General features: G+C 40.7%; 1 protein-coding gene and 3 long non-coding RNA genes across 4 annotated transcripts; 2 read left to right on the top strand and 2 right to left on the bottom strand.

The window, feature by feature from the left end:
- Positions 1-16,667: 16,667 nt before the first annotated feature.
- On the bottom strand, positions 16,668-17,328 carry LOC122030013. Its single transcript, XR_006125282.1, has 3 exons — positions 17,196-17,328; positions 16,860-16,923; positions 16,668-16,704 (listed from the first exon to the last, which is right to left on the bottom strand). It is a non-coding gene; the product is annotated as an uncharacterized LOC122030013 (long non-coding RNA).
- A 7,086-nt stretch (positions 17,329-24,414) lies between these two features.
- Positions 24,415-25,419, bottom strand: LOC122029989. Its single transcript, XR_006125276.1, has 4 exons — positions 24,961-25,419; positions 24,764-24,834; positions 24,625-24,688; positions 24,415-24,469 (listed from the first exon to the last, which is right to left on the bottom strand). It is a non-coding gene; the product is annotated as an uncharacterized LOC122029989 (long non-coding RNA).
- A 27,643-nt stretch (positions 25,420-53,062) lies between these two features.
- Positions 53,063-55,555, top strand: LOC122029813. Its single transcript, XR_006125194.1, has 2 exons — positions 53,063-53,829; positions 55,257-55,555. It is a non-coding gene; the product is annotated as an uncharacterized LOC122029813 (long non-coding RNA).
- Positions 55,556-58,555: 3,000 nt separating this feature from the next.
- On the top strand, positions 58,556-59,662 carry LOC122029628. Its single transcript, XM_042588697.1, has 2 exons — positions 58,556-59,160; positions 59,245-59,662. Exons 1-2 carry the CDS (start codon positions 58,763-58,765, stop codon positions 59,522-59,524), a joined length of 678 nt encoding a protein of 225 aa, XP_042444631.1. The 5' UTR covers positions 58,556-58,762; the 3' UTR covers positions 59,525-59,662.
- Positions 59,663-72,089: the final 12,427 nt, after the last annotated feature.

Below are 72,089 nucleotides of genomic sequence, written 5' to 3'. Positions count from 1 at the left end.
CTGTTACTGTATGTTTTTAGTTTAGAAATTGCTCAAACATTATAATATCTTCTACATGTATGTCGACAAGTTTATATATCGCATGCATGGTTATTATGCAATCTGATCAAGATTTATCTATTTGGAGCCTACGTTACTTCTTTGAAGGTTACGAATTATAAGGTTCTGCGTTACTTTCTTTCTGATGTAGCTCAGGATCTAAATTTATGAGGCTAGCCTCGTTATTAGTTATGGTACTTTCCCTTTAATAAATTCTGGATAGAGCAAAAGCTTGGTCTATAGAATGGATTTTGCATTGAACTGATATAAATACGTAAACTCCAAAAGCGTGCACAGTCGTTTGTTTGATATGCTGCTCTTAACCAATTGCTATATTTGAAATGGAGGAGGAATCCCACACTGTTTTCCTCAATTAGGACCTAGTCCTATACAAGCGGAATAAAGATGTTTTCCACGAGATGTAGAATAAAAAGAATTTAGATATCTTCGTAATGGTATGATATTGTCCATTTTGGGTCTAAGTCCTCATGATTTTACTCTTGAACTCTACTCAAAAAGTCTCATGCCAATGGAGATAACCTATGATCTTTCTCATGTGTTTTCAATGTGGAATTATATTTGCAACCTTACAACTGTTGGTGTAACCTTAGGTCAAGATTGACCTAGGTGACCCGACTCGAGTTGACCTGACTCGAGGTATATTTTGATGTTTGACAAGAATAGAGAAGTTATATTTTGATGTTCGACAAGAATAGGAACTTGGGGGATTGTGGGTGCAACCTTTGGTCAAGGTTGACCTGACTTGAGTTGACCTGATTCGGGAAAAGTCCAAGTATGGAGACTTGGCACGGAAAAGTCCAAGTATGGAGACTTGGCACGGAAAAGTCCAAGCAGGGAGCTGGGCACAGGAAAAGTCCAAGCAGGGAGCTTGGCACGGGAAAAGTCCAAGCAGGGAGCTTGGCACGGGAAAAGTCCAAGGATGGAGATTTGGCACGGAAAAGTCCAAGCAGGGAGCTTGGCACGGGGAAAATTCCAAGTATGGAAGCTTGGCATGGGAGGTCAGAGAGGGCTCGGTAGCTCGTTCTCTGGACTGGATGGAGTCGGAGAGGGCTCGGCAGCTCGTTCTCCGGACTAGGTCAGAGAGGGCTCGGTAGCTCGTTCTCCGGACTAGGTCAGAGAGGCCTCGGTAGCTCGTTCTCTGGACCGGATGAAGTTGGAGAGGGCTCGGTAGCTCGTTCTCTGGACTAGGTCAGAGAGGGCTCGGTAGCTCGTTCTCTAGACCGGACGTGGAAGTCGGAGAGGGCTCGGTAGCTCGTTCTCCGGACTAGGTCAGAGAGGGCTCGGTAGCTCGTTCTCTGGACCGGACGTGGAAGTCGGAGAGGGCTCGGTAGCTCGTTCTCCGGACTAGGTTAGAGAGGGCTCGGTAGCTCGTTCTCTAGATCAGGAAGGCTTTAGGGTTTAAGGCTGGGAAATTGGATCGGTCTGCTGACCGATCCAGTGATACACTTGGTCATCTGATCAATCTGGTGACCGATCAGTAACCAAACAGATTGGGAGAAGGAATGCATGATTGGTCCACAGACCAATCAGAGCTCTAGCAACCAACTCTCTGTGAGAGTTGGGATCGGTCTGGGGACCGATCAGCCTAGGGCCTGATCGGTCCACAGACCGATCAGGGATCGCAACTAACTCTCTGTGAGAGTTGGGATCGGTCTGGGGACCGATCAGCGTAGGGCCTGATCGATCCCCTGACCGATCAGATCCATCCTGGACCGATCAAGGTGGAGCCTGATCGGTCCAGGGCTAGCCGTTGAGACACAACTGCTAGATTTCTTCTTTCTTCTTCTTCGCAGGTTCATATAAATCAAGGGGCCTCTACAGTAGGTTGTTGTTGTTCTTGCTCTTGCTCCTTCTTGTTCCTTGCGATCAGAGCTTTGCTGAGCTCTCCATTACTGAAGCTTCGTGTGAGCTTCCCTCGGCTGAGTTTCCAACTGAACAGCTGCTGCTGTGGTTGGCATCCGTGAAGTAGCTGCTTCATCAACAGTCGACGAGAAGGCAAGCAAACTAGTGTTTTACATTCATATTGTTCTTGGCTTCTTGCTGTATTTCTTGTACACTGATCTTGCTGTTGCAAGAGAGATTGTGGCGAGGTTTCTCCACCCAGAAGGAGTTTTTATAAGCTGGTTCTCCGGGGTCTCATCCACCGACGGATTGATAGGATTCGTCCACCTTACGGACACGCCGAGGAGTAGGAGTATCATCTCCGAACCTCGTTATATCGTCCCGTTTGAGGTTTGATCTTCTCCATTTTCGTTTCTATCTTTTATTTCCACTGCGCTAACTCAAATTATAGGAAGAAACGTGAATTTGGGGTCGGCTATTCACACCCCCCTATCTAGCTGCGTCCGAAGGTCCTAACAAGTGGTATCAGAGCAAGATCGCTCTTCATCGGATTAACACCCGGGGGAGCACGAGCTAGAGAATGGATCAACTTGGAGAAGACATCACGATTTCACCCTTCTACGATCGCGACGACTTCGCGTATTGGAAGGTAAGAATGAAGTATTTTCTTATGACTAACCTAGTAAATTGGAATTGTGTACAAGTAGGTTTTATTTCTCCGGTGGATAAAGAAGGAGAACCTCTCGAGAAGAAGAAGTGGACGAAGGAACAAATCCACCAATCCATAATCAACGATGAGGTAACGAAAATCTTTGAATTTTCATTACCTAATAATATCTTGTGTAAGATAGGTAATTAATACAACAATGCCAAGGAGTTGTGGAACAACTTGGCTAAGTTCCATGAGGAGAGCTCCAATTCAAGTCATGAAGAGGAGTCAAGTGAGCCAAGTAACTCACATCATGGAGGTATGGAATTAGAAGTTGAGGGCTACTCAACATCTAAGGAAGAAGAGGAGGAGAGTTCTTCTTCAAGACTGGAGCAAGAAGAAGAAGCCTCTACCTCCGGAAGGGATGAAGGAGAGAGCTTATATCCATCCTCAACCCTAGGTAACTCAAGCAACTTAATTTCAAGTAAATTACATATAATGTGCTTTGAGTGTAGGGAATATGGGCATTACAAAAGTAAATGTCCAAAGAGGATTAGGAAGACTCCACCGACACCAAAAGTCAAGGAAGCCGGAGTCCCGATACGCAAGGGCAAGGAGCACGTGGTGTGCTTCCAATGCAAGCAAAGGGGACATTATAGGAGTCAATGTCCAAAGGGGAGGCAACCTCACAAGGACAAGAGACCAAGCACATCTATGGGGGAAGCTAAGGCAAATCCTAAGGTATCCTTTAAGGCACATTCTTGCAATTCTAATAAGGCACATGCTAGTAGTTTTATTGCAATTGTCAAGCATGATAACCGTAGAAATCGATACATGTGCTTAGGTGCCAAACATGTTAGTCTAGATAAGGACAATGCTAGAAATGCCAACCCTAGAGTTAAGGTTAGGGAAAACCTAGATAGGAATCCTAAAACAACTAGACATATGCCTAGGAATACCTCAAAGAAAAATGGAAAATTAAAGCTTGAGGTATTAAAGAAGGAAAACCAAGTCTGAAGTCAAGACTTGACACGTTAGAAAAGGCTCTTAAGAATTTGGAGAAGTCAACTCTAGTGTCTAAGGGTCAAAAACCAAAGCCCAAGGACATGAGAGGTTTGGGTCACAAACCCAAGTCTCAAGTGGTCAAGCCCGCTTATCATAATGTTCCATTCGATTATGGAACAAGACCTAGGGCTAAGAAGACCATCACCAAGGTCACAAGGGGAGTCACCCCTAGAGTTGATCTTGATGAGTCCCAAATGACCAAGGCTTTAAAGCCTAGGAGGGTCATTAGGAGGGTTACTAGGGAAGTCATCCCTAGTGAATATTTAGTGAACCCAATGAGCTCAAATAGGTATTGGGTTCCTAGGAGCGTGATTCCTTCACGCTAGATGGTTTAGGGTGTGCCAACCTTGATTGGATAGGTAGTTAACCTACTCATGGCAAAAGGTGGCATTTTAGGAATTTTCAAGGTGTAATCAAACCTTGAAAATGAAATTAAGAATTATTCCTAAGGTGATTAGGATGTGCCAACCACATTTGAGGAGTTTTCTAGGGTCAATCTAATTAGCACATAGTGATCTAAAAATCTTTGGTATATGATTTTAGGTCTATTACACTTAAGAATATAGAATTTATGGTAAAATGATCAAAATTATCAAAAATGGCAACTAAGGCTAGAATTAGGTATTTTCTATACCTTTATATGTTATTTGTCATACATTGTTTGTCATATGCCATGTCATGACATCATATTTATTTTATTATCATTTGAAATGTCATGATAATGCTTAGGTTAGTTATATGTCATGCCTTATTTAAGTTTCATACTTGATGACATGACATCATAACATTGGCACATGTTTCCACTTATGATATTATTTTATGCCATGTCATCATCTCTTGCATTTATGATCAATTAATTTGATTGAAAGATAGAAACACAATTTGATATGGAGATCAAATTGTTGTTTAGAAAATGCATGAGAACTTAGCTTAAGATGACCTAAACCCATATCTCACATCAAAATTGACTTGGATGTGTTTGATACACCTTAGATGTGTGTGAGATATTAGGATTATGAGTTAGGATCAAGGTGCATAGTTCTTGTACCTAGATGAGCCTAATTCGAATTTGAGGATCATAGGGAAAACTTGTGTACAAGTCATGTACATTTAGCCCTAAGATTGTGGTCCTAAATTGAATGGTTTAAGATCATTTCAAAATTGATTTGAAAAACCTTGATGAAGCTTTTCTAGTGATAGCATTCATCATTGAGCAAGTTGATACAAAGATGGATTAACCTTGAGCTATTTCAAAGTCTTTCGAACTTTGTATCAAGATTTAAAAATGGAAGTTATTTTCATAGAAAACTATTTTTCCATGATAATATATGTTATGAGGAATGTATCCTCAAAATTTTACAATTTTTGGAATTTTCTGTAAATTTTTTAGGGGTTTCTGAATTTCGGGAGAAAAATCGGAAATTCTGATCAGAGAGCCGTGGACCGATCAGAGGAGATCCTGATCGGTCTAGGGAAGTCTGGATCGGTCACTGGACCGATCCAGGGCAGTGTGGATCGGTCTGGTGACCGATCCAGTGGAGGCCTGATCGGTCTCGTTACCGATCAGAGCGTGCCAAAATGCTGATTTTCGACTGTTGTCTGAAATTTCAGCTGTGGAAGTTGGTGTTTTAGATTTCTAAAGGGTTGAAACTCTCCAAGACATTGTTGGTGCAATGGTCAAGGAGGAGTTGACCTTTAGGGGGAGTTTTACCTATTGGTCAAGGGGGAGTTGACTTTTAGGGGGAGTTTTTACTCGTCAAGATTTCTGAGGATGAGTGATATGGGATTATCACTAAGTTGAGTGTTGACGTTAGTATCAAGGGGGAAATTAAGGGTTTCAATGAAAGGTATGTGACTTTCATTAGGAAGAAACCCTTGACCTTGATTCACTCTTTTTGATGTGTGTCAAAAAGGGGGAGAATGTCTAGAGAATGTTCAAGGAAGAACATTGGAGTTTGGGGAGAATGCTCAGAGAATGTTCAAGGAAGAACATTAGAGAACTATTGGAAAACCTAAGTTAGGTTATCGGGTTAACCTAACTTGATTATGGTTTTTGTCAAACATCAAAAAGGGGGAGATTGTTGGTGCAACCTTAGGTCAAGGTTGACCTGGGTGACCCGACTCGAGTTGACCTGACTCGAGGTATATTTTGATGTTTGACAAGAATAGAGAAGTTATATTTTGATGTTCGACAAGAATAGGAACTTGGGGGATTATGGGTGCAACCTTTGGTCAAGGTTGACCTGGTTGACCTGACTTGAGTTGACCTGATTCGGGAAAAGTCCAAGTATGGAGACTTGGCACGGAAAAGTCCAAGTATGGAGACTTGGCACGGAAAAGTCCAAGCAGGGAGCTGGGCACGGGAAAAGTCCAAGCAGGGAGCTTGGCACGAGAAAAGTCCAAGTAGGGAGCTTGGCACGGGAAAAGTCCAAGGATGGAAATTTGGCACGGAAAAGTCCAAGCAGGGAGCTTGGCACGGGAAAAGTCCAAGCAGGGAGCTTGGCATGGGAGGTCAGAGAGGGCTCGGTAGCTCGTTCTCTGGACTGGATGGAGTCGGAGAGGGCTCGGTAGCTCGTTCTCCGGACTAGGTCAGAGAGGGCTCGGTAGCTCGTTCTCCGGACTAGGTCAGAGAGGGCTCGGTAGCTCGTTCTCTGGACCGGACGAAGTTGGAGAGGGCTCAGTAGCTCGTTCTATGGACTAGGTCAGAGAGGGCTCGGTAGCTCGTTCTCTGGACCGGACGTGGAAGTCGGAGAGGGCTCGGTAGCTCGTTCTCCGGACTAGGTCAGAGAGGGCTCGGTAGCTCGTTCTCTGGACCGGACGTGGAAGTCGGAGAGTGCTTGGTAGCTGTTCTCCGGACTAGGTCAGAGAGGGCTCGGTAGCTCATTCTCTAGATCAGGAAGACTTTAGGGTTTAAGGCTGGGAAATTGGATCGGTCTGCTGACCGATCCAGTAATACACTGGGTCATCTGATCGATCTGGTGATCGATCAGTAACCAAACAGATTGGGAGAAGGAATGGCCTGATCGGTCCACAGACCGATCAGGGCTCTGGCAACCAACTCTCTGTGAGAGTTGGGATCGGTCTGGGGACCGATCAGCCTAGGGCCTGATCGGTCCACAGACCGATCAAGGATCGCAACCAACTCTCTGTGAGAGTTGGGATCGGTCTGGGGACCGATCAGCGTAGGGCCTGATCGGTCCCTTGACCGATCAGATCCATCCTGGACCGATCAGGGTGGAGCCTGATCGGTCCAGGTCTAGCCGTTGAGACACAACGGCTAGATTTCTTCTTTCTTCTTCTTCGCAGGTTCATATAAATCAAGGGGCCTCTACAATAGGTTGTTGTTGTTCTTGCTCTTGCTCCTTCTTGTTCCTTGCGATCAGAGCTTTGCTGAGCTCTCCATTACTGAAGCTTTGTGTGAGCTTCCCTCGGCTGAGTTTCCAACTGAACAGCTGCTGCTGTGGTTGGCATCCGTGAAGTTGTTGATTCATCAACAGTCGACGAGAAGGCAAGCAAACTAGTGTTTTACATTCATATTGTTCTCGGCTTCTTGCTGTATTTCTTGTACACTGATCTTGCTGTTGCAAGAGAGATTGTGGTGAGGTTTCTCCACCCAGAAGGAGTTTTTATTAGCCGGTTCTCCGGGGTCTCATCCACCGACGGATTGATAGGATTCGTCCACCTTACGGACACGCCGAGGAGTAGGAGTATCATCTCCGAACCTCGTTATATCATCGCGTTTGAGGTTTGATCTTCTCCATTTTCGTTTCTATCTTTTATTTCCGCTGCGCTAACTCAAATTGTAGGAAGAAACGTGAATTTGGGGTCGGCTATTCACACCCCCCCTCTCTAGCCGCGTCCGAATGTCCTAACAGCAACTCCAACAATTCCCCTCTCAAACAAAGAACCACAAGGTCCCCCTCAAGTATCGGGTCACTCTTGACCTGCTCAGGGTTTCTCCTCAAGCATCAGATCACTGACCTGCTCAGGATCTCCCCTACTTCATTCAAGGTTTTACCCACATTGCTCGATCTTAGATCATAGCTTTGGCTCGTACTTCTTTCGGCGGTTAGTTCGATGAAGAGCGACCTCACTCTGATACCAATTGTAGGATAAAAAAAATTTAGATATTTCTATAATAGTATGTTATTATCCATTTTGGGTCTAAGTCCTCATGATTTTACTCTTAGGCTTTACCCAAAAGGCTTCATGTCAATGGAGATATCTTTGTCTTATAAACCTATGATATTTTCCATATGTTTTCAATGTGAGACTCTATTTGTAACTTTGCAACTCCAACACACTATCATATCAACTTGAACTCAATTTTGTCTTTGATTTTCAGTACAAACGATTTGAAACAACATAACATGCCTAATCACTATCATTAATTTCTAAAGAATCAAAAAGTCGTTCTATCTTTTTCAATGTATCATTCAACTTATTTTTTTCGGACTTCAAAAATTTTCTGTCTGAATTTGATTTTGATCTTGAAGTTGAAGTCAGATCTGATTTGTCTATATCTAGATGCGTTTAAAAAGCTTGTTGTGCCTCCTCTTTACTTTTATAAAATTGGTGTGTGGCATCCTTAAAGTCAATAACTTGACTTGATGCTTCTATCCATATCTCATAAATACCTGGATTATCTCTAACAAACACAACATATGTTTTTACCTCTATTAAAAACAACATTCAGATTTTTGAATAAACCAAAATATTGGTTCTTTGGTAAAAGGAAAGGATGTTTTGCAAATTTCCTCTAAACAAAATAAGAGATCTAAAAAATAAATGAAGTTATTAAACTAACACTTATTAAATTAATTGTGGCATGATTGTATGAACTCTACCTAAGTAACATAACTAATAATTACATAATCGAAAATAACTACACCTTTAATAAGACATATCTCAAGTGATTTATCAGGTTTGAAACGAAACATATCTCACCTGCATCCACTAGGCTTATCTCCTGCCTTCAAGAACACCTACGTAAGACCCATTGAATTTTTATTTCTAAATTTCTTATCTTTCATTTCTCACCTCACTTATCAAGCATTTATCTTTTCTATGGATTCAATATGTCATTCTACTTTTTATTCCCTCAAATAAAAGAATGGAAGTACAAATTATCAAAAAAAAATGCAAGCTAAAAGAGAGGGTTAAGAACAATAAACCATGAAAGAACAAAAATTGGTGTTGCTTTGTCCTAGTGGCTAGCACGTTAATACCATGTTACCTGAGGTGCCAAGTTTGAGCCCTCTTAGTAACAAATAAAATACAATATTTGCAGAATATTGCCTGAGGTACCGTGTTCGAGTCCTCTTAGTAGCAAAGTGAAACTGTGTCTCCCCAAAAAAATCCATTCGGAGGTTTTTGGGATATGGGGCCGCTCAACGGTGGGGCTAGTCACTATAAAAAGACCGTACCTTAGTTTTAACCAGACAAATCACTCCACCAACTAAGAATGGTCATGCGCCAGTATGGAGGCTGGCTCAACAAAGATAGAATGTCGAAGTTGTTGTTGAAGTCCAAGCCTGTGGAAGTTGCTATTGAAGTCCAAGCCGTTGGAGTTCAAGGTGTTGTTGATCAAGTTGAACTTCAAGGTGATGTTGACCACAATGCTGATGTCCAAATTGTTGAAGACATTGGAGACCAAATTGTTGACCAAGATGTTGTCCAAAATATTGAAGACGTTGGAGACCAGGTTGTTGACGAAGATGTTGTCTGCAATTTTGAAGACGTTGGTCTCCAAGGAGAAATTGCTAAAAGCGTGGAAGTCCAAAATTTTGAAGCTCAAGAAGTTGTTGACCAATCCATGGAAGTCCAAAGTCTTGAAAGCCAAGATGGAGTCCATGTTGATCTCGTTGGCACTCAAGGAGAAGTCCACGTTGCAAAACTTCCACCATTAGTCAACACAAGTGTTGTTGAGGAACTACAATAGCAGGCAGCAACATCCAGCAGAGGGAGCTCCTCTTCTTCCTCCACGGCATCAAGTGAAACACTGTCATCTACATCTAATGAGTCATCATTCTCCTCCATTCCTACAGCTACTACCTCAACCACAAATGAAGACACAAAAGGAGATGCAAAGGAGGTGATGTCGGCACCAAGAAGTAAGAGACAACTTCGGGCGTGAGCAGCCCGCCGAGGTGGCCAATGAAGGTAGCCACATGGAACATTAGGGGCTTCCACAAATCCCAAAACATGGCGGAGTCCAGCACCTCCTCCAACAAAAAGACATATAAGTTATGGCTTTAACGGAGATACAACTCAATGAAGATTCTTTACGTCTCATTTTCCAAAGAAGGTTTGCAAGTATGGGTTATGCACATAACTTTGATTTCTCTAACCATGGTCAGATACTTCTTCTTTGGGACTTACAAAAGGTAGATGTGGATATTATCTTGACCACCGAATAATATATACATTGTCATGTTCGTTGTCGTATCTCTAGCTGGGGATTCTTGGTGACCTTTGTTTATGGACTTCACTCTATTATCACAAAAAGCCTTGTGGGAAGCTCTTACAGATCTAGGGGATGATCATGGGTGATTTCAACTCATTCCTATATATTCATGAAAAGAAAGGTGGTTCTCCGATCACAAATAATGAAATAAGAGACATGTAGATTTTTGCTCAAGCTTATGGTTTGGTGGATCTTCGGTCTATTGGATGTCGCCTTACATGGTTAAATGGTAATGTTTCTTTTAAATTGGATAGAGCTCTTGTAAACTCTTTTTGGCTAATGGCAGATTTCGATGCGTGTGCGGAATTTATGACCCCTGGATGCCTTTCGGATCATTCATGCAGTATTGTTCATACGCTAGCCAAGGACTGACCCCCAAATAGATTATTTAAATTCCTCAACATATGGATATTGCACAAGGATTTTTTGAAGGTTGTGGGGGATTCATGGGCAGCCCCGGTGATGGACAATGCGTAATTCATCCTAAAGACAAAGTTGTTCCGATTAAAGAAGTGTTTGAGGGAGTTAAACAAAAATCATTTTGGTCACATTTTGGAGAAAGCAAGGAGAGCAAAAGATGAGCTTGAGGAGATACAAAAGGGTATTCTTGATGGTGGTCCAACCCCCTTAGAGTATAGCCATGTGAGGAAAAAAGCTACCCTACTTATGGAGGCGAAAAGGCAATTTTACCAACGGGCAAAGAATATTTACTTGAGGAGTTCAGACAAGTGCATAAAGTTCTTTCATGATGTGGTAAAGAGAAACAACAAGAGAAATGCTATCATTATGCTCAAGAAAAGGGATAGGGAACAAACCACAAGCATAGGTGAAATTGCAGAGGAGTTTATTGATTATTTCCATGGGTTACTTGGCCAAAAGGAGGTGTGTGCTAAATGGGATAGCAATTCACTCATGGGGCGAAAACTCACAAGAGGTCAATCTGAGAATTTGTGCAAGCTGATTGAGGAAGAAGAGATTAAAGTTGCCCTACATGATATTGGATGTGGAAAGACTCCAGGCCTAGATATGTATAGCTCAAAATTCTTCACTTCTTCATGGGATATTGTTGGTAAGGATTTTTTGACAGCAGTACAAGAATTCTTTCAGCATAGCAAGCTACTCAAACAATGGAACCATTCTTTGATATCACTAGTGCCAAAGGGAGATCGTGCTATTGGGGTTTCGGATTATAGGCTAATATCTTGTTGTAATGTCTTCTATAAGGTAATATCGAAGGTACTTGCTACCCGGTTATCAAAGGTATTGGACTTCTTATTGGGCCCGACTCAAGTGGCGTTTATTCAGGGGTGTTCTATAGGAGACAATATATATTTAACTCAAGAATTGCTTCAGAAGTATGCTCACAAAAGGATCTCCCCTAGATGCATGGTCAAGGTAAATTTAAAGAAGGCCTTTGATATGGTTGATTGAGACTTTCTCATGGTCGGTCTCGTTAGTTTTGGGTTTCCCCAACGATTTTGTGATTGGATCAAGTTATGCATCTCCATGGTATTATATTCTATATCATTGAATGACGGAGTATATGGATTTTTCAATGCGAAAAGAGGGCTAAGGCAAGGAGATCCACTCTCTCCCCTTATATTTGTCCCTTGCATAGAAGTTCTCTCAAGGAAGCTAAAGGCAACCTCCATGATGTCTTCATTTCATTTTCATCCTATGTGTAAGGAGGTTGGTATTACACATCTTATATATGTCGATGACTTAATGCTATTTTGTAGAGTGGATGAAACATCTACCCAACACCTAATGGTGCATGGATCATTTTGGAGGGATCTCGGGCTTTAGAGTAAATCCACAAAAGGCACAAGTTTACATAGCGGGTGTGGACACAAGCTTGAAGAACCAGTTATTGCAACTTATGGGTTTTCATGAAGAAAATTTTCCTTTTAGATATTTGGGCATCCCTTTGGCAGCGGAGAAGCTAAGGATTGCAAATTATGGGCCACTCTTTGAAGCTATTGCAAGGAAGATCAACTCATGGCCTAAGCACACTTTATCCTATGCCGGGCGCTTGGAACTAGTGGGAACAACTCTTCAAGGTATGGAATGTTTTTGGCTTTCCATGCTCCCTACTCCTAGTGGTGTGATTGACAATATAAATGCTTTATGCCGAACGTTTGTGTGGTCCTTAAAGCATCCACCCATTTCATGGTCGTGTTGGGACTTTCGGGCCGCAAAAACTACTTTTTTCGTTGCGAAAACCCCGAAGTCTTGCCACCGGATCCGTGCAAAGATTAAAATAAATTAATGTACTTGTTTCTATTCTAGATCTACTCTAGATCTACATGGTAGAGATTTTATACCTTTGATGTGAAGCTCTTCACTTATCCCGCTCGTTCAAGGTTGTCGGATCTCGAGAGTGTCAAGTGAACACTCCTCTATATGTATCCACACGAACAATGAGATGGAGAAAAGACACTAGAGTGTGCTAGCACTCTTTGTGGCTCACGGCAATGGAGGAAGAGGGAGAGTAGAGAGGAAGAGATGAGGAAGAAGAAGGAGTGAATGAGCACACAATTGCATTCACTTGCCATCAAGTGGTCGGCCACTTCATGGAGAGGTTATAAACCTCCATGGGATACCAAGAGTCATGGCTCTTGGTCTCCCTCATGAGGTGGCACACACATAAGCCAACCTTGATGATGTGGAACATCATCATTGGCCCACCTTATGCCAACACACAAATGATGTGGCATTGGTCAAGTCAAACTTGACCTTTCATCTTCCCTCTCAAGTCAAGTCAAACTTGACCTCTTATCTCCCAGGTTGATCAAATCTAACCATTGGTTCAAGTCAATTTGATTTAATGAATCTCTATTCATTGAATTAAATTGACTCAATGAGTCCAAGTCTAAATTAGACTCATTTAACACATGAATCAAATTGAGTCTAACTCAATTAGTTTAATTTGGATTACTCTTAATCCAACTTGGTTCATCACATGAACCTAATCCTCTTGGTTCATCAAATGAACATAATCCTCTTGATTCATCAAATGAATCTAATCTCCATTTAATTGCCCTTTGTGTGTAACCCTATAGGTTCTTGTAACGTTGGCAATGCTCCTAAATCCATTTAGAAGCATAAGTAATGAGCGGTATCTAGCAACATATCATTACTACCCAAGTTACAAGAATGTTGAGATCCAACATCACCTTTGTGACTACTAATTGTGACTCTCACAATATGTGACAATGTCCTTCTATCCTTGACATCTAGATTGATCAATGTGAGGCATAGTCTATGTCATCCTCTAATCAATCTAAATCTTAAACTCCAAGTAGACTCACTCTAATCAAATGAGCTCAATATCTCATATTGACTCATTTGGGCATGGTCATGCACTTAGTGGTCTCACTCTATCAAGAATAATGATGTCACTCCCGTCATATAGGAGGGATAGATCTCATCTACATCACTCACATCCCTCCGCATAATTTGTTACATACCCAGTAATCGCCTTTATGGTCCACCCAGTTATGGGTGACGTTTGACGAAGCCAAAATATGCAACTCCTTATGTAGGGAACCATGGTGACTTCAGGTCCAAGGACTAATAGTCATACTAATAGCCACATGAGAAAGTATATGACACTCATATAACGATCCATGATACTTTTTCATGGCGGGTCATTCAGTATACATTCTCCAATGCATACCCATGTGTCAACTTGATATCTCTATATCCATGACTTGTGAGATCAAGTCATTGAGTTGACCTACATGCTAGTCTCATCGCATTAACATTATCCCTGAATATTAATACTTGACTAGGAATGATTAAGAGTAGTGTTCTCTATATCATCTCACTATTGATTCAACCAATCGATTGATATAGATAAGAACTCTCTATTCAAGTACAATATTATACTTAGTTATTTGACACCAATACAAGTAAGTATAATAACCATAATGAAATGCCTTTATAAATATATAGAAATATGATACATCGAGTCCATACAACAATCATCATATGATTGGCTCTAGGAATCTAACTAACAGGTCGAAGATTTGTTTGCCTAAACATGATAGGGGCTATGACCTTAGGGACCTCCTAGCATGGAATGAAGCATTGTTGTGTAAATTATTATGGAATATTCAAGCAAATATGGATTCACTTTGGATTAAGTGGGTGCGCCAACATTATATCAAAGGTGCAGATTTTTGGGCATGCCAAAAGAAGAACTTAGACTCACCTTTAATCAAGAGGCTATTGGAGATCCGAAGCAAGATACTAGATGCATCAAGTGGCGTGAGGGAGGCAAACATGAGGATGATGGAATACTTTATTGGAAAAGGTAAGGGGGTTACAAATGCATATAATTTCTTCATGCCAAGAGGGTCGGAAGTTGCATGGAAATCTATGGTGTGGAAGTCGAAAATCATGCCGAAGCATCGCTTCACACTATGGATGCTAGCTCATGGGAGGTTGAGGACCAAGGATGGAATGGAGTATGAACCAAGCAAGGATTGTGTCATGTGTCGGCAACAAGAGGAATCCAATTAACATGTCTTCTTCGAATGCCCGGTAGCTTGTGAACTTTGGTGCAAGGTGAAGCGGTAGCTGGAAATCAAACACAACTTCAAATCCTTTAAGGAGTTGCATCAGATTTTTAGTAGGCATTACAAGGGTGGTGGTAGGAAGATGAAGATCTGGCATCTAGGCATTTCTAGCTCAATATGTTATGTGTGGGAAGCTAGGAATAGGTGTCGGTATCGAGACATTGTACTGGATGTGGATTGGTTATTTCGGAAGGTCCAAATACACGCCCACTAGTTTGTGGACATGAAACCTTTATAGTCATCCTCACTTGTGGATTTAAGTCCTCTGTTAGTTGGTGTTGGAAACCTCTGTGTTGACTGCTCGCTGAAGGAAGCTACTGTTGGCAATGTTGTTGTAGCTATTTGAAGTTCACCATTTTCTTGCTATCCAAGGTGTACATGGTGGCTTTTGCTTACATCAGTGGATGGTTGTGGTAAGCTTAATGGTGGCTGATTTTGTACGTGCAATGGGTTCTTGGTGTGAATGTGTCACGCCCCAGAGGAGTCTCTGTCCGAAGAAATTTCGGCAGCATCTCCCCTGTACGGCGGACAATATGAAACTTCCTACATATCACATATACATCAGCCACAGGCGGCTGGAATGATAACAAAAAAAATAAAGACAAACACCACGCAGTTAATAAAGATATCCAGCCTCTGGCTGTCACAACCACGCAGTTAATAATAGTAAACAACAACAATAGGACTCTGACTCGAAATCCACCCTACTCCACTACACTCGTAAAGCTCAAATCCAACGAACTCACCTCTTCTGCCATCCAGGCAGGCATATAGTAGAATAAAAACCAAACCATCCAAAAGTCCATCAAACGGTAACAATCCGTACAATATCCATAAATAAAATCCAAAACAAAACTAAAACATAGTCTGATGGAAGAAAAACCAAAATAAAGCAAATAACAACCTAGTAGAGAACTAGCTCTACGTGCAGATGGGGGGCCAGCGACTGGAACTGCTCCGGACAACTTCAACAATGGAGGCGGGTGAGTCCAACACTCAGCAGGTACAACCGATATGCATAATAAAACAAATAACAGACAACACTAATCATGCGTACAGTCTCACGAATATGAGGAGGATAAATGCAACTGAAATGAAATCAGAAGATAACTGTCTTGACCGGATCAAAGTATAAAGGTAACAGGTCGTCGACCGAGTGAGTCATAATCCTGTATGCATGTCAATCAATGCATCCAAACAAATGCGACATATAAGTGCAGCAATCACAAGCAAATAAAAATGCAATAAATGCATATATAAACCCCATACTCAAATCAATGCTCCCGAGCAATGACGAGTAAACGGATCTTGTCGGAGTACTCGCCCCGTGACCCCAAATCATAAATGGGGAGCTCAATGCTCTCATCTCCGGTACACGATGACGGGAGGATATCTCTGCACTACCCATGAGTCTCGACCAACGGAGCCAAACAAAGTCCACCATCTGCCGGCGATCACTCTGCTACCCTAAATGCCAACGAAGCCAAACAGAGCAGAACTGACTGCCTGCTACCACGCTGAGGATCCTGACCAACGGGGCGAAATACACACCAGCCAGATATACAAATCCATGGGTGATGTGTGCAGTACATGTAACTGGCGATGAGCTCAACCAAAGTAGAGCCGACAATCGCACAGCATGCAATCATGATGCATGATACTGAACATGGCAATCTCATGAATAACATGGCATGATCCATATAAATAGATACAAAGTGTGTACCACAAGAAGACGTATCAAATAGAAGGTACACAAATCGAAGAGGGTATCAAATAAACCCTAGATCCAGAATATAACAGAGCATGTGGTTAGGTCACTACCTAAGGCATATGTGATCAGGTAGATAATATGTAGTGCAGAATAAATAAACAAACAACATGTACTAATCATGTAGTGACCAACCGAAATAAACAGGTAACACAATTACTGTTATATGTTAAACATATTATCATGCATATCAAAAGACATAAGTCAAAGTACCCGCCTCCAATAAAGTGATCCAAATCTGACTCCAAGATACTCGTCTCGCGTCAAGATCCTGTGTCACGAATATAAATATATTTCATTTAGCTACATTCTCATAAATAGCTAAATAACTCTCTAACCCTAGTTTAGGGCAAATCCCTGACCAACACATAAACCCAATTCAACCCATACATGATCAATAGCATATATCAAATTCCTATGCCTTACCTGAAACTCACAGCCGTTTTATCACTGTTGGAAGTAGGATCGTTTGCTGCTGGAATCCTTCCTACTGATCAGATCATGTTGAGATCAATAATTGGGAATCACAAATCAAACAACAACCCATCTTACAACCTAATCTTACCTCAGGTGTGTCAAGCTGTTGACAGGGGGTGGTGGCCGGAATCAAACAGAGACAACAACAAACTCTTGATGCTGTGATAACCGGAACCAACTAGGTCACTGTCTTCCAACAATCGAATCGAAAGAAATCACACTACAAATGCATCAACAACCCAATCAACTACTAGTGCACAACTAAAATTTCAACCTAATCCTTACCTTCATCCAGTAGCTCACTGGATTAGAGGACGGAGGAGTTAGGTCACCGGTGTTGTTTCCAGCAAGGGCTACTGAGGCAGTAAACCAGAGCAAAGGGGCGACGACGACATACAGATCCCAAGTGGTGGCCACGACAGAACCCTTACCAGCGTCGGAAACAGAGGCTAGGGCAGAGGCTACAAATCGACATTTGCTTTGAGTGTTGGCAGCCGGCTATCTGCTGAGCGGGGGCTAGGGCACGGTGAGAACTCGGACAAGGAGTCTCGGAGTGGCACAGAAGAGGTCGGAAAAAGGCGTCGACGGCGTTGGCACCTAGGGCTCGGTGCTGCTCGGCGTCGGGAGAAAGAGAGACAGTGGCATCGGCAGAGATGCTAGGGCATAGAGGAAAGGCAGCCGAGGCTGGGAAATCGGTGCCGGCAGTGGCATCGCTGGAGTCGGGGCAGAGGCTAGGCACCGGCGATTTGGGGACGGCAGAGCGGAGAAGAAGAAAAAGGAACAAACCTTGATCGGGGCTTAAATCGCGAGCGGTTAGCTCGGCGCCGGTTAGGGCAAGGGGGTGAGGACTTCGGGCGCGCGGCAATGAAAGAAAACGGCGGAGGAAAATAAGAAAAAGAATAAAGAAAAAGGGAGAAAAATCAAACATTTCCTCTTTAAAACGAGGTAGCCTAAACAGGCTTTTCCGGACCCCATTTTTATCCCCGTTAACTCGTCCGTACGAGCTCCGAAAAATTCCCGAAAAATTTCTAAAAATTCCGGAAAATTCCCTTATTAATATTCCCTTTTTTTTTTCCGGTATTTTACATTCTCCCCCACTAATAAAAATTTGGTCCCCAAATTTCAGTATCTACCATCAGCAAGTACTAATAACAAGTAACAATAATAAATGCTGAACGGTAAATTAAATCACATACCACAAGTGAAAAGATGGGGTATCGAGCTCGGATCGTATCCTCGAGCTCCCAAGTAACTTCCTCATCCGAATGATGCTGCCATCCGACTTTAACCAGCCGGATAGTCTTGTTCCGCAACTGACGCTCTTTCCGGTCGAGAATCCGTACCGGAACCTCCTCATAAGTTATGTCAGGCTGAACTGGAACTGGAATATCTGTCAGCACATGCGTCGGGTCGGGCACGTATCTCATCAGCATGGATACGTGGAATACATCGTGCACGCCAATCAAGGACGGCGATACTACCAACTAGTGAGCTACTGCTCCAATCCTTTCTAAGATCTAGAAAGGTCCAATGTATCACAGAGCTAGCTTACCTCTGAGGTCAATCTCTTCACCCCTTTCTTGGGTGAAACTCGCAAAAATACCTGGTCACAAATGGAGAACTCTAAGAGTCTCCTACTCCGGTCAGCGTAACTCTTCTAGCAGTCATATGCCTCTAACATCTTCTGTCCGATAGTATGGACCACTTTGCTTCACGTTGAGCTCTATGAGGTCCCAACAACTGGGCCTCTCGGATTCTCGTCCTGATTAACGACTGAGCAACTATGGTAACAAGAATACCCTGCTCTGTCTGTCCCTGCTCCTCAATGTCTAACTCAGAGAAATCCTGAATCAAATCTGTGACCACAACTCGGTGGCAAGCTAAAGTCCCTCTAGACCTCTAGCTAAGTGCATCGGTAACCACATTAGCTTTTCCCAGGTGATAGCTAATGGTACAATCATAATCCTTCAAGAACTCCATCTATCTCCTCGGTCGAAGATTAAGTTCCTTCTGAGTGAACAGATATTTGAGATTCCGATGGTCAGTGAGAATCTCAATGTAATATCATACAGGTACTGCCGCCAAATCTTCAGGGCAAAAATAACAGCGGCCATCTACAGATCATGTACAGGGTAGACCTTCTCATGCTCCTTCAACCGACGAGAATCATAAGAGACTAACATATCGTGCTGCATCAGAACAGCGCTCAAATCCTGAATAGATGCGTTGGTGTAGAGGACATATCCGTCCTCTCCAGAAGGTAAAAACCAAAAATCGAAGCCGACACTAGTCTCCGCTTCAGCTCCTAGAAGCTGGTCTTGCAATCCTCAGTCCAAGTAAACTTCACGTCTTTCATGGTCATGCGTGAAAGTAGCATAGCTATGCGGAAGAAACCCTCGACGAAAGGTCTGTAATATCCTGCGAGTCACAAAAGACTGCGGATCTCCTACACTGACTTCGGCTGCTCCCAACGGTAACAACCTCTATCTCCTGTGGAACCACGGTATACTCCTACTGGTGACCGTGTGTTCCAAACATCATAACAAAAGACAATCCAAACCAGCACTACTGATAATCACATATAGATGTTCTCGTCGAATCATCTCTAGATCTATGCAAAGATAGTGTACGTGACTCACCTCGGATCCGTAATAAACCACAACATCGTCCACAAAGATAATGGACACCTATCCAAACATCCTCGACATACCAGGATTATCGAGTCCCTGAAAACATCTAAGGCACTGTAAGCCTATATGGCAAAACCAATACACATAATGTCTGTATCACAGACATTCCTATTCATAAGATCTCCAATAATAAATCGAAAAATCTGATCATCAATAACATAAATCACCAAAGAATAGATCCTCCAGGGTGAGAGCAACGCTCCATCACAGGAAATACTACATATGTGGGAGCAACGCTCTACCACAAGAAATCCTCAATATGTGGGAGCAACACTCCACCACAAATAATCTGAAATATGTATCTGCAATAAATATAGGAGCAATGCTCCGCTACCAGCAATCCGTGATATGTGGGAGCAACGCTCCACCACAAAACAATACCTAAGTACCCCAAGGCACCTAACTATCCAGCTAGAGACTGTACAAGATCTCTCTACCACAATTCGCTGTGGTTATCCTAGGATATAACAACCTAGTAACTAATCAAATTCATCATCAACTCTATCAGCATCCTAGTGGGTCATCCACTGATAGGAAAATTAGTTGATGGGTTAATTCAACAAATGACATAATGCAGTCACTCCACATTCTGCATTCAGTATAAGTAGAATCATCATACTGCTACCAATGTATACACCTAGCACTCATGCTCACACAACATATGTATGATCAACAAAATCCTCCAATTATTATACACCAATCATACTCACAACTCAGGTATATTCAGTATGATACCTCCAACAATACATACCGAACACGTGTGCAAAATCAATGTAGGTAAAATCAACAATACACCTCAAACAACACTCACATAACATATAGTATAACCAACATATACTTCCAATAAAACCTACTAAACCCAGGTGCACTCATAAAATCAAACATAATCAAAAGATACCTCAGATACCACACCAAACACATATGTACATATCACAACTCAGATTAAATCGACAAAATGCCTCCAACAAAACACCACCGATGTACATATACTACATCTCGGATTTAATCAACAAGATATCTTCAATAATACCTCCAGATACATACACCCAACTACATATCTATGATTCACAAGGAACCTTCAAACCATATCAGAACATGGATACATATACTACTTACAAATGGACAGTCCACCCAGGATTCCTACAACACATAACAATCATCATATACGTGCAATATAGACATGCAAAATCAGCATACCAACTCAATCAAAGAGACCAACCTTATGCTACCAACACTCATGGGTTACGGGTATATCTAAACAAAATTTATGCATATGTATCAAGCATGAATACATCAATCAAAAGCAACTCAAAATGGAGCAGCCTAATCATCCAGTAACAACCCTGCTCTAAGTTCAAAGGAACTAGTATCGGACAAGAAAAATATACACAGCCGTGGTATAACATTGCAAGTCAATGTCATACCCTACCAAGACTATATCAAATGGGAAGAATTTTATCATCACAAATCCAAATGTACTCTCCCAGTATACACTAGTAACGAGTGTATCCCATAAGTGTTAAGCAATTAACTCTACACTTCCTTACATCAGCGGGGTCATATATCCCAATGCACCCTCTAAGTTATCCCACCAGATATATACAGTCCATGGTCAAAGTTTTCATGGAATAGGATACATCGATCCTCTATAACCTATCCAAGCCGACAATGATATACGGCTGAATCCGTCCTTTCCACGTCAGTACAAAGCATGTACTCAAATGTGCTCTAGATACATAACTAAGCACAAACAACCTAAAGGTTCAAACCTCTAAGAATAGAGTATGACAATCCTCTATTGATCAACCAACAAAACTAAATCATTCATCTACTAACTAATCAAGAATACCTTAATCCTCCACAAGCAACTAAGGTATATCAAACTACGATCAAATGGTATACTACATTATCAAATAACTAAATCAGTTCATGGGTCAATTCAACACTAATACATCATCTCAAACTAGAGAATGTCAATCCACATAATATCATATGAATAAATGTGTACGACCCAAAAGAAAAAGCTAGAATTCAATATCATCAAGACACCCTCATTTTTTTTATTTTTTTTTTTTATCCTCAAAAATATCAGCCCACTAATATCAGATGAATAAGTCTCTACTCTCCATGAGGGTAAGTTAGCATTCAAAACATCAAATCATTATTTATCCACATAGTTCAATATCAGATGAAACAAATATCAATTTTATCATCCTGTTAACTAACCATAATTAACCAGATTTATTAAAATCAAAAATCTCATAGGCACATAAACTCTCTAGCTTCCAATTTATAATCTGATCACCAACTATAAACATCAACCTGTGAACACCATACATGATACTCACTATATCACCATCAATGACAACCCAAATAAAAGATCATCAAAATAGTTATCCACTAAAAGATCATCAACAACCACATAACATTTACTCTCTTAAATCATTAGAAATCAACACATCAAAATATCTTATCTCACAATATCCCTCAACCTCAAACCATTCTCAACAATGATCAAACATGGTAACTCCCCTAATGAACAATTTTTCATCATATCGGGTATCCTAATATCCAAAAGATATGAGTATAAAACCTCCACTGGCTAAAACAACATAAATATGTAGGTATCATCCACTACCCAGCTAACAATAGCAGAGGCTGGTATGTGCCTCCATCTCCTACTAATAGTAACAGAAGCTAAAATCTACTGATGGTATGATGTGAAAAATCACCAGAGACTATAATCCTTGATCTCTATTAAGGTCAACCATGCTTAATGGCTAACTCATCACAAAAAATATGTGCTACAGCAACCAGACAGGTACTAAATAAAGAATGCTAATACCTGTCATAAACTATAAAATTAAACATCATACCTATATGCCGTCTGAAGATGTTCCGTCGCTGTCCAGTCCCCAAATTGACCTCAAAATTTCCGATCGAGAACAACAACGGAAATCCATATAAATCCGAAACGGAAATCCAAACCCAATCGTAATGGAAAAATTCATGTCACTCAAACAACTACCCAGTTTGACTCGCAAACTTGGGCTAAATCCAAAAATCGAGAATACCCAAAAACAGGTATCCGATAAATCACCAGAACACCGAAAGCAGGTATTATAACCCGCTCTGATACCAAATAAATTAGTATCAGATAAATCTCAAAAATCCAACATACGAAAATCCAACAAGTATCGCCAAACTTTGGCGCTCTGATACCATATCAATTGGTATCAGGTTATACCAACTATGCAAAATACGAAAACAAAGATCGTAAAAATCCAAAACACACAGCAAGTATCGTATACCTGCTCTGATACCACTAAATTGTCACGCCCCAGAGGAGTCTCTGTCCGAAGAAATTTCGGCAACATCTCCCCTGTACGGCGGACAATATGAAACTTCCTACATATCACATATACATCAGCCACAGGCGGCTGGAATGATAACAAAAAAAATAAAGACAAACACCACGCAGTTAATAAAGATATCCACAACAATAGGACTCTGACTCGAAATCCACCCTACTCCACTACACTCGTAAAGCTCAAATCCAACGAACTCACCTCTTCTGCCGTCCAGGCAGGCATATAGTAGAATAAAAACCAAACCATCCAAAAGTCCATCAAACGGTAACAATCCGTACAATATCCATAAATAAAATCCAAAACAAAACTAAAACATAGTCTGATGGAAGAAAAACCAAAATAAAGCAAATAACAACCTAGTAGAGAACTAGCTCTACGTGCAGATGGGGGGCCAGCGACTGGAACTGCTCCGGACAGCCTCAACCTGAAAATATATCAACAATGGAGGTGGGCTAAGTCAAACACTCCGCCGGTACAACTGATATGCATAATAAAACAAATAAGACAACACTAATCATAAATCTCCTGAATATGAGGAGGATAAATGCAATCGAAATGAAATCGAAGATAATGTCTTGTGGGATCAAAGTATAAAGGTAACAGGTCGTCAGACCGAGTGAGTCATAATCCTGTATGCATGTCAATCAATGCATCCAAACAAATGCAGCATATAAGTGCAGCAATCACAAGCAAATAAAAATGCAATAAATGCATATGTAAACCCCATACTCTGAAATCAATGCTCCTGAGCAATGACAGAGTAAACGGGATGCTGTCGGAGTACTCCTGTCCTGTGACCCTAAATCATAAATGGGGGAGCTCAATGCTCTCATCTCCCGGTACACGATGACGGGGAGGATATCTCTGCCGGCTACCACGCTGAGTCTCCTGACCAACGGAGCCAAACAAAGTCCACCATCTGCCGGCTACCACGCTGCTACCCTAAATGCCAACGGAGCCAAACAGAGCGGAACTGACTGCCGGCTACCACGCTGAGTCCTCAGACCAACGGACACACCAGCCAAATCCATGGGTGATGTGTGCAGTACATGTAACTGGCGATGAGCTCAACCAAAGTAGAGCCGACAATCGCACAGCATGCAATCATGATGCATGATACTGAACATGGCAATCTCATGAATAACATGGCATGATCCATATAAATAGATACAAAGTGTGTACCACAAGAAGACGTATCAAATAGAAGGTACACAAATCGAAGAGGGTATCAAATAAACCCTAGATCCAGAATATAACAGAGCATGTGGTTAGGTCACTACCTAAGGCATATGTGATCAGGTAGACAATATGCAGTGCAGAATAAATAAACAAACAACATGTACTAATCATGTAGTGACCAACCGAAATAAACAAGTAACACAATTACTGTTATATGTTAAACATATTATCATGCATATCAAAAGACACAAGTCAAAGTACCCGCCTCCAATAAAGTGATCCAAATCTGACTCCAAGATACTCGTCTCGCGTCAAGATCCTGTGTCACGAATATAAATATATTTCATTTAGCTACATTCTCATAAATAGCTAAATAACTCTCTAACCCTAGTTTAGGGCAAATCCCTGACCAACACATAAACCCAATTCAACCCATACATGATCAATAGCATATATCAAATTCCTATGCCTTACCTGAAACTCACAGCCGTTTTATCACTGTTGGAAGTAGGATCGTTTGCTGCTGGAATCCTTCCTACTGATCAGATCATGTTGAGATCAATAATTGGGAATCACAAATCAAACAACAACCCATCTTACAACCTAATCTTACCTCAGGTGTGTCAAGCTGTTGACAGGGGGTGGTGGCCGGAATCAAACAGAGACAGCAACAAACTCTTGATGCTGTGATAACCGGAACCAACTAGGTCACTGTCTTCCAACAATCGAATCGAAAGAAATCACACTACAAATGCATCAACAACCCAATCAACTACTAGTGCACAACTAAAATTTCAACCTAATCCTTACCTTCATCCAGTAGCTCACTGGATTAGAGGACGGAGGAGTTAGGTCACCGGTGTTGTTTCCAGCAAGGGCTACTGAGGCAGTAAACCAGAGCAAAGGGGCGACGACGACATACAGATCCCAAGTGGTGGCCACGGCAGAACCCTTACCAGCGTCGGAAACAGAGGCTAGGGCAGAGGCTACAAATCGACATTTGCTTTGAGTGTTGGCAGCCGGCTATCTGCTGAGCGGGGGCTAGGGCACGGTGAGAACTCGGACAAGGAGTCTCGGAGTGGCACAGAAGAGGTCGGAAAAAGGCGTCGACGGCGTTGGCACCTAGGGCTCGGTGCTGCTCGGCGTCGGGAGAAAGAGAGACAGTGGCATCGGCAGAGATGCTAGGGCATAGAGGAAAGGTAGCCGAGGCTGGAAAATCGGTGCCGGCAGTGGCATCGCTGGAGTCGGGGCAGAGGCTAGGCACCGGCGATTTGGGGACGGCAGAGCGGAGAAGAAGAAAAAGGAACAAACCTTGATCGGGGCTTAAATCGCGAGCGGTTAGCTCGGCGCCGGTTAGGGCAAGGGGGCGAGGACTTCGGGCGCGCGGCAATGAAAGAAAACGGCGGAGGAAAATAAGAAAAAGAATAAAGAAAAAGGGAGAAAAATCAAACATTTCCTCTTTAAAACGAGGTAGCCTAAACAGGCTTTTCCGGACCCCATTTTTATCCCCGTTAACTCGTCCGTACGAGCTCCGAAAAATTCCCGAAAAATTTCTAAAAATTCCGGAAAATTCCCTTATTAATATTCCCTTTTTTTTTCGGTATTTTACAGAATGTGAATGCAAAATTCAAGTAAGGACTTAAGAACGTGTAATGTAATGTATGGCTTGTATTTTGATTGCATGCGAGAGAGATGTGGTGTTCACCACATTGGGTGTCATATGCCCATGTGGTGTTAACTTGTAGCATGTGAGAGGGGTTGATTGTGGAGTTTACCCTAACCATCATAGTGAATAGATCTACCATAATTGATCTATCTAGTCCGCAGTAAACGGCTCATGGTAAAGACAACACCAAATCCGTTGATTGCTGAGGATTTATCAAAAAGCCCAAAAGGATGAATAGATCCACCATAATAGTCTATCTAGTCTGCAGCAAACGGCTCATGATAAGAGCATCACCAAATCCGTTGATGGCTGGGGCTTTGTCCAAAAGCCTAAGAGGGTTCATAGATCCACCATAAGGATCTATCTAGTCCGCAGTAAACGGTTCGCGGTAAAGACACGATAAATTCGTTGATAGCTGGCCATTTGCTAAAAGTGGGGCGACAATCTATGGTGGGATGCTTTGCAAGTGCTGTTCGATTTTGATGAGTTTTATCTGTGTGATCTTGGTATGTCCAAGGTTGCTGATGTTGCTGCTTGGAGTTCATCGTGGCTTACTGTCCGAGGATGACTTGGTGCTCTTGGCTTGCATCCATGGATGTCTATGTAAGGGTTATGGTGTTTGACTTTGTATGTTTTTAAGTGGTTTGCTTAATGTGAGTGTGAATGCAATTGCTTGATGTAAGTGTGAATGCAAAGTTCAAGTGTGGGCTAATGAACGTGTAATGTCATGAGTGGGTTCGTATTTTGATGACATGCATGAGAGATGTGTGTCCACCACATTGGGTGTTATGTGCCCATTTGGTGTTGGTCTTGGGGCAAAGGAGAGGGCTTGATTTGGAGTTTACCTCGACTACAGAGGAGTAAACTATTGATGCTTGTATCTATTGACATGCAATTTGAGAGTCTTTACCTCTCAAACTAGTTTTTTTTATACATATGTACCTATTTCTGTGAAAGATCTCTCAGTCAGTTCGAGCCCTCTTAGCAACAAATAAAATTGCAATATTTGCATAATGTTGCCTTAGGTACCGTGTTCGAGTCCTCTTAGCAACAAAGTGGAATTGTGCCTCCCCAAAAAATCTCTTCGGGGGTTTATGGGGTATGGGGTCGCTCAATGGTGGGGTCGGTCATTATAAAAAGTTTACCCTACCTTAGTTTGTCCTCTTGGGATGGTCTAGTGGCTAGCATATGAGGTGTTATCATCATGAGGTCTGGGGTTCGAATCTTGGCATAGCTGAGGTAAATGTCTCTCTCATGTGTCAGTCACTATTCCAAAGGCTAGTAGTCACCCGTGATTTACCTCCTCCATATTAGCCCTGAGACGGATTGATGGGGGTGCTGGGGGCGAGCATAGTCATCTTTTGCCACCGTGAAAGAGCTCTCAGTTAGAGAGAAGCTCCAACCTCTCTCTAGGATTTTCGGCATCTTTCACACGGTGAGGTGAGTGACTCCTAGGCTTTTTCTCCTGCGACTTTGGAAGGCTCTTCTCCAGTTTACTTTTCCTCTTGGAGGCAGTCGTCCACTTGTGATGGATGGCTTCCTTCTGGTGGCTCTTGGGGGGATTCAGTGGGTGTCGAGGGATATACTATAGGGAGATCGGTGGCCGGCTTGAAGGGGGGTTGGATAGACGGTACCCCCAAATACTCACTTCTTCCTACACTTGTTAGCTTGCGCAGCAGAATACAAATAAAACAAACAAGCTAAACACTAAAACTAAGAAAGGAAATGAAATGCAAACCGCTAACACGTTTGTTTTCGTAGTTCAGAGATAACTTGCTCCTACTCCACGGCATGTCCGTAAGGTGGACGATCCCTCACTCCGTCGGTGGATTAATCCCCGGTAAACTCCGGCTAGCTCAACCTCCTTGTGGGTGGAGAAACTTCACCACAACTCCAACCAAGACCTCTTGGCACACAAAGATCTCTTGAGCACAAAAGACTTCTAATTAGACTTTAACCAAGTCTAATTTCGTCACTATAACCAAGCTCCCAAGCTTTGGTTATATAGCCCGCGGGTTGCAAGCCCCGCCTACCAGTCGACTGCTAAAACATGCAATCGACAACCCTTCGTGGAAATTCGACCGTTACATCCCAACGGCTTGATACTAGTCGACTGCTAAAACTAGCAGTCGACTGCTCCACACTGGTTTGAGTGAATAGAAGCATTTTGTTCGTTCCCAGTCGACTGCACAATCAACTACACCAGTCGACTGGTGAAACCAGCAGTCGACTGGTACCCTAGTACATTCACTCAACACTCAGACTCTCACTCTTACGACTCATTTGACGCTTCCTTCGCAGCCTTGACCTCTTGCCTTCAAGCCTACTTGTTTTTTGCTCTCGTTCCTCGGATGCATACAAGCCCACGGCTCGTCCCCAATGCCATCCTTCGCGTGTGCCTCGAAGTCGCTTCCCTCGGCCCTTGTCCACGGTCCCTCGGATGCTCCATCCTTCACCGGACCCGAAGCCGTCAACCTGAGTCACATGTGTATCCTGCAAACCTGCACACTCACACACACATATCAAATACAAGGGTGAACCTAACTTAAACCCTTTTCTCAAACACCAAAATACATGGTCACACGGACCATTGGGATTGCTCCAACAATCTCCCCATTTTTTATGTTTGGAAATACATTTAAGTTAGGGAAAACAAATAGCAAATAAACATGCTAAAAACAATGGACTTACGTTGCCAAGGCTACACACTTGGACTTACACTACCGAATGGACTTACGTTGCTAAGGCTACACACTTGGACTTACACTGCCGAATCAATGCACCATGCATTGGAACCTATCCATAGCTCCCCCTGCAAAGCTCCCCATTGATGTAGGAATTTTACCACAGGACTTTTTAAGAACCTATCACAAGGCTCCCCCTACACAAAAGCATTTTCAAGTTTTCCCAACTAAACCTTACTTCTGTTAGAGTGTATACTAAAGCCTAGATTTTGTAAACATTTATTTTGAAATAAAGAATCACATTGGTCAAAAATGTCTACATTTATGCTAAGTGTAGTTGTTCAATTAATTTATATTGTAGATAACATGGTGTGTGGTGTCACACACAGAAGATCATATTATCGGTTCTTTATAAATTATAAACAGTAGCTCGCGAATAAGATGAAAATGAACAAACCATTAGAATAATCGTAGTGTAATTAGGTGTTAGTTTATCTTGACTGATAAATTACACTAGTACACTTTGAGTGTACTGAGCAGGACCATTTAAGGTAAGTTCTTTTTGTACTGACTTGATAAAAGAACAACACCTTAGTTATTATGGAAGTGTGTACTCTTAATCCTAATATAATAATAAGCACATATATTTAGTATTCATTTCTTTGACTTATCAAAGAGTGAGATTTAGCTCGATAAATCAAAAGGCCCGATAAGTTGGGAAATGATATTACTTATAGTGTGTGTTGTTGATTATAAAAGGAAACTGTGTCCTAGTAATCTAGGTTGATAATGTCCCCAAGAGGAGCTCATAAGGATTGTCATATTAAACCCTGCAGGTGGATTTAGTCCGACATGATGATAGGGTTGAGTGGTATTACTCTTGGACTAAGACATTAATTAAAATGAGTTATCAGTAACTCAATTAGTTAGTGGACATCCGACATCTTAAACACAAGGAGACTAACACACTCATAATAAGAAGGAGCCCAAAAAGTAATTTGGGATTGGTGTGGTAGTTCAATAATAATTCTTTTGTGGTATGAATTATTATTGATGAAATTAAGTTGGGAGTTCGGGGCGAACACGGGAAGCTTAATTTCAACAGGAGACCAAAACCAATTCCTCCTCTCGATCTCTATCGTAGCCTCTTATATATAGAGAGTTATACCCACCTATACCCACCTTCTTACCCACTCTTTGGTGGTCGGCCAAGCTAGCTTGGAGCCCAAGCTAGGGCCGGCCAAGACCCAAAGATTGAGCCAAATAGAGGGGTCGGCCAATGCTTGGAGCCCAAGCATGGTATGGTCGACCCTAAGCAAAATAAAAGGATTTTTATTTTAAAATTTTTCTTATGTGGATTTCATGGTTTTGAAAGAAAGTTTAAAATTTAAATCTTTCCTTTTATAGCTTTCTACAAAAGATTAAGAAAAGATTTGATATCTTTCCTTATTTGTAGATTGATAGGAAGATTTTAATTTTGATAAAACTTTCCTTTTTGTAACCATGTTCATGATTTAAAAAGAGAGTTTTAAATTAAATATTTCCTTTTATGAGTTTCTATAAAAGATTAAGAAAAAAATTGATATCTTTTCTTATTTGTAGATTGAAAGGAGATTTTAATTTTATTGATAACTTTCCTTTTTGAAAATAATCCACATATTTTAAAAGAGATATTTTAATTTAAAGAAATTTCCTTTTCTAACCAACCATGAAGGGATAAATTATTAGAGAAATTCTATTTTTTAAAATTTCTGGAAACAAATAAGGAAGTTTTAATTTTGTTTAAAACTTGCCTATTTTGGAAGCTCTTGAGGTGGCCGACCATATAATTCTAGAAAAGGAATTTGTTTTTAATTAATTAAAATTTTCTTTTCATGGTAAAGGAATTAAGGAAGTTTTTATTTAAATTTCCTTATTTGCCAAGACCAAGGATTATAAAAGAGAGGGTAGAGGTGCCTTCATTGGTGACAACTCTATTCTATTTTCCTCCCTCTCTTCCTTGGTGGTGGCCAGCCCTAGAGATTCTTCTCCTTCTCTTCTCTTCTTCTTTAGTGGCCGGTTTCATCTCTCTCTTGGAGCTCTTATTGGTGGTCAGCTCAAGCTAGGAGAAGAAGGAGAGAAAGGAGATTTTGTTTCTTGCATCCCTTGGAGCTTGGTGGTGGTGGCCGGACCTCTACTTCTCTTGGAGAAGTGGTGGTGGCCGAATCTAGCTTGGAGAAGAAGGAGCTTGGTGGTTCTCGTCTCGGAAGATCGTTGCCTACACAACGTTCGAGATTAGAAGAGGAATACGGTAGAAGATCAAGAGGTTATTTGCTTATAGAGGAAGGTATAACTAGTAATTGTTTTCCCCATCATACTAGTTTTTCTTTGTATGATTTCCAAACACAAAAGGCATATGATTCTAGAGTTTCGGATTTGTTTCGAAGTTGTGTTTCTTTTGTTTTGTTTTTTGAATTTGTGATTCGATTGTTCTTTTCGGTTAAACCTAATGTTATTTTAGGAAATTAAATATTGAATTTCTATTAAAGGCTTTGTAGAGGCAGTGGTGGATGATCCCATACCCAAGAAGGCCTAGTGTCTCGCCATGTTTGACCTGGGAGCTGATTTTAAAAATAAATATTTAATCAACTTTATAACATAAGTAGATTTGGATCAATAGTGTTAAGTTCCGCTTGCGATCCAAATCTAAACCATTAAGAACAAATAAGTTAAATTTGGAATCAATAATGTTAAGTTCCGTTTGTGATTCCTAATTTAATTTTTAAAGAACACAATAGGTTGTTTAGGAAAGGTTTCACACTTGTAAAAAATTTTTGTACAGTGGAACCAGTACGATCTTCCTAGGACCAACCAACAACTTCTCCCCCTTTGTCTAACATCCAAAAAGTTCTCAAACAATATCCCAATTGTTGAAAACTTGTCATCCAAATTGATCCTAAACTCGTGTATTCATCCTCCATGGATCTCATACACCTCAACGAGTTGACCCGATCACAAACCAATGCTGAAAACAAAATCAGACTGGTATCAGTCGACTGCCCCAGTCGATTGCCCTTATCGAAACAACACACAGAACCATTCTATGCTCGATTTTCACTGTTATCAGTCGAATGGTAACTGTACCAGTTGACTGGCACATTGTTTCAGCCCTTTTCAGCATTCTGAACATAATTTCAGAAATACGCCACTAATTCCACAGACATCCAAAAATTTTCAAAATTTATGGAGAGATCTGTTTTACCCATGTCTACTTGGGAAAAATACATTCAAAAATGTATCTATCACCAATCCCAAGATTGACACAAAACTCAAAACTAGCTAAAAAATTCAATTGAACCATGACCTAAAGTCTAGTTTTGGCTTCCTCTTGATGTATTTGCCCATACTAACCCATAATGCATCCCTAGCATTGATTTATATGGCATCTATACATCAAAAATCAATTATCTTGCTATATGACTCCAATGTCATATTTCTAAGCATGAAACACAACTCAATTGTGCCAAAACCCTAGGTTTGAGACTCAAGTCCGTCTCCAAACCATTTGGCACATTTCATGACCCCTCTGACTCCCAAGTAAAACCCACTTGAGATCTATTGGCCATGGATCCCAAATTGACTCTTTGAGCTCCTCCTAGAGCTCTTAGCCATAGCCACCTCCTTAGGTGACTCATCCACAATCGCTAGGCCACATCGGTACACCTCCGGTGACACTTGGCCTACAAACCTAACCTTCTTAACCTTGGGCACCTTGTCCTTGGTTAATTTCTCCTTACCTTTAAATGGCTTTTCCTTGCCATTTATTGATTTCTCCTTGCTATAGTCATATGCAACCCTAGCATAAGATTTTTGCTTAGCATTGGAGACCCTAGATCGGTATCCTAGACCCAATTTATCATTGTTGGGTCTTTGACTATCCAACACCATGCCTAAACCCTTAGATCCAACATTAAATCCTTCTAGGGTTTTCTCCAATTTATCAAGCTTTGCCTTCAAAGCTTGATTTTTCCTTTCTAGGTTCCTAAACCTAGAGTCAACATGTCCACCATGGATATTCCTAGACCTACCCTTTCTAGGCATGTGTCTTCCCTTTTTGGGATTAATTCCTTGGGTCTACCATTTATAAATTTATCATGCATAGATTTCCTAGGGTTATGATCCACATTTACCCTACTCCTATCATAATATCTAAATCCAAAATTTTTCATTGCTACATAATGATAATCATTATTTTTCCTAGTATGCATGGAGAAATTTAAATTTAACTTCAAATTTAAACTAGGATTTACCTTACCCTTTACCTTTGAAGCTCCCCCTTGACATGAGCCTCCATTCTTCCTCCACTTCTTCTCCTCCTTCTTCAAATGCGCCAACTTCTTGATTTCTTTCTTCTTTGGGCATTTGGTGTGGTAGTGCCCCATTTCTCCACACGTGAAGCACCTAATGTGCTTCTTCTCCTTCTTCTTCCTACAATTCAAATTAGATTCTAAAGAAATTGAATTGAGTTTAGGAGATACCTCTTTCTTACTCAATGGACATTTACTCTTATAGTGCCCCTTTTCATTGCACCTGAATCATACAATGTGGTCCTTTGACTTTGCTTCGGTGGAGGTGCTTGCTAGGTTGACCACTTCCAAGACCTCTTCTTCATCCTCTTCACTTGTCTTGGATTCTTCAACCATTGAGGATGTAGATGCTACCTCATCTTCCTTTTCCTCCTCGGATGTTGAGCGTGACTCAACTTTCGTTTGCACCTCCTCAACTTGAGCAATTAAACTCATCTCCTTGGGTTCTTCTTCTTCTTGTGTAGGTTTAGATTCTTCCCCTAGAACCATCTTCACTTTGCTCCACAAATTGTGGGCATTCTCGTATTTACCTACACGACTTATCACATCATTAGGCAAAATATCAATTAACATAGATATTACTTCATCATTTGCCTTTAATCGTGAGGTTTGCTCCTCTGTCCAATGACATGGTCGGAGTCTCTTCCCTTTCTTATCTCTTGGGACTTTGAACTGGCCCTTGATCACCATCATGGTGTCCCAATCCGTGTTGAAGAAGACTTCCATCTTCATCATCCAAAATGTGATGCCCCCAAGGCTTCCTCCTTCAAACTTTGGAGGTTCAATCAAGTCGGTCATCTTCTTGTAGTTGCTCTTCTCGGCGGTTAGTCCGGTGAAGTGCGAGCCTCGCTCTGATACCACTTGTAGGGAGATCAGTGGTCGACTTGAAGGGGGGCTGGATAGACGGTACCCCCAAATACTCACTTCTTCCTACACTTGTTAGCTTACATGGCGGAATACAAACAAAACAAACAAGCTAAACACTAAAACTAAGAAAGGAAATGAAATGTAAACCGCTAACACGTTTGTTTACATGGTTCGGAGATAACTTGCTCCTACTCCATGGCGTGTTCGTATGGTGGATGATCCCTCAATCCGTCGATGGATTAATCCCCGGCAAACTCCGGCTAGCTCAACCTCCTTGTGGGTGGAGAAACCTCACCACAACTCTAACCAAAACCTCTTGGCACACAAAGATCTCTTGAGCACAAAATACTTCTAATTAGACTTTAACTAAGTCTAATTTCATCACTATAACCAAGCTCCCAAGGTTTGGTTATATAGCCCGCGGGTTGCAAACCCCGCCTACTAGTCGATTGCTAAAACATGCAGTCGACTGCCCTTCATGAAAATTCGACCATTACATCCCAACGGCTCAATACCAGTCGACTGCTAAAACTAGCAATCGACTGCTCCATGCTGGTTTGAGCGAATAGAAGCATTCTGCTCTCAGTCGACTGCACAGTCAACTACACCATTCGATTGGTGAAACCAGCAGTTGACTGGTACCCGAATACATTCACTCAGCACTCGGACCCTCACCCTTACGACTCATTTGACACTTCCTTCGCAGCCTTGACCTCTTGGCTTCAAGCCTACTTATTTTTTGCTCTCGTCCCTCGGATGCATACAAGCCCACGGCTCGTCCCCAATGTCATCCTTCGCTTATGCCTCGAAGTCGCTTCCCTCGGCTCTTGTCCTCGCTGCCTTGTTCACGGTCTCTCGGATGCTCCATCCTTCACCGAACCCGAGCCGTCAACCTGAGTCACATGTGTATCCTGCAAACCTGCACACTCACATACACATATCAAATACAAGGGTGAACCTAACTTAAACCATTTGCCCAAACACCAAAACACATGGTCGCACAGACCATTGGGATTGCTCCAACATATACTACTGGCTACATTAGAGTGTACTTCTCTGACATAGGGGGGTCACTACCACACAAAGTACCCAAGGAGAGGAGAGCTCAAGAAATTGGCGCACTTGAAGAAGTGGGAGAAGAAGGGAGCTTCCAAGGTAAAAACCAAGGTATCATTTAATGAATCCATTCCGTTGACACATGATAAAAAGTATGCTAGAAATAACTCTTATCATTTTAATGCTATTTATCATAAGAATAGGAGGCATGATAACCTTAAGGATAAATATATTCCTCCTCATGCTAGATTTACCACACCTAAGGTTAGCAAGGTAAATAACAACTTAGGCAATAACACCAAGGATTTTAGATATAAGCCTAAAAATATAAATGCTCAAGGATTCAATGAAAAATCAAAATCTAGGGATTTATAGAGTGAAAATCAAGTCTTGAGGACAATACTTGATAATTTAGAAAGGACCTTAGCAAGAATGGAAAACATGCTTAGGGGTCAAAATGAGCATAACCTAGGAAAAGCTAGACAAGAGCCATCCAATGGCGATAGGGGTTTGGGATACAAACCTAAAGCCAAGGAGGATGTGACTTCCTTTCATAGGGTTCCATATAGCTATGGGGTCAACCCTAGGTGTAGAGGTTAAGTCAAAGATACTAGGGAAGGAATCCCTAAGAATACTTTTGACAAGACAAATGTGACTAAGACTTCTAAGAAGTCTAACAAAGTCACAAAGAAGGTCGCAAGGGAGGTCATCCCTAAAGTTGATCTAGTAAAGGTGACTAAGGCTCCAAAAAGGCCTAATAAAGTCACAAAAAAGGTTACAAGGGAAGTTATTCCTAGAAGTGACCTAGTAGAGGTGACCAAGGCTTCTAAGAAGCCTAGAAAGGTCCTTAGGAAGGTATCTAGGGAAGTCCTCCCTAGTGAGTACCTAGAGCATCCAAGGAGCACCAATAGGTTGTGGGTTCCTAGGAGCATATTCTCTACACCCTAGATAGGTTTAGAGAGTGTCAACTCTGATTGGAAGGGTAGTTAACCCAAACTTGTTAAAGTTGACATTTGAGAACATTTTCAAGGTTATTGTTAACCTTTGAAAATGAAAAGGATTGTAGGGTTACTCTTTGAAAGAGTATATGTGCCAAAATTTGAAGAGTTGAATTTAATCTAACTTGGCACACTTAAGAAAAGTATAAGAAAAATCAAGTTAGAATTTTGATACTTTCCTAAGGAATTAAGAGAAAACTCATGCTTTAATCAAATGTGATTAAATCCTTGAAGAGCAAAATGTGTCAAAATTTGAGGAGTTAAATCTAATTTAAATTGACACACTAGAGAGAAGCAAAAGTAATGCCAAATTTGGAATTCGGCATTTTCTTATGGAATTAAGGGAAATGTAAACCTTAATCCAAATTGTCACTCTTGGAAAGAGTAACATGTGCCAAATCTTAAGGAATTATGTTTAAATTAAATTGGCACAATGTGGAAAAACATAAGAAATACCAAATTGGGGTTTTGGTATCTTCTTAGGATAATTAAAGGAAAATCTAGGACATAATGTAAGATGTTTACTCTTTGGAAGAATAAAATGTATCAAACTTTGAGGTTTTGAACTTAATTTAAATTGACACATTTAGAAAAGGATAAGAAATGCCAAGTTGGGGTTTTGACATTTTCTTAGAAGGTTAAAGGCAAATCTAAGTCTTAATTTGTTTAAATGCCAAGAAGGTTAAAGGAAAGAGTAAAATGTGTCATACTTTGAGGAATTTGTTTAATTTAAAATGGAACAAATTTAGAAAAAAATTAAAGAAATGTCAAGTTGGGGTTTGGCATTTTCTTGATGAAATTGGGCAATCTAGGGTTAAATTTGGAGTTAGCTAGGGTTAAGAATACTTAGATAGGTAATCTAGATAAATTTTATTTATGCTAACTTGCCATGATTGTTTGCCCATCATATGCCATGACATCATATTTAGCATTCACATTTTATTATGAAAAATATAAAAATACCATGTCATGTCATACATACATCATGTAGCTATAACATGCTTTGTTTTTGAAAATTGCTTATTTTGATGTATGTCATTAATCATCATGCAGTATGTCAATTTCCTTGTAATTAAGGACAAAAAAGCATTTATTATGTATGGAAGTATCCAGACAAGAGGGATCATATCAAGTGATATCTTAGATGGATGATCATGATTTTTACAATGCCTAGATAGAGATGCGTGATCCCTTAGTTTAGGGCAAGACCAAATATACATATCACAAAGAACTATAAGGTGACTTGTATGTATTTTAATACACGTTAGATACAAGTGAGATGTTAAGATGGTGAACAAAACTCAAGATGTTGTTCTAGTGCATCTTGTTGAGTTTTAGGTTCATCAAAACACATAGTTATGTGTCTTCCAATCATTGGGAAAGCTAATGTACAAGTCATGTGCATTGAGCCCAAAGAACGTGGTTGGATATTGGTTTTGAAAATGATTTCAAAATGCTTTTGAAAAACCTTGGTGAAGACTATCTTTTGATAATAATCATCATTGAAAAGTTAGACACAAATTAGGAGAAAGCATTGAAGTTTTCAAAAGTTTTCAAATTTATGTCAATCTTTGAAAATAGGAAGTATTTTCATAGAAAACTATTTTTCCCTGATAAAGTATACCCTAAATAATGTCTACATGAGTTTTCATGATGAAAACAAGTATGGATTGGTTAAGAAAAACCAAAGTGAAGTTTCGGTTGAGGTTTAGTTTCATTATTGAATTTTAAACCTCAAAACTTTGAATTTTGATTTTTCTAATTATTTAGGAACCCCAAGTCATTGTTGGTGCAATGATAGAAGTTTGACCATGTTTTTAGGGGGAGTTATTCTTTGAAAACATAAAAATCTTTTCCAAGACCAAAAGGAGGTCAAGTGTTAAGGTAGCACATGACATTGATATGGGAGGTGTTACCAAGGACAAGGGAGAGTCATCGAAGGCCAATAAGAAGGAATATGCTAGGGTAGCATATAATTATAGCAAAGATGAGGTGTCCAAGATTAAGGACAAGAAGAAATTAATTAAAGACAAGGTGTCTAAGGTTAAGAAGGTGAGTTTAATAGGCCAAGTGTCACCCGAGGTGCACCAAAGTGGCCTAGCCATAGTGGATGAGTCACCAAGGGAGGTGACTAAGGTTAAGATTCCTAAGGTTAGGAAGAGCCTTTGGGACCCATGATAGATGGTTTATCAAATGTGCCAAGTGGTTAGGAGACGGACTTAAGTCTCTAACTTAGTGGGTTAGCACAATTGGGATGTGTTTCATGCATGAAAATATGACATTGGGGGTTATATTGCATAAAAATTAGTTTTTAATGTATAAATGTCATATAAACCCATTCTAGGGAAGTATTGTGGTTTAGTATGGATAGATACATCAAGAGAAAGTCAAAACTAGGACTTTAGATCAATGTTCAATTGAACTATTTAGCTAATTTTGAATTTTATGTCAATCTTGGGATCTGTAATAAATATATTTTTATATATATTTTTTCCAAGTAGATGTTGATAAAATAGACATCTTCACAAAATTTGGAATTTTTTGGAGGTCTGTGGAATTTTTGACGTATTTCTGAAAGTAAGTAAAAAAGGTTGATTTTTGCCCAAAAAGAGTACCAGTCGACTGGTACAATTACCAGTCAACTGGTAACAATGTTTTTGAGCATAGAATGTCTCTGTAAGCTCATTTTGATGAGACCAGTCGACTGGTTCCGATACCAGTCGATTGGTAACAGTGTATTTCGAACACAGAAGGTTCTGTGAGTGAAAATCGAAGGGGGCAGTCGACTGGTACCTAGTTCAGTCGACTGATACCAGCCTAAAAGTGTTTTTCAACGTTGTTCTTGACCGTGTCAACTCGTTTAAATGTATGAAATCTATGGAGGTAAATACATGAGTTTAGGGTCAATTTGGATGACATATTTTCAACAATTGGGATATTGTTGGAGCTCTTTTTGATGTATGACAAAGGGGGAGAAGTTTAGGTTTAAGTGAGAAACCTATACACCTTTGCAAGAAATCCTAGCTCGAGGGGGAGCTTAGGTGAAGGGGGAGTGATTGTTTAGGCAAAGGGGGAGAAGTTTATCTTTGCGGAAAATCCTAGCTCAAGGGAGAGCTTAGGTGAAGGGGGAGCCTAGGGATTTAGGTTCCATGACTTATGCATGTGTATATTTTATGTTTATTCACATTATTATTGTATTTATGTTTCCCTAACTTAAACAGGTTACCAAACATCAAAAAGGGAGAGATTGTTGGAGCAATCTAGGTACCCTAGGTTTTGATGTTTGGGTAAAGGTTTAAATTAGGTTTATTGTTGTATTTGATATGCATTGTGAGTGTGTAGGATACAAGTACAAGAAGGAAAGTCCAAGTGTAATCTTGGCAAAGGAGGAAAGTCCAAGGATGAGTCTTGGCGGTGTAAGTCCAAATATGTAGTCTTGGCAATGTAAGTCCAAGTGTGACTTGACAATGGATGAAATCCCGGAGGTGAAGAGCCTCTTGGCAAAGGAAGACCCGACAATAAGGACAAGATCGAAGGAAGCTCCAGAAGGCAAGACGTGAAGGATGGGGAGACATCCGAGGGGCGCGAGGCTGATGGAGGAGGCTAGAAGGCTAGGTCTAGGTTGGTCGGGCGAGAATGAGTGCTGAGTGATTGTACTCAGGGAAAAATTCTATGTGTTTTAGGATTTACTGTAGTGACACTGTAGCAGTACTACAGTGACACTGTAACAGTACCATAGTGACACTGTAACAGTACTGTAGCAGTCGACTGGTAAACTGTAGAAGTCGACTGGTAGCCGAATGTTGGGTAACGGCCGGCTTCACTTAAAGGACCAATCGACCGGTGCATACACCAGTCAACTGGTAGCGGGAAAACAGCTTAGTGTTTTCCTCTCGAGCTCTATTTAATAGAGCTTGAGGTGCTTGGGCATGGTTGACAAAATAGACTTGGTTAAATCCAATTAGAGTCTCTCAAGCCTATTAGAGTCTCTCAAGCCTTCGTATGATTGGTGTACTTGTATTCAAGTGTTTGTGGCGAGGTTTCTCCACCGACAAGGAGCTTGAGCTAGCCGGAGGTTTTCCGGGGAGTCATCCACTGACGGATCGGGATCGTCCACCTTACGGACAGCCATGGAGTAGGATCTTTATCTCCGAACCATATTAAATCAACGTGTTAGGTTTGCTTTCTCTTGTTAGTATTTGTTTTTGTATTTCCACTGTGCACTAACATTATAGGAAGCGATCGATTTGGGTGAGACGCTATTCACCCCCCCCCCCCCACCCCTCTAGCGGGCGTCAAGGTCCCAACAGTTGGGACCTTGACGTCCTCTAGAGGAGGGGGGGTGAATAGCGTCTCACCCAAAACATCGCTTCCTACAATGGTTAGTACACACAGTGGAATATAAAAATAAATACTAATAAGAGAAAGCAAACATAACACGTAGATTTAATGTGATTCAGAGATAAAGCTCCTACTCCACGACTGTCCGTAAGGTGGACAATCCCTATCCATCGGTGGATAATTCCCCAGAAAACCTCTGGCTAGCTCAAGCTCCTTGTCGATGGAGAAATCTCACCACAAACACTTGAATACAAGTACATCGATCACACGAGGGCTTGGCAGACTCTAATAGGCTTTAACCATATCTATTTCGTCAACTTTGCCCAAGCACCCCAAGCTCTATTAGAGCTCGGGAGGAAAACACTAAGTTTTTTCCCGCCACCAGTCGACTAATACAACCACCAGTCGGTTGGTCCTAAGTGAAATTCAATCGTTACAAGCCAACAGTTAACTACCAGTCGACTGCTACAGTGTATCAGTTGACTACTACAGTGCATCAGTCAACTGCTATAGTGTACCAATCGACTGCTACAGTAACAGTTGACTACTACAGTGTCCGTCTGACTGCTACAATACCGGTTGACTGCTACAGTGCCGAACGCCTATTTTCGCAGCCGTCGGGCACAGGAACACTTTGTGTCATACCCCAGTCAACTGGTCAAACCCTAACCCTAGGATTTGACCCTCGAGTACATTCACTCAGCACTCGTCCTCGCCCGACCAACCTAGTGTTAGAGTGTATACTAAAAGCCTAGCTTTTGGTATAAACATTTATCTAGAAATAAGAATCACATTGGTCAAATGTTTATATTTGTGATAAATGTAGTTGTTCAATTAATTTATATTGTAGATAACATGGTGTGTGGTGTCACACACAGAGGATCATGTTATCAGTACCTTATAAATTATAAACAGTAGCTCACGACCAAAATGGAAAGGAACAAACCATTAAAAGGTCGTAGTGTAATTAGGTATTAGTTTATCTTGACTGTATAATTACACTAGTACACTTAGAGTGTATTGAGTAGGACCATTTGAGGTCGTTTCTTTTATACTGATTTTATAAAGAAACAAAGACCTCGGTTATTATGGAAGTGTGTGCTCTTAATCCTGATATAATAACAAGCACATATATTTGATATTTATTTCTTTAATTTATCAATGGGTGAGATTTAGTTCGATGAATCAATAAGCCCGATAAGTTGGGAAATGGTATCACTTATAGTGTGTGTTGTTGATTATAGAAGGAAACTGTGTCCTAGAGATACTAGGTTGAGAATGTCCCCAAGAGGAGCTCATAAGGATTGTCATGTTAAACCCTGCAGGTGGACTTAGTCCGACATGACGATGAAGTTGAGTGGTACTACTCTTGGAACTAGATATTAATTAAGTGAGTTGTCAGTAACTTACTTAATTAGTGGACATTTGTTATCTTAAACACAGGGAGACTAACACACTCATAATAAGAAGGAGCCCAAAAATGTAATTTGGGATTGGTGCGGTAGTTCAATAATAATTCTCTAGTGGAATGAATTATTATTGATAAAATTAAGTTGTGTGTTCGGGGCGAACACGGGATGCTTAATTTTATCGGGAGACCAAAACCAATTCCTCCTCTCGGTCCCTATCGTAGCCTCTTAATTATAGAGTACTATACCCACCTTCTTACATACTATAGGGGGTCAGCCAAGCTAGCTTGGAGACCAAGCTAGGGCCGGCCATGTTTTGGTTCATGGGTGAATTCATGTGGCCGGCCCTAGCTTGAACTCAAGCTTAGGTGGCCGGCCCTATTAAAATAAAAAGGAATTTTTAAAATTTTTCTCATGTGGATAACATGATTTAAAAGAGAGTTTAAAAATTTAAATCTTTCCTTTTATAAGATTCTACAAAAGATTAAGAGAAGAGTTAAATCTCTTTCCTTATTTGTAGATTAAAAGGTTGATTTTAATTTTGGTAAAAACTTTCCTTTTAATCATGTTCATGATTTAAAAGAGAGTTTAAAAATTAAATATCTCTTTTATAAAGCTTCTACAAGGATTAAGAAAAGATTAGATATCTTTCCTTATTTGTAGATTGGAAGAGATTTTAATTTTTTAAAGATAACTTTCTTTTTATCCACATGTTTAAAAGAAATATTTTAATTTATAAAATTTCCTTTTTATTGACCATCATGAAGGGAAAATTATTAGAGAAATTTTTTATAAAATTTCTGGAAACAAATTATGAAAGTTTTAATTCTTGATTGAATTAAATTTCCTTTGCTTGGTTTAAAGTGGCCGGCCACATTATTGATGAGAAAAAAATTATTTTAATTAAATAAATTTTCCTTATCAATGGCAAAAGAATTAAGGAAATTTTTATTTGAATTTCCTTATTTGCTAAGGCCAAGGATTATAAAAGAGAGGGTAGAGGTGCCTTCATGGTGAACAACTCTATTTTATTTTTCCTCTCTCTTTTTCTTCCTTGGTGTGGCCGGCCATCCTCTCCTCCTTTCTTCTCTTTGATGGCCGAACCTCATCCTTCTTGTGGAGACCCATATGGTGGCCGGATCAAGTTTAGAGAAGAAGAAGAAGAAGGAGAGAAAGAAAGCTTTGTTTCTAGCATCCCTTGGAGCATGGTGGTGGTGGCCGAACCTCTTCATCCTAGAAGAAGTTTTGATGGCCGAAATTTGCAAGGAAGAAGAAGGTGCTTGGTGGTTCTCATCCCGGAAGATCGTTGCCTACACAACGTCCGAGGTTAGAAGAGGAATACGGTAGAAGATCAAGAGGTCTTTTTATAAGGTATAACTAGTAATTTTTCCTTTCCGCATCATGCTAGTTATTTATGGAAATAATACCAAATACAAGAGGCTTACGATTCTAGTATTTCGAATATGTTTTTCGAAGTTGTGTTCTTTTATTTTTCTTTTCCTTGTGATTTGATTGTTCTTTTTGGTTGACCTAAAGTTATTTTAGGAAATTAAATATTAGCTTTCCATAAAAGGTTTTGTCTAGTCGGTGGTGGTTGTTCCCATATCCAAGAAGGCCATGTGCCTCGCCACGTCAGTACTGGGAACCAATTATGGAAATTAATATTTAATGGAATTAATAACTTAGGTGATTTGGATCAAACGTGTTAAGTTCCGCAGGAGATCCAAGTCTAAACCTTAAAGAACAAATAGATTAAGTTTTGGATCAAACGTGTTAAGTTCCGCAGGCGATCCAAAATTTAATTTAAAAGAACACATGGTAGCTAGGAAAAGGTTCAGACCTTTATACAAAATTTTTGTACAGTGGAACCTCTAGGTTTTCCGAGTAGCAACCAACACCTAGACCTAGCCTTCTAGCCTCCTCCATCAGCCTCGCTCCCCTTGGATGTCTCCCCATCCTTCACGTCTTGCCTTCTGGAGCTTCCTTCGATCTTGTCCTTATTGTCGGGTCTTCCTTTGCCAAGAGGCTCTTCACCTCCGGGATTTCATCCATTGTCAAGTCACACTTGGACTTACATTGCCAAGACTACATATTTGGACTTACACCGCCAAGACTCATCCTTGGACTTTCCTCCTTTGCCAAGATTACACTTGGACTTTCCTTCTTGTACTTGTATCCTACACACTCACAATGCATATCAAATACAACAATAAACCTAACTTAAACCTTTACCCAAACATCAAAACCTAGGGTACCTTGATTGCTCCAACAATCTCTCCCTTTTTGATGTTTGGTAACCTGTTTAAGTTAGGGAAACATAAATACAATAATAATGTGAATAAACATAAAATCTACACATGCATAAGTCATGGAACCTAACCCTAGGCTCCCCCTTTACCTAAGCTCCCCCTTGAGCTAGGATTTCCCGAAAAAGTAAATTTCTCCCCCTTTACCTGAACAATCGCTCCCCCTTCACCTAAGCTCCCCTTAGCTAGGACTTCTTGAAAATGTGTGTAGGTTTCCCACTTAAACCTAAACTTCTCCCCCTTTGTCATACATCAAAAAGAGCTCCAACAATATCCCAATTGTTGAAAACTTGTCATCCAAACTGACTTTAAACTCATGTATTTATTCCCCATGGATCTCATACATCTAAACGCGTTGACACAGTCAAGAACAGTGCTGAAAAACACTTTCTGGCTAGTATCAGTCGACTACACTAGGTACCAGTCGACTGCACCCTTCAATTTCCACTCACAGAGCCCTCTGTGTTCGAAATACACTGTTACCAGTCGACTGGTATCGGCACCAGTAGATTGCCCTCATCAAAATGAGCTTATAGAGTCATTCTGTGCTAAAACATACTGTTACCAGTCGACTAGTATCTGCACCAGTCGACTGGTACCATATTTCTGCAAAAAATCAACTTTTTGACCCAACTTCAGAAATACACCAAAAATTCTAAAAATTCTTAAATTTTGTGGAGAGCTCTATTTTACCCTTGTCTACTTGGAATATATATATATATATATATATATATATATATATATATATATATTTATTACAGATCCCAAGAATGATACAAAATTTAAAACTATCTAAATGATTCAATTGAACTTTAACTTAAAGTCCTAGTTTTGGCTTCCTCTTGATGTATTTGCCCATACTAAACCACAATGCATCTCTAGCATTAGTTTATATGGCATATATACATCCAAAACTAATTTTCATGCAATATGAAACCTTTTTCATATTTTCATGCTTGATACTCAACCCAATTGTGTCAATTTCTTGGATTTGAGACTCAAGTCTATCTCTAAACTACTTTGGCACATTTGATGACCCATTTTGAGTCTCAAGCATGGTTCGCTTGAGATTTATTTACCATATATCCCAAAGACTCTTTGAGCTCCCCCTAGAGCTCTTAGTCGTAGCCACATCTCTAGGTGACTCATCCACTATGGCTAGGATATTTCGGTGCACCTTGAGTGAATTTGGCCTACAAAACTCACCTTCTTAACTTTAGACACATTGTCTTTGGCTAATTTCTTCTTGTCCTTAACATTGGACACCTCATCCTTGCCGTAATTATATGTCACCATAGTATATTCCTTCTTATTGGTCTTGGATGACTTTCCCTTGTCCTTGGTCACTCCTCCCTTACCAATGTCATGTGTCACCTTAGCACTTGACCTCCTTTTAGTCTTGGAGGGACCCAATTTGATATTTTTGGATCTTTGACCAATCAAATACATGTCAAGTCCTTTAGGCCCAATAATGAATCTCTTTAGGACTTTCTCCATTTCCTCAAGCTTTCCCTTCAAGGCTTGATTTTTCAATTTTAGGATTCTAACCCTAGAATCAACATGTCCATCATGGACATTCCTAGACCTACCTTTCTTAGGCATGTATCTCCACTTCTTGGGATTAATGTCTAGATTTTCAACCACCTTCTTCTCCTTAGGCAAGATAGGTTATTTCATTTTAGGTCTATCATTTGAAAATGATTTCCTAGGGTTATCACCTACATTAACCCTATTCCTATCATTATTTCTAGAACCATAAATATGCATGGGAAAATAATTCATATTATTTCTAACATGCATGGAGGAATTTGAATTTGAACTTGAATTCAAGTTAGGATTTACTTCCCTTGCCCTTGAAGCTCTATTCTTCTCCCACTTCTTTAAGTGTGCCAATTTCGTGAGCTCTCTTCTTCTTGGGCACTTTGTGTGGTAGTGACCCGACTTACCGCATGTGAAGCATCGAATATGCTTCTTCTCCTTGACTCCATCCCTACAACCCACATTAGTTCTTAAAGCAACTTTACTACGTTTTGGGATTACCTTCTTGAGAGAAGGACACCTAATCTTGTAGTTGTTGGACTGTTGCGGCCGGCTAGGAGGGGGTTGTTGGATAGCCCTATAAAATAAAAACAAACAACCCTTCCTCGAACTCTTTAAGCTAACACTTGCATAAGAATATAAAAGAAATAAAACATAAAGGAAGAGGCATGAGTGTTTACTTGGTTACAACTGATGTGGTTGTTAATCCAAGGAAGTTGAAGCACTAAAAACTTCTTCAGGCGGAGAAGCCTCTTACAGCGTTTAGACACAGAAAATAGAAGCTCGACTACAACTAGAAGCGCACAAGCGTTGGAATTACAAGTTCTGAGTTCGTTGAAAAGCTTTTGGACCAAGGCTATATTTATAGCCTTGGTCGGGGTGCCCCGAAGGGTTTCGGGTGCCCTGGGGGATAAACTTTATCCCCCAACGATCAGATCGAGTCAAATTTCGATCCTGGTCAAATTCAATGTCCGAGCACCCGGAGACATTCCGGGCGCCTCGGACTGCTCCGAGCGCCCCGGACTGCTCCGGGTGCCGGAATGGTTCCGAGCGCCCCGGAGCAAAAAGTCAACAGTTGTTGACTTTTTGTCCGGGACCTCTTCTCTGGTTCAGTCCTGCCTCGATCCGGGTCTTCTGCTCCAGATCTACTCGCTTGGGTGATCTCTGTCATCTGGAATAGGGCTCACCCGAACCCAACTTCCGGTCTTCTCGAGCAGCCTTCCGCTCCTGCTTCTCGTCCCTCGGAATCGCCGCGTGTTTCCTTCTCGTCCACCAGTGTACTCATCCGCAGTCTTCGTCCCTCGGTCGAACCCCGTGCCAACCTTCTCGCTAGCTGCGTCTCTTGCTCCCCGAGCAATCTTCCGCTCCGGCTTTCATCCCTCGGAACCACCGCATGCTTCCTTCTCGTCCACCGAGATACTCTTCCGCAGCACCTCGTCCATCGGACGCACCGCGTGCCGTCCTTCTCGCTAGCTGCGTCTTCCGCTTGAGTAACTGTGCTCCTAAGCTCCTGCACACTTAGACACAAAGTTAAAACACACATGACCTAACTTAACTTGTTGATCACACCAAAACAACCTTGGGGTTCCAACAATCTCCTCCTTTTTGATGTGATCAACCCAAATTAAGCTAGGGTCAAAAATAGATATGAAAATTAAACAATTTATTTTGCAATAACGTGCAAAAAGATAGAAAAATTAAATTTCAAAAAATTCTAATTTTCAATTTCTACCTCCCCCTATACTTTTTCTTCTCCCCCTTTGATCACATAAAAAATTGGGGTTGCATGAAAAATCTAAGGGTTGACACTTAGAAAAATTATAAAAATCTATTTCAAAGATTTTCTGAAAAATATTTCAAAGTTAAGGAAAAATTTCTAAATCAAAAATGACTTTTGAAAAGTTTCTAAGTTTTCTCCATTAAAGAAAAAAAAATTTCTAAGCCCAAAACTTTATGCTAGAAAATTTAAGGGAAATGATAACATTAAAGGAAATTTTCTATGCATTTATTTTATTTATATATTTTACTCTAATGCTTTTATTAGAAAGTTTTAAATTTCCATTTTAATATATCATAACTTCTTAAATCACACTTTTTCAGATTTAAAGTAACAAATATTAAACATGCAACAAATTCTATCATGTTAATTTCTATTAATAGTTTGTCGAGATACTTTAATCGACAAGCAATTTCTTTTATAGACTTTATTTCACAAAATTCTTTCATAACATAATTTGTAATTCAAAAGAATATTCGGAAAAAAAATTCGGCAATATTTCTAACTTGCATAATTCTTTTATCAAAATATTTTGTAATTCGTAAGAATCTTTCGTCGAAACATTTTGCAATTCGAAGAATTCTTTTGATAATATAATTTGTAATTCAAAAGAATATTCGAAGAAAATTTTTGGCAATATTTCTAACTTGCAAAATTCTTTTATCAAAATATTTTATAATTCGTAAGAATCTTTCATCGAAACATTTTGCAATTCGAAGAATTCTTTTAATAATATTTCTAATTTGCATAATTCTTTCGAAAAAATGTTTTGTAATTCACAAAAGTCTTTCGGCAAGATTTCTAACTTGCAAAATTCTTTTGTCAAAATATTTTTTAATTTGCAAAATTCTTTTAAAATGATTGGTAAACTGAAACACTCTTTCGATAATTTAATTTTTAAATCGAAAAAATCTTCAGGCAAATTTTCTATTGAATTAACCAGTTGTTCAGAGGGTAGAGGCCATACCTTACTTACCTCGTCGGTTGTTGGTTCTCCCCCTGTTGAATTACTTTCTTCCGAAGACTCTCCCCCTTTCTCGGTGCTCATCTCGGATGAGCTTTCTTCATCTGTAGGTGGGTCTTCCGCTATGATTGCTATCTCGACAATTTCTTCGGTCTCGGACTGTTCTGTCGGTGGCTTGGTGTCTGTTGAGTCGTCGGCTTCCAAAGGTTCTTCGTAGAGCTTCAAGAACTTCTCCCAAAATTCTTTTGCGCTTTTATATTCGCCAACTCTATCAAGATCTTCATTTGGTATTACGGTTAGAATGTGAAACTCTGCCAGACCGTTTGCCATTGACTTGTCACATTGCTTCTTGTTCCAGAGGCGTAGATCGAGTTCTTCTCCATTCGATGTCTTTGGTGCTTCATAACCACATTTCAATATTAAAGAAATACCAAAATCTGAATTCAAATATACCTCCATTTGTTGCTTCCATAAAGAGAACTCCCCCTCGAATGCTGGTGGGTAGTCGCTAGCTTCGGCCATCGTTTTGTTGCTTCAGACGGCGGTTAGTCCTTCTGAGGCGTCTCGGATCTGATACAACTTGTTGGACTGTTGCGACCGGCTAGGAGGGGGTTGTTGGATAGCCCTGTAAAATAAAAACAAACAACCCTTCCTCGAACTCTTTAAGCTTACACTTGCATAAGAATATAAAAGAAATAAAACATAAAGGAAGAGGCACGAGTGTTTACTTAGTTATAACCGATGTGGTTGTTAATCCAAGGAAGTTGAAGCACTAAAAACTCCTTCAGGCAGAGAAGTCTCTTACAGCGTTTAGGCACAGAAAATAGAAGCTCAACTACAACTAGAAGCGCACAAGCGTTGGAATTACAAGTTCTGAGTTCGTTGAAAAGCTTCTGGACCAAGGCTATATTTATAGCCTTGGTCGGGGCGCCCTGAAGAGTTCCGGGCGCCCTGGGGGGCTAAATTTTATCCCCTAACAATCAGATCGAGTCAAATCTTGATCCTGATCAAATTCTAGGTCCGGGCGCCCGGAGCCATTCCGAGCGCCCTGGACTGCTCCGGGCGCCGGAATGGTTCCGGGCGCCCCGGAGCAAAAAGTCAATAGTTGTTGACTTTTGTCCGAGACCTCTTCTCTGGTTCAGTCCCGCCTCGGTCCAGATCTTATGCTCTGGATCCGCTCGCTTGGGTGATCTCTGTCATCCGAAATAGGGCTCACCCGAACCCAACTTCCGGTCTTCTCGAGCAGCCTTCCGCTCCGGCTTCTCGTCCCTCAGAATCGTCGCGTGTTTCCTTCTCGTCCACCAGCGTACTCATCCGCAGTCTTCATCCCTCGGTCGCACCCCATGCCAACCTTCTTGCTAGCTGCGTCTCTTGCTCCCCGAGCAATCTTCCGCTCCGGCTTTCGCCCCTCGGAACCACCGCACGCTTCCTTCTCGTCCACCGGGGTACTCTTCCGTAGCACCTCGTCCCTCGGACGCACCGCGTGCCATCCTTCTCGCTAGCTGCGTCTTCCGCTCGAGTACCTGTGTTCCTAAGCTCCTGCACACTTAGACATAAGGTTAAAACACACAGGACCTAACTTAACTTGTTGATCACACCAAAACAACCTTGGGGTTCCAACAGTAGTGACCCATCTTACCACACTCAAAGCATTTGATATGATCCTTTGCACTCTTCTTAGTATTTGAGGTGGAGGGTTGAGCCTCCAAGATCTCCTCTTCCTTGGATTGCTCTTCTTCTTCTTCACTTGAAGATGTGAACGATTCCACTTTTTCCTCCCTTGAAGATGTGAACGATTCCACTTTTTCCTCCCTTGAAGATGTGGATGAAACCTCCTCATCTTCCTTCTCCTCCTCGGATGTTGAACCCGTGTCAACATCCAATTGGTCCTTCTCTTCTTGGACCAATGAGTCTTTCTCCTTGGGCACCTCCTCTTCTTGGATTTGTGTAGGACTCTGATGAAGCGTAATTACCTTTTTCCAAAGGTCACTTGCGTTCTCATATTCACCTACATTCAATACTGCATTAGGAGGTAATAAATTAATTAAAATTCTAGTTACCCCCTTGTTCGTCTCTGATTGCTCCCTTTGCTCCTCGGTTCGATATCGAGGTCGGAGACGCTTTCCCTTTTTATTCGTTGGAGCTTTAAATGGTTCCTCCAATATAATCCATTGGTTCCAATTCATTTGGAACCACATCTCCATGTGCTTCCTCCAATAGTCGAAGTTCTCATGCTCGTATGGAGGTGGGATTCGGATGTCCCATACGAGAGATCCCTTCGACTCCATCTTCTTCCTCTAGCTGCTCTCTTGGCGATTAGTTCAACAAGAGCTAACCTCGCTCTGATACCACTTGTTAGGACCTTGACGTCCGCTAGAGGGGGCAGTGAATAGCGTCTCACCCAAAACGTCGCTTCCTACAATAGTTAGTACATACGGCAGAATACAAAAATAAATGCTAACAAGAGAAAGAAAACCTAATACGTAGATTTAATGTGGTTCAGAGATAAAGCTCCTACTCCACGACTGTCCATAAGGTGGACGATCCCTATCCGTCGGTAGATGACTCCTCGGAAATCCTCCGGCTAGCTCAAGCTCCTTGTCGGTGGAGAAATCTCGCCACAAACACTTGAATACAAGTACACCGATCATACGAGGGCTTGGGAGACTCTAATAGACTTTAACCAAGTCTATTTCGTCAACTTTACCCAAGCACCCCGAGCTCTATTAAATAGAGCTTGGGAGGAAAACACCAAGTATTTTCCCACCACCAGTCGATTGGTACAACCACCAATCGACTAGTCCTAAGTGAAATTCAACTGTTACAAGTCAATGATTGACTACTAGTCGACTGCTACAGTGCACCAGTCAACTGCTACAGTGCATCAGTCGGCTGCTATAGTGTACCAGTCGACTGCTACAGTACCGGTTGACTACTACAATGCCCGTTTGATTGCTACAGTGCCGAACAACTATTTTCTCAGTCGTCGGGCACAGAAACACTTTGTGTCATACCCCAGTCAACTGATCAAACTCTAACCCTAGGATTTGACCTCCGAGTACATTCACTCAGCACTTGTCCTCATCTGACCAACCTAGACATAGCCTTGTAGCCTCCTCCATTAGCCTCGCCTCCCTTAGATGCCTCCCCATCCTTCACGTCTTGCCTTTTGGAGCTTCCTTCGGCCTTGTCTTTATTGTCGGATCTTCCTTTGCCAAGAGGCTCCTCACCTCCAGGATTTCATCCATTGTCAAGTCACACTTGGACTTACGTTGCCAAGACTACATGCTTGGACTTACACCGCCAAGACTCATCCTTGGACTTTTCTCCTTTGCCAAGATTACACTTGTACTTTCCTTGTTGTACCTGTATCCTACACACTCACAATACATATCAAATACAACAATAAACCTAACTTAAACTTTTACCCAAACATCAAAACCTAGGGCACCTAGATTGCTCCAATAGTGGCTTCACTACTCCCAGCCTCTCGACTCACCTCACCAGTCTGATCTACTGAGCTGCCGACCGGCACCAACCCGCGGTTCTCCAGTTCGGCAGCTCCGTGAGAGTTGATCTCGACGGTAGAGAGCTTGCTCTTGCCGCTCAGTAGGGACTTTAACATGACTTCGGCTGCAAAAATGAAAGTGAAATCAGTTAAATTCTAAGGTGACATAGGAAGGAATAGTTTACCTAATGAGTCGAGCAGCGGTGAGTGGAGGGGGCTCAGTCCAAAATTATATAGAATGCCTTCGTGCAGCAGCCTATGTATATGATACTTCTGATCAGTGAGATGAGTGGTCGCCTCACACAGAAGCCTAAAGGAGTTCAGCACTAATTGGGATAAAGGAATATGAAAGTATCTACAGACAGCAGAGAAGAAGGGGTGGGTCAGGAAGCACAGATGGGCCAAAAATTGGTCTTTGAAAAAAGTAAGGTAGTCGTCCGACAATGTATGTGTTCGTGCATAGGCAATGGGAATAATTATTTGGTGGTCACCAGGAATGTTGTAAGACATTTGCATCTGCATTATCTCATCGCCGTTGACATTGGACTTGGTGGATGTATACCACAAGCCGACGATAAGCGACGGAGGGGGAGAAGGGGTGGCCATGAAGAAACAACAAAAAGTAGAAGCGGGAAGGTTGACAAAAATCAAAGAGCGAATAAACAGAGGGAGAGAACGCTTACGGAGAAGTTTCGCTGGCGAAGAGCGACGGAGAAGAAAATCAGCGAAGAGCATGCGTGAGAAATAAGATGCAGTAACGTAAAAGAAAGATGGCAAATAAAGGTTTATAAACCCCGAGGACGGCTGTTCTGAGCCATCTGATCGAGGGCTACACAAAACAAGGCCGAGATCTGGCCGTTGAATTTGAAACAATGCCTGTCACATCAACCGCGGATATCTGCCTGTCATATCAAATGTGTGGCAGTATAAAGCGGGGCACGTGGCGGATGGCGACATGGAAGCATTATGAGGCTTAAATAAAGGGTATGGGCGGCGTGCTCAGCATTAATAGTAGGAGATTTGTACAGTCTTCAAGAAATTAAGATGAGGTCAGCGGCTATCATGAAGCACTCACTCGACAAAGGAAGCAGCAAGAAGTTGAAAAATCGTTAAGTGTCATCGCCAAGTATCTCGATCGATAAAAACCTCTGACTAAGAAGCGATCGTGCGAAAACATTGTCATAATGTAAAATATCGAAAAAGGGTGAATAACCATAAGGAAATTTTTCGAAATTTTTAGAAATTTTCTAAAATTTTTAGAAATTTTCTGAAATTTTTTCGGAGCTCGTATGACGAGTTTAAGGGGATCAATATTGGGTCCCGGGAAAATCTGTTTGGACTACCCTATTTAAACGAGAAAATGTTTGAATTTCCTTTTTATTTTTTTTTCCACTGTTCCTCTATTGTGTCGTTTCCTTCCCCGCATGCCCGCGCCCCACTTCCTCACCCGACCTGTGCCCTACGGCGCCGACGTCGCCTAACCAACACACTGACGCCGCCAACGCTGGCGACACCTCTCCTCCCCGAGCATACAAAACCCCTCTCCTCAGCCCGAGCAGCGGCAACCCTTTCTTCTTCCCCGACAGCCACTTCTTCCGCTCCTCACCCAATTCCCTTCCTCTTCCCGATCTAGTCGCGCCTTCTCCTCCTCTTGGTCGCATCACCCTCGGGTCGCCACAGCCGACAGCAGCGTCGCCAGCCGAGCCCTAGATCGGGGGAGATCAGGAATGTGCCGATGCTCCTCTACGACGTCGAGCTTCTCCTCTTCCTCTCCTCCACTGTGTCTCTACTGACCTTGGTGGTGCCATCTTCCCAGAGAGTTGTGCCCTAGCCGCCGCCGTCGCACGGAGCACCGCCAGTGACACCGTGCCCTAGATCTGCCACAGTTTTCACTGATTTGGTGCTCGCCTTCGTGTGCGGCCTTGTCGAAGCTGCCGAGCCACCATCTGCTAGTTCGGGAAGGGGTTGTAGTTGGCTGAGTAGGGCTCCCACCCTCTTGTATACCTGCGACCGTGAGCAACAACCACTACTGCCAAGGTTTCGGGCGCTGTTGACGCTGTGAACTGCCACCAAGGAGCTATAGGGTCTGTGGAGTGTTCTTGGTCCGACAGCACCCCAACCAGTAGCTCTCCTGGTTTCCCCAATCAACAGTGGTTGTTAATTGAGGGATTCTTGTCTGGTCCAGCAGATCACCTTGCTTTCCAGTAGCTTGATTGAGGTATATGTAGGAGTAATTGATACATGTTCTAGATGAATCAGGTTAAGTGTGATTGATTAGTTGAATGTAGGTAATTGATCTTGGTTATAGATCATATTGAATTTGGAGGATTTCATGATTAGTATGGTTGGAACATGTGGTAGATCATGTGTAGGTTTGATTTGAGGTTGTAATTAGTTGTGATGTGATTAGGGTTTTGCTCTAACTTAGTATTAGGGATTTTATTTAGCTATTCTTTTATATTTAGCTAAATAATATATATATATATATATATATATATATATATATATATATATATATATATATATATATATATATATATTGTTTGACGCAAGACACTAATTCGAGACGGGCGTCTCGACTTTGGATTGCTTGGTGTTACCTTCTTTTTGAAGCGGGTACCTTGACCTATCTATTTTGATATGTCTTGTTGATATGTTTAGTAGATTTTAACAAGTAGTACTAAATATGTTTATATCTGCATCGGCATGTTACTATTTGTTTTCCAAGCATGTTTTGTTTGTTACTTATTTAGCATTCATGCCCTATTTACTACTTATGTTATAGAGGTAGTGACATATCATGCTTTATGATATATCGAACTGGTTAGATACCATACCTGACCTGTGTACCTAGATCATATTATTTGATCCACGTATTTGGTACATGTTTTTATGGAGGTAGATAGGATCAGGATATTTCTATGCTCAGTGTCATGCATCATTACGCATAATTGCATGCTGAGCGATTGACAGCTCCATTATTGTTAAGCACATCGTCAGTTACATGGATCTGCACACACAACCACTCATGGGTTAGTGGTTTTATTCAGGCAGAGTGTGTTGCAGCAGGTTGCTCTGTTTGACTCCGTTGGTCCGCTCATGGATAGTGTGACGCGGCGTGGTAGCCGGCAGAGATCCCTCCTCTGGATTGTCTCAGGGAGATGAGAGCATTGTGCTCCCCTACTTATAATTTGGAGTAGGAGGATAGGTGTACTCCGACAGCATCCCGTCCACTCGGTCGCTCAGGAGCAATGATGACAGAATGCACGATTGTCACAGCTCTACCCACTCGGTCTCACCATCGTGTGTGAGATGGATGACTGGCGTCAGGGGTGACCATGACATGTTATTGGCATCATATGCATTATTTGCATTTATTACTTGTGTTTGTTGCACTTTATATGCTGCATATTGGATGGATGCATTGTTTGACATACATACAGGATTTATGATACTCGGGGTCTAACAACCTTGATATCCCTATTCCCAGGTTCTAGTTAGTATAGATACTCCTTACTTTGCCGTTTTGCATTTTCTATCCAGGAGACTGTACACATATTTATTTATGTTGGTTATTATTTACTATGCATGTCAACTAGGTATCCGCTGAGTGTTGGACTCACACCTCGTTATTACTATTTTCAGGTTGAGGCTGTTCAAGAGGTTCGAATCGCTAGTCCCCCACCACTGCGCGTCGCGACGAGTTCGCATATTTCAGTTTCCTTATTATGTTATAGACTATATTTCATACTTGTATCTTTTGACATTTGGATCTTGTATGATTTCTTATTCTCGATGGGTTTTCGTTTAGATGCATGCTGATGATTTGTGTTTTATGGGTGTAGTTGAGTAGGATATCGGATTTGTGCTTTATGGGTGTAGTTAAGTAGGTTATTTGAAATGATTATCTTATCGTTGCTTAAGTTAATGTTTTACTATTAAACTGCGTAGGTGTTTGATTATTTTCATTGTTATTATACATATGTTCTGGCTGTGTTGGTCGAGGTATCTGAATTGATGTAGTCAAGTTTCATATTATCACCCGTACAGGGGAGATGTTGCCGAAATTTCTTTTGGCAGGGACTATTTGAGGCGTGACACATAAAATGACTTACAATAGAATAATCATTCCGTCTAAGAGTCGAGCGGTGGTTCTAAACCCAAGTTAGTAAAATATAGCAGAACGATGACCTTAAACACATGTCAGCAAGTGATAGCTGAGTGGCTAAAACCTAGAATGTCTGATTGACCGTGAAGGTCATCGAAGATACTGCTCGTCCAATCAGTCAGACTTATAGCCTCCTTCGACTAGACTTGAAGGGAGAACTTGTGATGCGGCAATAAAGGGAATCCACCAAGTGTGGATCAAAGGTGGGGATAACAGTCGATGTGGAAGTCAAAGTCAAGGCAGTCAAAGGAAGAAAATCGTCGCCTGACCAAAGTCGACCAAACGGGTGGCAATGTGCCGAAAGGACATGAAGGATCCGATTAGCCTGGAGGCTCATCTAACCAGATCTCTTATCCGGTTGAGACAACTATATAGAGGACATCAGATGCTCACAACTGTGACCTAGTGAATGATAGTCCGACCAAACTGCCTATCTGGTCATGCAAGAGACAACATACTGAGTTGAGGGACTACGGAGAAGAACAACCTTGAGCGATTGGGCGGGGAATCCTGGTTGAGCAGCTCCCCCACTTGGCCAAACAGTGGGATAGCTTATCATATCCTTCTAGGAGTTAGTGCCGCTGACAACAGGGCATGGTCAACAGGCAAATCGTACGACGAAAGCTTCTATTGTCATATCAGAGATTGCATACTCTGTTATGGAATGGTGTCAGAGATACTTTCCTGACATGTCTTTTCATAGGACAGTTGGAAAAATGTGCACATGCCTTGAGAAGCGTGCACGTCTGCTACCAAAGTACTATATAAAGGGGGTCCATGCACCGACGGAGGTAGGTGTTATCTGTGCTAGAGCTTTTGCTGTTGCTACAGTTCTTTGTCGTCTTTTCTACTATTCCGGTGACTGACTTGAGCATCAGAGAGCCAACGCCGGGGACTCCTTCCCTAGCTCGGCACTGACGTTCTTTGTGTTACAAAGCAGAGTGGAGCCTTCACACAGTCAACCGAGGAGCTGCATCCTCAGCTAGTCGTCTTCACCATTTTCGGACAGGATTAACAATCATTCAACACACAATTGAAACACATCAACTCAACACAAAGAAATAACTAACAATCAGCGCAAAACAACTTTAAAGAAAGGAACAATCCAATGCATTGGAATGGATGACGACGGTTGCTGAGGGAGCTTCAGATGCGGCTGTTGTCTGAAATATGAAAGGGGAACTGATGTCGGTGAAGGTGTTGCCCGGAAGTGGTGGTATGCTCTCCTCTTCTAACCCTGAAGAGGAGAAGTGGCTGTGAGCTTGCCGGCCGGATGTGGATCAAGATGAAGGGCCTCTCTTCTAACCCGAAGAGGGGAAGGGAAAGGCTTCGGCTCCTCCTCTTCAAACCCAAAGAGGAAGTGGCCGAAGATCGATGAAGAAGAATGGACGACGACGTGGATGAGGCTTCCGTCAATGGTGTTGGGAAGAAGAAAAATCACGAGAACTTCTAGGCGTCGGTTCTAGATGAAATGAAGGAGGAAGAGGGAGAGGGAAGGGATGACTGGCCGGTGGGTGTGAAGTGGAAGTGGACCGCCAACCCTTTGGTGGAGTGGATGGCGATCAAGAGGAATTATGTTTAGGCGTGAGAAGCAGAGAAGATCGCAAGAGAAGAAGATGTCGTGAAATCACTGTAGCTTCTCTTTATAACTAAATCTTAATGGACGACTAAGAACTCTCCATATCTTGATTAATGGTGGACTACATCTGATCCAAAGGCTTAGATCTAGATCAGGGGTCATAATCTATCCTTTCTTAACTCAGATGAACCAAATCTTTGATTGATGAACAATCTAGATTGGTTCTCTTCAATTAACCATAAATTTGAGTCCAAATTTGATCTGATCTAACTTGAATCCTTGGTCTTTTTGATCACTTAACTATAAATCTATATTTAAATATTAGCATTAAATATCACAAATATTAAATAAATGACAAATAAGTCTAAAAATAAATGTCACTCATGAAATACAATATAAATGCTAATTTACCACATGAGAGGATAAAAAACACACATATACAGGTCAAAATATTGTATCAAAATGGTGATTATCATTCACCCGAATCCAACTCCAACATTCTCTTCAAGTAAACTTCCTCCTTGGCCTCTCATTCCTAGGATGCGCCGCGCACATTCCTTCTCATCCACCAGTGTACTCTTCTGTAGACATAATACATCAAAATAATACATCCTTCTCGTCCGCTATATCTTCCGCTCAATTTCCTCTGTTACTAAATTTTTATACACTTAGACATAATACATCAAAATAATATATGATTTAATTTAATTTGATTGATCATATAAAACCAACTTAAGATACTTATATAATTAAAGTTTCTCGTTAGCAAAATATAGAAAAAAATTACGAATATTAAAGTTTCTCGTTAGAAAGATATAGAAAGAAATTGTGAATTTAAAAAGATATAAATATTTCAATTAACATGAGTTCTTTCTAAACTTAAAATTATGAAAACTTAAATTAAAATAAATAATATTATATCATTATAAAAATAAATTTAAAATAGATAATATTATTATATCATACTCTTCTTAGAGATGGAACTACCACCGCGGCCTTGAAACGACTCTACATCCGCGACATATTTTCGCACTCGTATACCCATTACAGTTCGAACTACGTAATGGCAGTCTAAACATAGCCTTGATGTAACAACTCGACGTAGTGATATTTTTAGAGATGAGAATTGAGGAGCGCTTTTAATATTTTTTATTTTTATTTTGTCAAAATAATTTTCTAATTTCTCGCTAGATATTTTCATTCCCCGGTTCTTTGGGATCGTGCTAAGTAAGAAAGAAAGGAAGGAGGGAAGCAAGCAATTTAACGCGGGACGCGGTGTGTGTCAGTGCGTGTCTGCGCGCACTGACACACAGCGGCGTGACTTGGCTTCCGATCCGCTCCATTCTTCACGGCAAATCGAGAGTTTATCCGTCGAACAGGCGCAGGAGGAAGCGAGCGGCGGCCATGGCCTCGAAGAAGCCCGTCAAGGTCGAGGAACTGGTGGCCAAGAAGCTGACGCTGTGGCACACCCGTACGTTCCGCCCCATCATGACCCACGACGAGCTGGAGCCCCTCATGTCCGCCGCAGGCTTCGTCCCGCTCCCCCTGCAGCCGCCGCCGCCGCCCGAGGGGCAGAAGCAACCCGCGGCTTTCGCCTGGAGGGAGTACGCGTCGCGGTTGGAGGCGGCGGCCGGCGGGAGGAGGAAAGGCAGGAGGAGGCACGCCGCGGTACTGGCGCCGCCTCGCCCGCGCCTTCCGCACCCCCGGATCGACGGCCTGCACCTCAACACCTACAAGGCCTTCTTCCTCGCCCTTGAGTTCTACCTCGGCCCCACCCTCGTCCCCAATCTCTTCCACGTCAGGTGCGCCGGCCGTCGTCACAATCTATTTTTTTTTTTTATTCACAATTTGTGGCCGGTTATAATTTCTCCTGGTTCCCGTTCCAGGACCATGCCGCTCGCGAAGGCCCAAGACCGCGGGTTCGAGAAAGCCTACCGGCCCATGAAGGACTGCGAGATGGGCCATGAAGGCATACTCGTGTACCGCGACGGCACCCTCGATCCCGTTACCAGGATCACTTGCAGCCGATTCGGCGGCGACGAAATCGACGATGTCAACGACCACAGCAGCAACGCTGCCTCTGTCGTCACCGGCGGCGCAGTTAACCTGTCCTGCTTCGTTCCGCTCAAGGATCTTTTCCCAACCGGCGGCTTGAGTTCTCGCTAGATTTTAATTTCTTAGTGTATCAGTTGTGAAAGCTCTTGCTTTATATATATATATATATTTTTTTTTGGGAGCTATGTTGCATTTTACTTCAGTGAAGGCCAGAAAATAAAATATGATGGTAAAAGATGAATATGTTCATCTTGTGTCTCCGTCAACCAATCTCAGGGGTGAAGGTTAGAAAACATAAGGTGTCGATAGGAGTTACTTTGTAGTAATTTTGTTCATGTAAGCACATAGATTGAAGATTCATTCAAATAAACAACATTGAAAGGAAAAATGATTAATTAGGATAGGTAACGTCGAGTTTGGGGTGATCGATTTAATTCTATGGAAATTTTTCATCGATCATTAGGGTAAATCGGAAAGCGCTCGCAACGGACAACTCAGGAGCTCAGCATCCTTTAGTCGCGTACTCTATTTGAAAAAAAAAATTATAAATTAATCATAGCTAGGACTCAAACAATATTGAAAGGAGATTCATACCAAGGAATATCATATGCACAATTAGATCCAAATTATTATTTTTCGAGGATTCAAAGGTGGATTTTCTTTGGTTCTGCCCAATAAATTTAAGTAGTAGGTATTTTGTTGGCTAAAATACCCTTCGCTTAACTATTTTCACGGAAACAACTAAATTTTCAAGGATATTTTAGCCATGGAAATGCTAAACATTAAATTAGGAGGTGTAATTTAGTATTACAAAATTTAAGATGCACGATTTAATAAATTATGTCTTATTTATTTAGTATGATTATTATTATTATCTTGAAGTGACGAGGTGAACAAAGACTTGCCGCCATTAAAGTATTTACCATTCTCTTGGATTATATATTTAATACGATAGAGTCATGAGCAATGATCCACCGGTTTTGCCTTTTTAATAAAAGATGTCAATGAGTGTCGTGTGTGTGCATACTTCTTGAAAAAGTAATCAAGTAAAGTGGAGATATGGTAATCATCCAAATGACATCTAAATCATCGTCTAATTTGGTATGAATAAAATTAATATTTTTAGGAAAGTATTTTCATAGTGAATAAATTCAAAAGGTAAATTAAATATGTTGTGTTGAAGTATAAGAAAACTTTTGAAAAATCTTGATTGATGATGTGAATAAAAGGATGGAGTTTATTTATTTTATTTTAACAAACACTCTATATTTCAATTTAGTTGATATTTATCATTTAATCAATAAACAAAATTCCATTTTATTCATGATCGAACTTTCCTTATTGAAAAAAATTACTTGTGAAATTAGATTTACCATTTATCATTTATTTTTAGAGAAATAATATCAATTCCATACAATCAAATTAAGGCCCCTTTCATTTTAAAACTAACTTAGTTTTTCTAAAATTTAAAACATTTAAATTAAGAATCTCTTATTAAAAAAATAATTTCAATCAATAAAAAATTTAAACATTTCTTATAAAGCTAAATATAGATTTACTTTTTGTCACTTTCTTAACTCATGATCTTGGCCCATAGTCAGTTTTTTTTTTCTAGCTTTTTTGCTTTAGAATTGTTCTCCACTTTTCTCGATCATAGCTTTATTTTTAGCAACACCCACTTGTACAACGCTTGGATAAATTCGTCCTTGCAAAAGCACATAGTAAACCTATAACTTGCTAGAAACTTACAAAAAATAGGTTCAGAAAAATTGAAAGAACTGAAAAGTTTAGTAAGTAAATAATACCTTCTTATTTCAAAGGATGATTACAAATGATAGAAAGAAGTCTATTTATATAGATCTCAACTTGATCTAATAATGTGCATTACTCAAGTCCCCATGAAATTGTAGGATCGATGCGCACTAGAAGGGGGTGAATAGTGCTCGTGATTATTTCATCTTTCTTTTCGGAAAACACAAAATGAGACGCAGTGGAAGATAAAAACGCAATCGCAAACATAAATAGGATTTACTTAGTTCAGAGTCAGTGGCAACTCATATTCAAAGGCCTACAATCGTTGATCGCTTTCGTTGGGCAATCACTATAAGCTCAAGAAATCTTTACAGCGATAGCAATTACAAGTATTGAAATTAATAACAAAGTTTACCGACAACAAAGGATTAGCAGTTGTTCGTCGATTGTCGGAGCAACGTTTGGACGTTGCTGAATCGTCTCGGAGCAGCGCACAAAAGAGTAGAAGTTGTTCAGTTTCGGTGATTTAAAGTGTTGGTCGATGCTCCTTTTTATAGTAGTTCGAGTCTGATCCAGATCCACTGATCTCGAAATCAGGTTTGACTCGAAGCTTATCGGTCGACTGATCCAGTTGTTCGATCGACTGATCCTGCTGAATTCGCCTGGCTTTCCGTCCAAATGTTGTTGCTTCGGACGAGTCTTTATTCGGTCGACCGATCTCGCTGTTTGATCAACCGATCCTGCTTTTTTCACTGGCTTATCTGGTTTGATCAACCCGGTCCAATTGAGTCAGCGCCTATCCACCGTTCAATCGACTGAACCTGAGGTTTGGTCGACCAAACCATTGGTCTACACTTCATCGAGAGCTAAAATAAGCACTTCTAGCTTAGGGGTTCAGTCGACCGATCCAGACATTCGGTCGATCGAACACGACATAATTCGACCTTGCACAAATGTTAGTCTTCTTGCAAAACAAAGTTAGAATAAAAGATAAAACAGTATATCAAGATAACTTTGACAGCCTTCGGACTGTCCAGTCCTAACTTTGAGTTTCGCTGAAATTTTATGTCGGACCGACACCTACCGTTCCCTCTTCGGAGAACGCGCCCTCACCTATTCCTCTCAGGAGAGTTTATCGTTACCAGACCAATCCTCTAGACCGTCTGTACTTTTGCTTAGCGTCCGAGACTTCAGGACTTTATGTTGAACGCTAGCTCCATGACTCGTCCAAAATTTCACTTGGTCTGTGACCCCCAAAATTTTCACTTAGAGCCCTCGACTTTAGGGTTTCGCCCACAATCCTCAACCTGCCAAGACTTCACCTAGTGCCCCAGACTAGGACTTCATTGTCTAACCGCAACTAGGACTTTCCATAACCTAGGGTTACCATCTCCTAGGACCTAGGGTTACCTTCTCCTAGGGGTTTCCACCTGCCTAGAATCCACTAGGAATTTTTCCTAAGAATACTTAGGATTTTCCTGCAAGCTCATTCATACTTATTAGACAACAAGTAACCTTAACTTTGAACCCTTGGACATTATCAAAACATAGGTTCAATTGTTTGGTGTTCCCTGCACCAACAATTTCCCCCTTTTTGATTATGACAACATAGTTCAAAGTTAAGCAAAAACAAAAAGCATTCAAAAAGATAAAGTAGAATAAATACCAAGTAAATTTCAAGTAGCATTTTTCAAGGCAAAAAATAAAATGTTACTCACTCCCCCTTAAGTATTACTTTTTCTAAAAATAAGACTTTTTACTTTACTTTTAACACATTTCTCCCCTTTTGACATATATAAAAAATTATTAAGTAGAGAGAAAAGTTGAAAAAACTTTAAATTTGAAAAGTTATTTTTTTAATCTTTTCCTTTAAGCTCCCCTAAAAGTAGTACTTTATTTGTTTTTTTTTAAAAAATGTATTTAGCTTTCAAAGAGTTTCTTAGAAAAACTTTGAAAGATTGCCTTTGAAAGATACTTAGCTAAATACTTAGCTTTGAAAAGGATGTCTTTAAAAAATACTTAGCTTTGAAAAGATTTTCTTAGAAAAAATTTATTAAATACTTAGCTTTGAAAAAGATTTTCTTTTTTAAAAAAACTTAACTAAATACTTAACCATGAAAAGATTTTCTTATAAAATTTTGAAGAAGTATTTTATTTTAACTTATAAACTTTCTTTTGAAATAGCACCCCATAAGAAACCTTAAAAATGTAACTCCCTATTTCTCTCTCTCTTAAAAACTTTAAGTAATTTGTAGGGATAGTAAGCTTAACTAATTTAATTAATGCCCTGATTAATAACTATGACCCTAGAGTCTAAGCATGAAAAACATAAGTTAATAATATAAAAGTAATTATTTATTTTTCTGATTTTTTATCTCACTCATTCTATATTAATCAAACAAGTTCAGCTTATGTATTTGTGTGATATGGAGTTAAATTAATTTTGAAGTTGATTTTATCTAACTTTGAAAAGTATTTATGATATTAAAGAATATTTAAATTTGAATTTCAATTTAGATTTCAAAAATATTAAATTTTAAAATATTTAAGTTTGAGTTTAAATTTGGATTACAAAATATTAAATATTAAATTTTAAATTTTAAATTATTTAAATTTGAATTTAAATTTGGATTATAAAAATATTAAAAATTTTATTTTAAAATATTTAAGTTTGAATTTAAATTTAGATTTCAAATATATAAATTTGGATTTTAAAAATTTTAAATTTTAAATTTTAAAATATTTTAGTTTGAATTTAAATTTAGATTTCAAAAAAAATAAATTTTAAAATATTTAAGTTTAAATTTAAATTTGGATTATATTTACTTCGATTTAAAGATTAAGTTAGGTTTAAGCTCGATTAACTAATTTAAACATAAATCCATCTCACCCTTTTTTTAAATTATCAATCAGGGAACTTTATCTATTTTGTGAGATGATTAATTTTATCTTCAATTTTAATTAATATCTAAGGATTGATTTATATTAGTGTTAAACTAAGATTTGACAATTAGTTAATTAAATATTCATTTCAATAATTGAGTTTCAGATTGTGGCGAGGCACTAGGCCTTCTTGGGTATTGGATCATCAACCACTTCTAGACAATGTCTTTTAAAGAAAATGACTATTTGATTTTCTTCCTAAAAATAATAGGCTAAATTAGTTAGGTGTAGATCAAGCCTAAGTCTTTATCTATCCTAATCTAAGTATGTATAAAGAAAAATAGTAAATCAAGCATTAATCAAGTTTATCTAATGGAAATGATATTTCTATTGGCTCCCCCTGAATCATAGCCTCGATAAGGTCTATCAAAGTAGTGTTGGAACCCTAAGATTATTTTGATGTGATCAACAAGTTAAGTTAGGTCCTGTCGTGTTTTTAACCTTGTGTCTAAGTATGCAAGAGCTTAGGAGCACAAGGAGTCGAGCAAAAGACGCAGCTAGCGAGAAGGACGGTACGGGAGGGAGCCGACGAGCTCAATGCGTCTGAGGTATGAGGCGTTACGGAAGAGTACGCGGGCGGACGAGAAGGAGGCGAGCGACGTTTCCGAGGGACGAGAAGCCGGAGCGGAAGGTTGCTAGAGAAGGCCGAAATTGTGTTCGGGTGAACCTTATGTCGGTTGGCTCAAATCACCCAAGCGAGCGGAGCCAGAGCGGAAGACCCGGACCGAGACGAGCAGCACTGGAGCAAAGGGCCCTGACCAAAAGTCAACTTGGTTGACTTTAGTGGTTCGGGCGCCCAGATCCATTCTGGGCGCCCGGACCGTCCGAGCGCCCGGAACCATTCCGGGCGCCCAGAGTTGGATTTTTATCAGGATAACGTCAAACGTGATCCGTTACGAAGGGGATAAAATTTTATCCCCTCCCAGGCACCTGGACCCTTTCCAGGCGCCTCGACCAAGGCTATAAATATAGCCTTGGTCTAGAAACTTAACATCATCTCAGAAATTATGTATTCCAACACTTGTGTGCTTCCAATTGTAGTTTAGCTTCTATTTCTTTATGTGTCATTGCTATAAGAGACTTCTTTACCTGAAGGAGATATTCTAGTGTACGTTTCATTCCATAGATTAACAACCTCCTTGGTTGTAACCAAGTCAAGGTTGTGAGTCTCCTTCTGTTTATTACTTTCTGTTTATTTTTATGCAAGTGTTCAGTTGAAAGTTCAAGAAAGGTTTTCCTTTGTTTTTACAGGGCTATTCAGCCCCCCTTCTAGTCGGTCGTCGTGATCCAACAAGTAGTAGATTTAATCCTTGGAGATTCAATATTGATCAAGTCCAACTTGATTAATCAGGTTAGACTTAGGGGCCCATGCTTGGTCTAAATTTCTATTTAATTGATTTACAAGAGATAAGTAAGATTTAAATTTATATTTAGCCTTATACTCAAGTCTGGGTCTATTGAGTACCTTGGCGGCCGGCTTGAGGGAGGGTGAATTGCCTGAAAAAGGAAACAAAAACCTTTCCCATTCTTTCAACTCTAATTAAAAGTAACTATAATAATAAATGAAAATAACAACTTAAAGAAGAGGCACCAGATTTACTTGGTTACAACCTAGGTGATTGTTAATTCAAGACCAATAAAAGCATTAAAAGAAAATCTCCTTTGTTGAAGGCGGAGAAGCCTCTTACACTCGTTGAAAAGCTTATACAGTTGCTAGGAAATGATTACAAAAGTTGTATCCTATTTCCTAGGTTCAGGGGTTTTTTTTATAACCCCTAGGAAAACTTATCCGGAGCTAGAAGGCGCCTTTAATAAGGTGGAAGGTGCCTCAAGTGAGGCGCCAAGGGATAAAGCTTTATCCCTTGGCAATGGTAACAGCAGGCTGGTTGAAGGCGCCTTCCATAGGGTTAGAAGGGGCCTTCGTACTGTTCATCAAAGGCGCCTTCCTGCCACGGAAGGCGCCTTTCACAGCGAGGCGCGGAGGCACCACAGAGGCGCTGCAGAGGCACCTTCAATTCCCTTTGAAGGTGCCTCTAGCAGCATCTTCAGCCTTCTTTTACTCTCCTATTGCTCCGATAACTTGGGTGATGTTGGCCAACCGAAATAGAGCTCACCCGAACATAATTTCTGGTCTTCTCCTCGAACAAACTTCCACTCCGGCTTCTCGTCCCTCGGAATATCACACACATCCTACTCGTCCACCTGTTTACTCTTTCGCAACACCTCGTCCCTTGGATGCACCGAGCCCGTCGACTCCCTTCTTGTATCATCCTTCTCGCTAGCTACGTCTTCCGCTCGACTTCTTGTGTTCCTAAGCTCATACACACTTAGACACAAGGATCAAAACATAACAGGACCTAACTTAACTTGATTGATCACATCAAAATTACCACGGGATTCCAATAAACTCTCCCTTTTTGATGTGCATCAACCCAAGTTCAAGTTAGGGAAAAACAAACAAACCAAATTGCAAGTTGTAATGAAACTGCACGAATAATATTATGAAAGAAGTTAAAATAACATTATAATGTTGCAATTGAGTTAACAAAATTTAAATTTAAAATTTTAAACGTCCTAACTACCCCTAAATTGCATGAATAATATTATGAAAGAAGTTAAAATAACATTATAATGTTGCAATTGAGTTAGCAAAATTTAAATTTCAAATTTTAAACGTCCTAACTCCCCCTAAACTTGTATCTTTCCTCCCCCTTTGATCTTATCAAAAAATAGGGGAAAAATTAGAATATTTTGAAATTAATTTTGAGGGGTGCTTAAAAAATAGTAAACAGAATGTTTAACAATTTTAAAAATGTTCATAAAGTCATACTTTGTATCTTGACAAAATAAAAGAGTAAATCAAAAACATTTTGTCAATTGTAAAAATTTGACTAATATTTAAAAATTCTAACTTGTTAAAAGATTATAATAGTAAACCATTTTAATAATTAGTCAATTAAATATTTATTTTAATAAAAGGCTTCCAGGTTGTGGCGAGGTACTAGGTCTTTTTGGATATTGGAGCAACAACCACTTTCTTAGACAAAACCTTTAAAGAAATTAATATTCAATTTCTTTTGTGACATTTTAACCCTTTTAAAATTGAGAGAATTTTATTCTAAGTATTATTTTGAAACCCAATATAGGTTTCTACCTACTGATTAATCAGAAATTTTGGAGGTACATAATTTTTAGGAATATTCCTAATTTGTCCCTGTTAGGACCTTCGGATAGCGGCTAGAGAGGGGGGTGTGAATAGCCGACCTCAAATTATCATTTCTTCCTACAATTTAGGTTAGCGCAGCGGAAATACAATGTAGAAACGAAAGTGGAGAAGATCAAACCTCAAACACGATGATGTAACGAGGTTCGGAGATGATACTCCTACTCCTCGGCGTGTCTGTAAGGTGGACGAAGCCTATCAATCCGTCGGTGGATGAGACCCCGGATAACCGGCTAATATGAACTCCTTCTGGGTGGAGAAACCTCGCCACAATCTCTTTTGCAACAGCAATAAAGGAGTACACGAAATAAAGCACGAAACAATGGATAATATGAATGTAAATACACTCTACCAAGTTTGCTTGCCTTCTTCTCGTCGACTGGAGTCCTTTGATGAAGCAGCAACTTCACGGATGATGCCAACAGCAGCTGATCAACCAATCGAGGGAAGCTCACACGAAGCTTCAGCAAAGAGGAGCTCAGCAAAGCTCAAATCGCAGTAGTGAGGAACAAGAAGAAGAAGTTACTGTAGAGGCCCTCGTCCTCGATATATATCCTGCACCTGCTGCACCTGTGAAGAAGACAAAGAGCAACATAGAAATCTAGCCATTGTGTCGCAACGGCTAGGCCTGGACCGATCAGGCTCCAACCTGATCGGTCTGGGAGACTCCTGATCGGTCTATGGACCGATCAGGCCCTAGGCTGATCGGTCCCCAGTCCGATCAACCAACTCTCACATAGAGTTGGCTTCGAAGTCTGATCGGTTTGTGGACCGATCAGACTATAGGTGGATCGGTCCACAGACCGATCCCCTCCTATCGCTCTCTGAAGTCCATCGCTTCCTAATCGGTCTACAGACCGATCAGTTAACCCACGAAACATTACTTTGGTTCTTGATCGGTCACCGACCGATCTAGACAATAAGTATCCTTTGGATCGGTCACGGACCGATCCAATGCCTTCGAGCCCTAAACCCTAAAGCCTTCCGGTCTAGAGAACGAGCTCACGAGCCCTCTCGACCTAGTGCGGAGAACGAGCCAGAGCCCTCTTGACTTCACCTCGTCCGGTCAAGCGAGCTACCGAGCCCTCTCGACTTAGTCGGAGAACGAGCCACCGAGCCCTCTCCGACTTCATCCCGTCCAGAGAACGAGCTCCCGAGCCCTCCGACCTAGTCCGGAGAACGAGCTACCGAGCCCTCTCCGACTTCCTCCGGTCCAGAGAACGCTCCAGCCCTCTCGACCTAGTCAGGAGAACGAGCTACCAAGCCCTCTTGACTCGTCCGGTCCAGAATGAGCTCCCCTCTCTAACCTAGTCCGGAGGAGGCAGGCTGAGCCCTCTCACTTCCTCCGGTCAGGCAGGCTCCCGAGCCCTCTCTGACCTAGTCCGGAGAACGAGCTACCGAGCCCTCTCCGACTTCCCATGCCAAGCTTCCATACTTTGGACTTTTCCCGTGCCAAGCTCCCTGCTTGGACTTTTCTGTGCCAAGTCTCCATACTTGGACTTTTCCCGTGCCAAGCTCCCTGCTTGGACTTTTCCGTGCCAAGTCTCCATACTTGGACTTTACCCGAATCAGGTCAACTCAAGTCGGGTCAACCAGGTCAACCTTGACCGAAGGTTGCACCCACAATCTCCCAAGTTTGTATTCTTGTCAAACATCAAAATACAACTTTTCTATTCTCATCAAATATCAAAATACAACTCGAGTCAGGTCAACTCGAGTCGGATCAACCAGGTCAACCTTGACCTAAGGTTGCACAAACAATCTCCCCCTTTTGATGTTTGACAAAAACCATAATCAAGTTAGGTTAACCCGATAACCTAACTTAGGTTTTCTAATAGTTCTCCAATCAATGTTCTTCCTTGAACATTCTCCCCAAACTCCAATGTTCTTCCTTGAACATTCTCCCCAAACTCCAATGTTCTTCCTTGAACATTCTCTAGACATTTCTCCCCCTTTTTGACACACATCAAAAAGAGTGAATCAAAGTTAAGAGTTTCTTCCTAATGAGAGTCTCATACCTTTTATTGAAACCCTTAATTTCCCCCTTGATACTAAAGACAATAATCAATTAAGTGATAATCTCATATCACTCATCCTCAGAAATCGAGTAAAAACTCCCCCTAAAAGTCAACTCCCCTTTGACCAATAGGTAAAACTCCCCCTTGACCATTGCACCAACAATGTCTTGGAGAGTTTCAATCCTTTAGAAATCTAAAATACCAACTTCCAGCTGAAATTTCAAACAATCAGTCGAAAATCAGCATTTTGGCATGCTCAGCCCTTTACTGGATCGGTCACCAGACCGATCCACACTTCCCTGGATCGGTCCAGTGATCGATCCAGACCTCCCCGGACCGATCAGCATCCCCTCTGATCGGTCCACAAAGCTCTGATAGGAATTTCTGATTTTTCTCCCGAAATTCAGAAGCCCCTAAAAATTCACAGAAAATTCCAAAAATTGTAAAATTTTGAGGATACATTCCTCATAACATATATTATCATGGAAAAGTAGTTTTCTATGAAAATAACTTCCATTTTCAAATCTTGATACAAAGTTCGAAAAACTTTGAAATAGCTCAAGGTTAATCCATCTTTGTATCAACTTGCTCAATGATGAATGCTATCACTAGAAAAGCTTCATCAAGGTTTTTCAAATCAATTTTGAAATGATTTTAAACTATTCAATTTAGGACCACAATCTTAGGGCTAAATGTACATGACTTGTACACAAGCTTTCCCTATGATCCTCAATTTAGAATTAGGCTCATCTAGGTACCAGAGCTATGCACCTTGATCCTAACTCATAATCCTAATATCTCACACACATCTAAGGTGTATCAAACACATCCAAGTCAATTTTGATGTGAGATATGGGTTTAGGTCATCTTAAGCTAAGTTCTCATGCATTTTCTAGACAACAATTTGATTTCCATATCAAATTGAGTTTTTATCCTTAAATCAATTTAATTGATCATAAATGCAAGAGATGATGACATGACATAAAATAATATCATAAGTGAAAATATGTGCCAATGTCATGATGTCATGGCATAAAGTATGAAACTTAAATAAGGCATGACATATAACTAACCTAAGCATTATCATGACATTTCAAATGATAGTAAATTAGATATGATGTCATGACATGGCATATGGCAAACAATATATGGCAAATAACATATAAAGGTATAGAAAATACCTAATTCTAGCTTTAGTTGCCATTTTTGATAATTTTGATCATTTTGTCATAAATTCTATATTCCTAAGTGTAATAGATCTAAAATCATATACTAAAGATTTTTAGATCACTATGTGCCAATTAGATTGACCCTAGAAAATTCCTCAAGTGTGGTTGGCACATCCTAATCACCTTAGGAATGAGTAAAATTTTAAATTTCATTTTCAAGGCTTAATTACACCTTGAAAATTCCTAAAATGCCACCTTTTGCCATGATTAGGTTAACTACCTATCCAAATAAGATGGGCACACCCTAAACCATCTAGCATGATGAAATCACGCTCCTAGGAACCCAAAACCTATTTGAGCTCATTGGGTTCACTAAATATTCACTAGGGATGACTTCCCTAGCAACCCTCCTAATGACCCTCCTAGGCTTTAAAGCCTTGGTCATTTGGGACTCATCAAGATCAACTCTAGGGGTGACTCCCCTTGTGACCTTGGTGATGGTCTTCCTAGCCCTAGGTCTTGTTCCATAATCGAATGGAACATTATGATAAGTGAGCTTGACCACTTGAGACTTAGGTTTGTGACTCAAACCTCTCATGTCATTGGGCTTTTGTTTTTGACCCTTAGACCCTAGAGTTGACTTCTCCAAATTCTTAAGGGCCTTTTCCAAAGTGTCAAGTCTTGACCTTAAGACTTGATTTTCCTTCTCTAATACCTCAAGTTTTAATTTGTCATTTTTCTTTGAGGTATTCCTAGGCATATGTCTAGTTGTTTTGGGATTCCTATCTAGGTTTTCCTTAACCTTAGATGAGTTAACTCTAGGGTTGGCATTTCTAGTATTGTCCTTATCTAGGCTGACATGTTTGGCACCTAAGGACATGTATCGGTTTCTATGGTTATCATGCTTATCATTATTGACAAATGCAATAAAGCTACTAGCATGTGTCTTATTAGAATTGCAAGGATATGCCTTAAAGGGTACCTTAGGGTTTGCCTTAGCTCCCCCCATAGATGTGCTTGGTCTCTTGTCCTTGTGAGGTTGCCTCCCCCTCGGACATTGGCTCCTATAATGTCCCCTTTGCTTGCATTGGAAGCACACCACGTGCTCCTTGCCCTTGCGTATCGGGACTCCGGCTTCCTTGACCTTTGGCGCCGGTGGAGTCTTCCTAATCCTCTTTGGACATTTACTCTTGTAATGCCCATATTCCCTACACTCAAAGCACATTATATGTAATTTACTTGAAATTAAGTTGCTTGAGTTACCTAGGGTTGAGGATGGATATAAGCTCTCTTCTTCATCCCTTCCGGAGGTAGAGACTTCTTCTTGCACCAATCTTGATGAAGAACTCTCCTCCTCTTCTTCCTTAGATGTTGAGTAGCCTCAACTTCTAATTCCATACCTCCATGATGTGAGCTACTTGGCTCACTTGACTCCTCTTCATGACTTGAATTGAAGCTCTCCTCATGGAACTTAGCCAAGTTGTTCCACAACTCCTTGGCATCGTTGTATCCACCTATCTTACACAAGATATCATTAGGTAATGAAAATTCAAGGATTTTCGTTACCTCAT

This window comes from Zingiber officinale, chromosome 10B (assembly GCF_018446385.1).
Source record: "Zingiber officinale cultivar Zhangliang chromosome 10B, Zo_v1.1, whole genome shotgun sequence".
Taxonomy (NCBI): Eukaryota; Viridiplantae; Streptophyta; class Magnoliopsida; order Zingiberales; family Zingiberaceae; genus Zingiber; species Zingiber officinale.
The sequence above is the reverse complement of the archived record's forward strand: the minus strand, read 5'-3'. Positions and strand labels throughout refer to the sequence as shown.

Excerpts from the sequence above, each read along its gene's own strand:
- LOC122029628 (XM_042588697.1), top strand. The coding sequence starts at position 58,763 with ATGGCCTCGAAGAAGCCCGTCAAGGTCGAGGAACTGGTGGCCAAGAAG. Across the intron at positions 59,161-59,244 it reads CCCAATCTCTTCCACGTCAG|GACCATGCCGCTCGCGAAGG; the intron begins GTGCGCCGGCCG and ends TTCCCGTTCCAG.